The 61,126-nt window shown below is 42.7% G+C and overlaps 4 protein-coding genes across 7 annotated transcripts in view; 2 read left to right on the top strand and 2 right to left on the bottom strand.

Annotated features, from left to right (window-relative positions):
- Positions 1-4,675: 4,675 nt before the first annotated feature.
- On the bottom strand, positions 4,676-19,621 carry slc25a34 (solute carrier family 25 member 34). 4 transcript variants are annotated; one of them, XM_031834639.1, is made up of 7 exons: positions 19,490-19,621; positions 15,955-16,142; positions 14,143-15,284; positions 10,317-10,382; positions 6,659-6,811; positions 5,852-5,986; positions 4,676-5,616 (listed from the first exon to the last, which is right to left on the bottom strand). In XM_031834639.1, the coding sequence occupies exons 3-7, from the start codon at positions 14,665-14,667 to the stop codon at positions 5,434-5,436; spliced, it is 1,062 nt and encodes a 353-aa protein (XP_031690499.1). In that variant the 5' UTR covers positions 14,668-15,284; positions 15,955-16,142; positions 19,490-19,621; the 3' UTR covers positions 4,676-5,433. The 4 variants fall into 4 exon arrangements, with proteins under 4 accessions (XP_031690499.1, XP_031690490.1, XP_020341303.1 ...); XM_031834630.1 differs by having other exon boundaries at positions 16,004-16,142; XM_020485714.2 differs by lacking the exon at positions 15,955-16,142 and having other exon boundaries at positions 19,490-19,616.
- Positions 19,622-22,202: 2,581 nt separating this feature from the next.
- Positions 22,203-32,756, bottom strand: fbxo42 (F-box protein 42). The gene is made up of 10 exons (XM_031834177.1): positions 32,590-32,756; positions 31,566-31,845; positions 31,156-31,272; positions 30,864-30,998; positions 27,832-27,985; positions 27,451-27,561; positions 27,046-27,142; positions 26,811-26,867; positions 26,548-26,664; positions 22,203-23,580 (listed from the first exon to the last, which is right to left on the bottom strand). The coding sequence occupies exons 2-10, from the start codon at positions 31,834-31,836 to the stop codon at positions 22,528-22,530; spliced, it is 2,112 nt and encodes a 703-aa protein (XP_031690037.1). The 5' UTR covers positions 31,837-31,845; positions 32,590-32,756; the 3' UTR covers positions 22,203-22,527.
- Positions 32,757-34,225: 1,469 nt separating this feature from the next.
- Positions 34,226-39,231, top strand: LOC109892901 (SUZ domain-containing protein 1). Its single transcript, XM_020485771.2, has 4 exons — positions 34,226-34,373; positions 35,139-35,188; positions 35,278-35,547; positions 35,640-39,231. The coding sequence occupies exons 1-4, from the start codon at positions 34,323-34,325 to the stop codon at positions 35,749-35,751; spliced, it is 483 nt and encodes a 160-aa protein (XP_020341360.1). The 5' UTR covers positions 34,226-34,322; the 3' UTR covers positions 35,752-39,231.
- Positions 39,232-55,844: 16,613 nt separating this feature from the next.
- Positions 55,845-61,126, top strand: part of sypl2a (synaptophysin-like 2a) — a 14,058-nt gene continuing 8,776 nt past the window's right edge. The window contains exons 1-2 of the mRNA XM_020485785.2: positions 55,845-56,105; positions 56,294-56,368. Of these exons, the coding sequence (XP_020341374.1) occupies positions 56,091-56,105; positions 56,294-56,368 (90 nt within the window). The 5' untranslated portion in view covers positions 55,845-56,090. The remainder of the gene's footprint in view (positions 56,106-56,293; positions 56,369-61,126) is intronic.

Genomic DNA, 61,126 nt, shown 5'->3' with positions numbered 1-61,126 from the left:
ACAGGGACTATGGTGGTCTGCTTGAAACATGTTGGTATTACAGACTCAATCAGGGACATGTTGAAAATGTCAGTGAAGACACCTGCCAGATGGTCAGCACATGCCCGAAGCACACGTCCTGGTAATCCGCCTGGCCCAGCAGCCGTGTGTATGTTGACCTGTTTAAAGGTCTTACTCATATCGGCTACGGAGAGCATGATCACACAGTCGTCCGGAACAGCTGATGCTCTCATGCATGCCTCAGTGTTGCTTGCCTCGAAGTGAGCATAGAAGTGATTTAGCTCGTATGGTAGGCTCGTGTCACTGGGCAGCTCGTGGCTGTGCTTCCCTTTGTAGTCTGTAAGAGTTTGCAAGCCCTGCCACATAAGACAAGCATTGGAGCCGGTGTAGTATGATTCAATCTTAGCCCTGTATTGCCGCTTTGCCTGTTTGATGGTTCGTCGCAGGGCATAGCAGGATTTCTTGTAAGCTCCGGGTTAGAGTCCCACACCTTGAAAGCTGCAGCTCTACCCTTTAGCTCGGTGCGAATGTTGCCTGTAATCCATGGCTTCTGGTTGGGGTATGTACGTACAGTCTCTGTTGGGACGACATCCTCGATGCACTTATTGATAAAGCCAGTGACTGATGTGGTGTACTCCTCAATGCCACAAGGTAAAAATATGTTGTTCTACCCCTGAACAAGGCACTTAACCCACTGTTCCCCGGTAGGCCATCATTGTAAATAAGAATTTGTTCTTAACTGACTTGCCTGACTCAACATTTAATATTTGCTCTAATGTAGACATATAGTAAGCTTTTTTGTCAAAAATTTGGACAAGTAAAAATAATAGTATCTCACCTGGATGCTTGATTGAGTAACTGAACTCTCATAAGATTATGGAGCGCTGAGATTACACATGTACCAACTAGACCTGAGGAACACACATGCTCACAAGTTACTGTCCTCTTCACCATAATCAATAAAGTTCCTCACCATTATTGTATCAATACCACCATAATTTAATGACTTTGATATCAAGCAATTAAAGCAATATTTTTCTTGTGGCTTACTTTGGCTAGGTGGCTAACGCTAATGTGATAGGTTCTTGGACCATGATAGCCCCGTCGATGTGAATGGGGGAGTGCTCTGCCCTCCTTTTCCTGTAATCCACGATCAGCTCCTTTGTCTTACTGACGTTGAGGAAGAGGTTGTTGTCCTGGCACCACACTGCCAGGTCTCTGACCTTCTCCCTATATATACCTTCTCCCTCTCATCGTCGTCAATAATCAGGCATACTACCATCGTGTTGTCGGCACACTTAATAATGGTGTTGGAGTCGTGTGTGGCCATGCAATTGTGGGTGAACAGGGAGTACAGGAGGGGACTAAGCATGCACCCCTGAGGGGCCCCCGTGTGGAGGGTCAGCGTAATGGATGTCTTGTTGCCTTCCCTCAACACCTGGGGCGGCCCGACAGGATGTCCAGGATCCAGTTGCAGAGGGAGGTGTTTAATCCCAGAGTCCTTTTTTTGTGCAAACGTTCTTACTTTTTAACTCTGCATTGTTGGGAAAGGGCTCATAAGTAAGCATTTCATGGTAAAGAATGGCATTCTATTTGTCTGTCTACCACAAACTGACATGCAGTTTGTGCAGTATCCTGTTTGAGGGAGACATTTTCCTGTTTTTTTCTGACTCACACTATCACCACAAGTATTTGTTTATTATCTCATGCTAGAAATTTCTATCCCAAAATGTAGAGTGATATTGTCATTGATTAGATAGGCAGTGAGAAGACCAAGTAGGGTGAATTAATATCCTTTCCTATTCAACACGACACCCTTCTGATAATTGTCATGTTGCCTTCATTTTCACCGTATTGATCACTTGTGTGTCCTCTCCATGTTGGCATTTCAATGGTCGTATGATAGTGGTCTGACAATGTGTGTCCCCGTCTGTCTGAGTTGGCCTATGCGTTAAATGATCAAAAAGGGTTGCAAATAAATAACTGTTATAGATAGGCTTAACTATTCAACAATGATCAAAATCACTGTACCTAAATATAGAGATGATTGCTTGAAATTGCATCAAGGGAATCTGACGGATTACATTGGAGTGTAATGCTTTTCAGAAATGAATGATCAGAAATTAGGCTGGGCTGCTCACCTGTGCCTTCAATGGGGTCTGTAACAATGTTAAAAAGTAAAACGATCCAGAATAGCAATTCAAAAGGCTTAATACAACAATTATACATATATACTTCAGTTAGTTCAAGTTATTTTTCATTTCTCTCATCGAATCTTAAGTCACACATAAGTCAAGGCATTTTTATTTTCACACATTGCATGGAAAGGACAAACATATCAGTAAAACTGTAGGCTCAATGTTATCCAGGTCACTAACCCAGACTAAAAAACACATATTACATGGACTTGGTGATCTGACCAAACTTAATCTTGTTTCATCAAGAATGGGCCTTATTGTGCACAGTTTGACTTTTGACCTTAAGGCTTAGTCATGGAGTGAGCCTCATCTTACATATCAACCTTCAACAACATTGTCCAACAATGTCTATAAAATAAAACTGCGATAGATCAAGTTTTTCAAGTCAAGTAAAATACACTGAATGTACAAAACATTAGGAACATTTCATGCTTTTTCCATGACATAGACTGACCAGGTGAATCCAGGTGAAAGCTATGATCACTTTTTGATGTTACTTGTTAAATCAATTTCAATCAGTCTAGACGAAGGGGAGGAGACAGGTTAATAAAGAAGGATTTTTAAGCCTTGAGACAAGTGAGACATGGATTGTGCATGTACAGTGGCTTGCGAAAGTATTCACCCCCCTTGGCATTTTCCCTATTTTGTTGCCTTACAACCTGGAATTAAAATAGATTTTTGTGGGGTTTGTATCATTTGATTTACACAACATGCCTACCACTTTGAAGATGCAAAATATATTTTTATTGTGAACAATCAAGAAATAAGACAAAAAAATGGAAAACTTGAGCGTGCATAACTATTCACCCCCTCAAAGTCAATACTTTGAAGAGCCACCTTTTGCAGCAATTACAGCTGCAAGTCTCTTGGGGTATGTCTCTATAAGCTTTGCACATCTAGCCACTGGGATTTTTGTCCATTCTTCAAGACAAAACTGCTCCAGCTCCTTCAAGTTGGTGTCACAAGTTGTGATTGTCTCCACCCCCTCCAGGTGTCGCATATTTTCCCTGGTTCATTTATCCGTGTGTTTCCTGTTTCTCTGTGCCAGTTTGGCTTGTATGTTCAAGTCAAACAGCATGTTTTTCCCTTGCGCCTGCTTTTCTATTATCTTTTACTCGTCCTCCCGGTTTTGACCTTTGCCTGTTTTTCTGGACTCCATTCCTGCCTGCCTGACCAGTCTGCCTGCCCTGACCTCGAGCCTGCCTGCCATTCTGTACCTCTGGAACTCTGAACTGGTTTTGACCTTTTGCCTATCCATGACCATTCTCTTGCCTAGCCCTTTTGGATTGTTAATAAACAGCTTGGAATCTAACCATCTGCCTCCTGTGTCTGCATCTGTGTCTCGCCTTGTGCCCTTATAGTTGGATGGGTTCCGCTGGTATACAGCAATCGTTAAGTCATACCACAGATTCTGAATTGGATTGAGGCCTGGGCTTTGACTAGGCCATTACAAGACATTTAAATGTTTCCCCTTAAACCACTCGAGTGTTACTTTAACAGTATGCTTATGGCCATTGTCCTGCTGGAAGGTGAACCTCCATCCCAGTCTCAAATCTCTGGAAGACAAACAGGTTTCCCTCAAGAATTTCCCTGTATTTAGCGCCATCCATCATTCCTTCAATTCTGACCAGTTCTGACCATCATCCCAGTCCCTGCCAATGAAAAACATCCCCACAGCATGATGCTGCCACCACCATGCTTCACTGTGGGGATGGTGTTCTCGGTGTGATGAGATGTGTTGAGTTTGTGCCAGACATAGCATTTTCCTTGATGGCCAAAAAGCTACATTTGAGTCTCATCTGACCAGAGTACCTTCTTCCATACGTTTGTGGAGTCTCCCACATGCCTTTTGGCGAACACCAAACGTGTTTGCTTATTTTTTTTCTAGTCCAGCTCTGTGGAGTGCACGGCTTAAAGTGGTCCTATGGACAGATAATCCAATCTCCGCTGTGGAGCTTTGTAGATCCTTCAGGTTTATCTTTGGTCTCTTTGTTGCCTCTCTGATTATTGCCCTCCTTGCCTGGTCCATGAGTTCTGGTGGGCGGTCCACTCTTGGCAGGTTTGTTGTGGTGCCATATTCTTTCCATATTTTAATAATGGATTTAATGGTGCTCTGTGGGATGTTCAAAGTTTCAGATATTTTTTTATAACCCAACCCTGATCTGTACTTCTCCACAACTTTGTCCCTGGTCTCCTTGGTCTTCATAGTGCCACTTGCTTGGTGGTTCCCCTTGCTTAGTGGTGTTGCAGACTCTGGGGCCTGTCAGAACAGGTGTATATATACTGAGCGCATGTAACAGATCATGTGACACTTAGATTGCACACAGGTGGGCATTATTTAACCAATTATGTGACTTCTGAAGATAATTGGTTGCACCAGATCTTATTTTGGGGCTTCATATCGAAGGGGGTGAATACATATGCACCACTTTACATTTTTAATTTAAATGTATTTATTGAAACAAGTTATTTTTTCACTTCACCAATTTGAACTATTTTGTGTATGTCCATTACATGAAATCCAAATAAAAATCTATTTAAATTACAGGTTGTAATGCAACAAAATAGGAAAAACTCCAAGGGGTTGAATTATTTTACAAAGCACTGTATGCCATTTAGAGGGTAATTGGACAAGATAAAACATTTAAATGCCTTTGACTGGGGATTGGTAGTAGGTGCCAGGCGCACCGGTTTGAGAGTGTGTCAAGAACTCCATCGCTGCTGGGTTTTTCACGCTCAACAGTTTCCAATGTGTATCAAGAATGGTCCACCACCTAAAGGGCATCCAGCCTGTGGGTGCCCAACTGTGGGAAGCATTGGTGTCAACATGGACCAGCATCCCGGTGGAACATTTTCAACACCTTGTGGAGTCCATGCCCAGATGAATTGAGGCTGTTTTGAGGGCAAAAGGGTGTGCAACTCAATAATGTTTTGTACACTCAGTGTATATCAAGCCATTATGTATCCTTCCAGTTAACCAGTGAGGGAGTGCAAGTCTATGAGAGCGTCTCCTCCTCCTCGTCTCTCCTTCTCTCAACCAACTTTCCACACTGGCATCACAAAGAGTGTCTACTGCTCGTCTTTACCAACGGACCAGTCATTCATTCAACTCTGTCCACCATATGAGGCCTTCTTTCTTAGCTCGGGCTCTGATGAAGACAGCAGGCCAAAACATGTTTTATTTGTTAAATCAACTTCCATTGTCCTCCAAGATTGGCTGAATATCCTCTTCTCTTCAGCTCTCGTTCTGAACGTCCTGAAAGGCCCGTTGTCTCATCAGGTCCCAGAAGAGCATGCTAAGAACGGTGTGAGGGCACAGGCGGAAGAACACAGGGCCCATACCTTTATACAGCCCCAGAAAACCCTCTGTCCGGCACACCTTCACCAGACAGTCTGAGAAGCCCAGGTACAGACGACCCTAACAGACAGGCAAGAGAGGCAGAAAATGAAACTGTGAGTTCAACGTCTAAAGACAGTTACAGTATAGATCTTTATAAATCTGTGTGTTCAACAGCTAAGAAGTATACAGAAGTATACAGTATATGGAGAAGGCAAGGTTCTACTTAGAAACCAAGACCAGGGAATATCAGGGTGAAATAGGCAATTCCAATGATGGTGGACAAAGAAAAATGAGATATTCAAAAGAGGCTCACCCTATGACGCTCATCCACTGGCTGGTTATAGAGGCGTGTGCTGATGACATCAAACGGCGTCATGGTGATCGTCACGGCGACTCCACTGATACAGGCAGCTGTCAAGGCAACCAGCCAGCTGTTTGGACTGTACCACTACAAGGACACAGAGAGAGAAATCAACCAACTGTAGAGGTGAAAGATTATTCATATCTTGATCAAATCAAACTTTATTTGTCACATGTGCCAAATACAACAGGTGTAGACCTTACTGTGAAATGCTTACTTACAAGCCCTTAACCAACAATGCAGTTCAAGAAAGAGTTAAGAAACTATTTACCAAATAAATGAAAGTAAAAAGTAACACAATAAAATAACAATAACGAGGCTATATACCGGGGGTACCGGTACAATGTGCGGGGGTACAGGTTAGTCTAGGTAATTTGTACATGTAGGTAGGGGTAAAGTGACTATGCACAGATAAACAATAAGTAGCAGCAGTGTAAAAACAAATGGAGAGTGGGGTCAATATAAATGGTCCAGGTGACCATTTGATTAATTGTTCAGCAGTCTTCTGGCTTGGGGGTAGAAGCTGTTAAGGGGCCTTTTGGTCATAGACTTGGCACTCCGGTACCGCTTGATGGATACTTGTATGAAATGTACCTTCGAAAATTGTTTTAAACACACTCAAAAACTTTCAATAGTTCTATATACACACCATCCTTATATGCTGATACCGTATGTACAGGTCATTCTGCATGTGTGACACCTGGCTTAACGCAATACACACGACAGCCTGCGAGTGTGATAGATGGTTTCTATAGTTACCTGTAGGCGTGCCACCCATTCCTTAGCCGAGCTGAAGGTGGCCAGTTGGGCGGCTGATCCCACCATCACTCGAGGCACAGCCCCGTTCACACCCCTCCACAGCCCCACCACGCCCTCCCGCCGGTAGATATTGGCGAAGGCACTCGACACACCCTGACGGAGGGAAATTCAGACAAAAAACAAAACATTTTACGATGGAGAAAAGTTGGAAGTGTCGAGCCAGTCCACCTGGATAAATGTAGCTTTCCTCTTCACTCCATGCAGTTTTGGTTTAGGGTCAACCACTCTACAGAAACAGCATGTTGCCATATCCTATAGATCAAGGCAAAGCTGGACAAAGGGGGTGTTGTAGGTGCAGTTTTCCTCAACCCCAGAAAAGCCTTTGACACTGTTTACCACAATGTCTTCCTTTCCAAGCTATCCAACTTCAACATTTTGTCAAGTGCTTTCTTATGGATTGTGTCTTATCTGGCAGACCAGATGCAATGTGTTTGGATTAACGGTGAACTATCCTCACCAAGGGATTGCACTGTGGGAGTGCCACAGGGGTCAATCCTGGGCCCTTTGTTACTCAGCCTCTATATTAATGACCTTCCGTCTGTATGCCAGGGTGTGGATATGTACGTGGATGATACAGTTCTTTATACGCATTTCTATGCTGATGAAGTGGCAAGCAGTATCATTGTAAAAAGTAGCTGAATGGCTCAACCTCTCCTGTCTCCCCCTTCATGTTTTTTTTAAAACGGTAGCCATGTACTTCTTCACAAAACTAAACAAACAGGCTTACTCGGACATACTTATTCAAGGACAAAAAATGTAAACAGTCACCTAGTTTAAATATCTGGGCATTATACTTTGAACTTGAAAAAACATTAAGATGTCCAGCAAAATCAGATAGTCTTTCAAATTTCCGATACATCATGAACCAAATTCTATTTACATGCAATGATCTTCTCCCACCTGTCCTATTGTATCATCAGCTGGTCTCAAGCCAATGAAACATGACTGAAACCCCTTCGATCTCTAAATAAACAAGCACTGAAGATCCTGGACAGGAAATCGCGTCATTACCATCACTGCAATATTCTCCCCAAGTACAATCGGTTCCATTTCTCAGTTGTTTGTCTAGTTTGTAAGATTATCAACAATGTTGAACCCCCACCTCTGAAAGATTTTGGCATATTAAGCTCTGAACAAAACAGCAGAATCACCCAGACATCCACAAGAGGAGTCTGTGTCATTCCTAAAAGAAAACACATTTGGGCAGTCAGCGTTCTCCACCTCAGGCATCAGGAAACGGAATTCCATCCCCTCTACTTTAAGAAACACGAGTGACTAAATCCTTCTCCGTGCAGGTCAAATCATGGATCAAGACGTATCAATCCTGCACACATTGACTAATTCTTAATGCACTCAAGTCTGCTGAATTTGTTGTATAATTTGTTGTATTTTATGTCTCCTGTATTTCTTTTAATCTGTTATCCTACTATACTACTGTATGACTGATGTGCATTTAGCTATGTTTGTGTATTCAGTTATGTTTGGTTAGGGACTGCAGATGGAAATGATCTGTGCTTAGCTAACTCTGGTGCGAACATCATATTTCACTGTCTGAAATCTTGAATTTACACATGGTCCCTTTAAAATAAACTACTACTACTACCATATATAGTGCTTCTCGCTGTTGAATGTGAAAATGTTTTCTTATCGAAATCTCTCCCTGAAGTATGGACATTTTTCGACTATTAAGTTATCAACTCTGCGCTGACATCACTTGTGGATACTTTGCCCACAAATGGCAGTGTGTCAGGGTATTGGACAGCATCAGCCTATGGAACACAAAGGGATATTGTGACAGCTTTACAATAGCAAACCTACATACAGTTGAAGTCGGAAGTTTACATATACTTAGGTTGGCGTCATTAAAACTCGTTTTTCAACCACTCCACAAATGTCTTGTTAACAAACTATAGTTTTGGCAAGTCAGTTAGGACATCTACTTTGTGCATGACACAAGTAATTTTTCCAACAATTGTTTACAGACAGATTATTTAATTTATAATTCCCTGTATCACAATTCCAGTGGGTTAGAAGTTTACATACACTAAGTTGACTGTGCCTTTTAAACTGCTTGGAAAATTCCAGAAAATTATGTCATGGCTTTAGAAGCTTATGATAGGCTAATTGACATAATTTGAGTCAATTGGAGGTGTACCTGTGGATGTATTTCAAGGCCTACCTTCAAACTTAGTGCCTCTTTGCTTGACATCATGAGAAAATCAAAAGAAATCAGCCAAAACCTCAGAAAACACACTGTACACCTCCACAAGTCTGGTTCATCCTTGGGAGCAATTTCCAAGCGCCTGAAGGTACCACGTTCATCTGTACAAATAATAGTACACAAGTATAAACACCATGGGACCACGCAGCCGTCATAACGCTCAGGAAGGAGACGTGTTCTGTCTCCTAGAGATGAACATACTTTGGTGCAAAAAGTGCAAATCAATCCCAGAACAACAGCAAAGGACCTTGTGAAGATGCTGGAGGAAACAGGTACAAAAGTATCTATATCCACAGTAAAAACAAGTCCTATATTGACATAACCTGAAAGGCCGCTCAACAAGGAAGAAGCCACTGCTCCAAAACTGCCATAAAAAGCCAGACTGCAGTTTGCAACTGCACATGGGGACAAAGATCATACTTTTTGGAGAAATGTTCTCTGGTCTGATGAAACAAAAAATAGAACTGTTTGACAATAATGACCATCATTATGTTTGGAGAAAAAAGGGGGAGGCTTGCAAGCCAAAGAACACCTTCCCAACCATGAAGCACAGGTTGGCAGCATCATGTCGTGGGGTTGCTTTGCTGCAGGAGGGGCTGGTGCACTTCACAAAATAGATGGCATCATGAGGTAGGAAAATTATGTGGATATATTGAAGCAACATCTCAAGACGTCAGTCAGGAAGTTAAAGCTTGGTCGCAAATGGGTCTTCCAAATGGACAATGACTCCAAGCATACTTCCAAAGTTGTGGAAAAATGGTTTAAGGACAACGAAGTTAAGGTATTGGACAAATCAGTACGTTTAGAATGCATTTGTGTTCTAGAAATCATCGGGGAGGTGCTCAGATCCAGACACATAGCGGCGAAGAAACTAACGTCCATGGGCGTGGCGTAGCGTTTGGCCGGAAGCAAGGTGTTTGGGTAGCCAGGCAAAAGAACAGTGCCATGAAAAAAGTGAACAGTGCCATGACAAATTGAAAAAATTTATCTCTTAGATCAAAAGGGCCACACTACATCCCTTAACAGGGTTTTAAAAATAAATCCCTGTGCCTGTCTTTATCTTGATGATTACAGTATCAGTCACAAAGGTTGTGTGTTTTTGTTTCGTTGACACCACTCCACGCCTCTGTTTGCATGTTACTGATTGGCTGGTGTTTGTGAAACGTGTCACTAGGGTTCACACGGATATGGTTAGTTATGCTGGGGGTGGGCTGAGGAAGTAGGGGGGAGAGAGAGAGGGATGTGAGCCAAAATGATAGAGGACTGGGATTGGAAACAAAGTGACATACTTACACAACATGAAGGACTGGTGTAGAGCCCGAACAACTAGAGGACACTGGGTCCAACTGTTTCACACACAGCGCACACACTCCTCACCTGATGGTTGTGCTGGTGACCCACTGCGATGGCCTCGACTGTCTGGGCCTGCAGATGTGTCTTCACCTGTGGAGGAAACATAAGACACTTGCTTCAATGTATTTTATACCAGAGGTGGTTGATGGGAGGAGCTATAGGAGGACATACTCATTGGAAGAGAGCTGGAATGGAATACATGGAACGGTATCAAACACATAAAACATATGGAAACCACATGTTTGACTCCGTTCCATTCATTCCATTCCAGCCATAACAGTGAGCCCGTCCTCCAATAGCTCCTCCCACCAGCCTCCGCTGTTGTATACCCATTTTACATACACAGCATTGCAAAGAGAAACTTTGCATTACGCCTCCCCATAATAACAGAGGCACAACCCCATCACTAAATAGAGACACACTCTTCAGTGGGTACACCTGGTATGAGTTATGTAACATGTGCATGTTTTTTGAGCACTCACAGGCACACACATCCCTTCAGGATGCCCATGACCTCCATTTCACATCTCTCCTTCTCTCTGAACGACCATTATTCAGCTTACTGAGATGACACTGCACACTGACTGGGTCTAGAAACCTGAGTTGGGCTCTCACAGTACACATGCACAGACACCCGAGTCGGACCCCTCTCTGCTTCTTCTCACACACCGGGTGCAACCAAAAATAGCCTCCCATCTCTTTCTCTTTTAATCTCTCTCGCTCTCTCTTTACTTCATATTCTGCCAAAAAACATAGGAGGGAGTGCTGGGGAGTATTTTGGGTAGTGGTTGGAAGTAGGTACGTGCCGGGTATATTTAGTGACCCAGATTCTCACAAACATATCACCATGCAGATTATATAGTGTTTCCACGATGCTGCAGAGGTCAGATGGCTACACTGAGGTACATTGAGCAACAGATGCAGCCTAGACAACAACAGCAGCCGGAGTATATGAGAGCCACCTTGGGGTACACAAGTTATACAACTGCTTTAACTCATGGGGAAATACACAGCCACTGTAGAAGTCACTGCCCTTCGCACAGTAGAAACACAACAGATTTGTATTTTTGGTACCAACACAAACACGTCAAGTTCTCATAACAGGGAAAATGGCTGGGGCAATATTACTACCCGCACACACAATAAATGAATGACACAAATAAACACTGTCACACTTAGGGACAGATCTACATTTACTGGGGGGAGGGGTGGTCCAACATTGTCAAAGTTGTTTTTTTTTTCTTTAGGGAGGGTTGTGTGTTTTTTTTATTGGGCACGGGGGAGGGAAGTGAGTTTTTCTATGGTTTACATTTGCTCTTCTGTTCATATTGTCCCTAATGGCTTGATTGCTTTTGATGTTAACTGTAATAAAGTTAAGAAACGTCTGTGAAGGTTTGGTATGGTGTGGCTATTATTAAGCATTAGCTACTGCGGGCTTATTATATGAAGGCAGTGCACCCCGGCGCTCCAACTGACTGACTGACTGACAGTTGAACTTGAGGTGAGGAAGAATGTTTCAGGCCTGCCAGAGTTACGCCTATAATATAACAATATAACACTTATCTTTATACAAAATATTCAGATTGAAAATGTACCAATTACCCTCCTTCTGTACATCTATATCTGTATAGCAGATATAGATGTAGCCACCTGACATAAAGAAATGCATGTGGGGTTAGGACTAAGCTTATCTTCCTTTATATATATATATACAGTACCCGTCAAATGTTTGGACACACCTACTCATTCCAGGCTTCCTCTTTATTTGTACTATTTTCTACATTGTAGAATAATAGTGAGGACATCAAAACTATGAAATACTCTAACACATATGGAATCATGTAGCAACCATAAAAGTGTTAAACAAATCTAAATATATTTTATATTTGAGATTCTTCAAAGTAGCCACCCTTTGCCTTGATGAATGCTTTGCACACACTTGGCATTCTCTCAACCAGCTTCATGGGGTAGTCACCTGGAATGCATATCAATTAACAGGTGTGCCTTGTTAAAAGTTCTTTTGTGGAATTTCTTTCCTTAATGCGTTTGAGCCAATCAGTTGTGTTGTGACAAGGTTCTTCCTTTAAAAGTTGCAGCGTACTGCCGCAGAATTCTATGGCATTATTATTAAAGTGTCAGCCATTGTTGCCAGAATGACGCAATTTACCACAATCTGCCACCATCTACCACAAACGGTTGTGGCATAAGCTCATATCTTTTAAAGGAAGAACCACAGTAGCGGTGGTATACAGTAGATAGCCCTATTTGGTAAAAGACCAAGTCCATATTATGGCAATTATGGCAATAACAGCTCAAATAATCAGAGACACAACAGTCCATCATTACTTTAGGTCAGTCAATCTGAAAAATGTCAAGAACTTTGAAAGTTGCTTCAAGTGCAGTTGCAAAAACCATCAAGCACTATGATGAAACAGGCTCTCATTAGGACCGCCACAGGAAAGGAAGACCCAGAGTTACCTCTGCTGCAGAGGATAATTCATTATAGTTACCAGCCTCAGAAATTGCAGCCCAAATAAATGCTTCAGCGAGTTCAAGTAACAGACACATATCAACATCAACTGTTCAGAAGAGACTGCGTGAATCAGGCCTTCGTGGTCGAATTTCTGCAAAAAAAACACTACTAAAGGACACCAATAATAAGAAGAGACTTGTTTGGACCAAGAAACACGAGCAATGGACATTAGACCGGTGGAAATCTGTCATTTGGTCTGATGAGTCCAAATTTGAGATTTTTGGTTCCAATCGCTGTGTCTTTGTGAGACGCAAAGTAGGTGAACGGATGATCTCCGCATGTGTGGTTCCCACCATGAAGCATGGAGGAGGATGTATAATGGTGTGGGGGTGCTTTGCTGTTGACACTGTCATTGATTTATTTAGAATTCAAGGCGCACTTAACCAGCATGGCAACCACAGCATTCTGCAGCGATACGCCATCCCATCTGTTTTGGGCTTAGTGGGATTATCATTTGTTTTTCAAGAGGACAATTACCCAACACACCTCCAGGCTGTGTAAGGGCTATTCGACCAAGAAGTAGAGTGATGGAGTGCTGCATCAGATGACCTGGCCTCCACAATCACCCGACCTCAACCCAGTTGAGATGGTTTTGGATGAGTTGGACTGCAGAGTGAAGGAAAAGCAGCCAACAAGTGCTCAGCATATGTGGGAACTCTTTCAAGACTATTGGAAAAGCGTTCCAGGTGAAACTGGTTGAGAGAATGCCAAGAGTGTGCAAAGCTGTCAACAAGGCAAAGGGTGGCTACTTTGAAGAATCTAAAATATATATTTTTTTGTTTAACACTTTTCGATTACTACATGATTCCATTTGTGCTATTTCATAGTTTTGATGTCTTCACTATTATTCTACAATGTAGAAAATAGTATAAAAAGTACAGTACAGTGGACACCTAAGCCTATAGGCCTATGCATGCAATGCCCTGATACATTTAGTACTAAAATATCTGAGAGCTGAACCATGAGGTGGACAATTATTATTTCACGAAAGTCGCCTTAAAACCAACCTTTATTTAACTAGGCAAGTCAGTTAAGAACAAATTCTTATTTACAATGGCGATCTAGAGTTCCCACATCTGCCCCTGAACAAGGCAGTTAACCCCTCTTAATTCTATAAGAGGGGTTAATATTTTTCATGTTGGGGAGGGGGTGCATACTGTGAAAATTGGGGCACATACTCCAGGGTGAACACTGTTAATATTGTAAGGTCTGTGCATGGCGATATGACACCCTAAGTACCCTCCATATCTCCTTACCTCATCCAAAGCTATGCACTATGAGAGCGAGAACAATACAACAAAGATGTATGCCACTCACCAGATAGGCAGGAGAGGCAATGAAGGCCCCCAGAGCCCCGGCCACGGCCCCTGACATCAGACTCCCTCCAGGGGCTGCAGTGAACCCCACGGTGTCACAGTAGGAGTAGAAGCCCAGCCTCACGCCGTTCATCAGACCCTGGTACATCAGCCCAGCCGAGAGCCCCTTCTGCAGCCCGCGGAGCCCATCCGTCCTCCCCACCACCCACAGGGCCTGCAGCACCCCGCGGTAGTGCTGTCGGTAGGACCCCCGCGCCCGCAGCTCTCCCTGCAGCTGCAACCGTGTCTTTACCACCTCCAGGGGGTTAGTGAACACACAGGCCCCGCAGCACGACAACGCTCCTAAGGCAAAGTCCAGTGGGGGCCACAGGGCCGGAGGCAGTTGAGGCGAGGGGACTGAGGTGGCCCGGGAAAAAGGGGGGACTGGGGATGTCATGGCAGCTGATTGGAGCAGAATGGAGTTGGAGCTGGGAGAGCTGAATGGAGAGTTTGTGGTGGGATAGTTCATTAGCTGGGTACCGGTCATTTCTGAAGGGTGCAGTGTCCAATGGTGCTTGGTGATGAGTCTACCCAGGCTAAGGAAGGGCTCCCAGGTGGGTGAGAGGGTATGGAGTGTGACGGAGTGTGGGTATGGTGCATGTGATCACGAAAGCGTGGTAGGAAACGGTGAGGTCAGAACTGTGTGGCAGGTAGCCTTGCGGTTAAGAGTGTTGGGTTTGTCGAATAGTTGAAAAATCGGTCAATGTGCCCCTGGGCAAGGCTCTTAACCCTAAGAGTGTCTGCTAAATGACTGAAATATAAACCTGTACAGCTGACTGTACAGAGTGGTACGATAAGAATTCAGCGATCACTTCCTGCTATGCTGTTATGCTGCTATGATGTCACGTGACCTGTGCTCCTGCCACAGTGCTCCTCTGACATTGGTGCTCAGTGTTTCTGGGATGTTGTCCTGAGATGTCTTATGCCAGTCTCTTCATAAGTAGCTACAGGTTGAGGTCCTCAATGTCCTTGAAAGCAAATCATGAGTTGGGTTAAAGAGTTGTATTTTGTTCACTGAGCTAACGTGTCGAAATGTGAAATTATCACTGAGGAAGTCCAGCCAAGAGATCTAGCCCAACCCGAGAGCCAAGTACCTGCAGGATTCTGTAAAAGAATAAGGAAATCTTAGATTCTAGATTTCTGTTGCAATTCCTCTGAAAAAGAAAACATGTTATGAGGAGGGACTACATGTCCTGCTTTGGTTGCTTCTTTTGGTTACATTTCTTTAGAGAATATGTAACAGGAGATTAAGGAGGACAGCTGACACTACATTTCTTCCCAACAGAACTCAGTCACATAAGGGCAATTCCACAGTAGCAGAATTGCGCTGACTCAGATTTTTCACTTAAAGATGTATGCCAAACAAAAAACATTGATTTCAAAGTTTAACAAACCATCCAACTATATGCACAATGACAAATTTTAACAATTTGCACAGCAAAATTTACAAAACACATTTACTGGAAGAACTTTGGTAAAATCGCCGTACAGTAGAGCTCAGTAGAGTACAGTAAAGTATAGTTCAGTACAGTACAATACATTAGAGTACTCAATTCTAGTGTGCTCTACTGTGTACTGCACTGCACTGAACTCTACTGTACAGTACAATAGAGGACTGTACTGAACTATACTCAAATGTGTTTTAACTTTAATATACTGTGCTGTGCTCTCCAAAATTGTGAAACATAGACATCTATGATTGGTTCAGATTTGGTCTGGTCCAAATCTGAATCAATCATGGACGTCTATGTTTAAGCCAAATCAGAGACCGTACCAAAAATCTATGTTTGTAGATGTTGAAATCAAGGCCAGGGCGGACTGACCAAATTTCAACAACTTGTCAACATCCATGGACGTCCTGTGTCGGTCGGTGCTCAGTGGGTAAGGATGTTAGTTAGAGTAAAAGGAAAAAGAGGGGGCTCATGGGTAGGTGTCAGTAGGATCCTGGAGAGTTGATATTAACTGGAGAGAGAAGAGCAGGAGAGAGAGGCAGATGAAAGAAAGAGGGAGAGAGATAAGCAGAGTTTGTCCAGACTATTTTCACACTAGCATTGACCACCAGACTACAGGAAGAGAAAGAAAACAGTTATGACAGTAGCAGGTGACCCAACTGTGGTTTGTGACTACTATGATTTCCTATGGTTAACCCTCTGGGTCATCAATTGCAGTAATTCTGTGTCATTAATTGCAGTAATTCTATGGCAGATTATTTGGTAACAAAATTTTGAGTTTTAATCAATTAATATTTGAACTTTCATTATCCTCCCTCCTTACGAGGGAGAGAAATGTGAAAATATTTGAAGGATATGTGTTTTTTTGGTAACGGAATATGAGGGCACAGGGCAATGTTTCCAAAACTCACACAAGGCAAATAATTTATCAAAATATAAGTGTTGATATTAGTTGGCAGGGATCTTTACTTCAAGATTATTGTGTGTTGATGTATTTCTAATACCTTTTAAAGACTTTCTGGTAGATGTTTTTTAAGACTCCTTTTCCATCTGTTTGACCTTAAATCAAACCCTTTGCTTATTCCTAATATTTAGGATATAACATGCATTTGGAAAGTATTCAGACCCCTTCCCCTTTTCCACATTTTGTTACATTACAGCCTTATTCTAAAATGGATGAAATAAAAATGCTCCTCATCAATCTACACACAATACCCAAGCAAAAACAGTTTTTAGATAATTTTTTTCCAAATGTGTTAAAAATAAATACATAAATACCTTTTTTACATAAAGTAAGTATTCAGACCCTTTGTTATGAGGCTCAAAATTGAGCTCAGGTACATCCTGTTTCCATTGATCATCCTTAAGATGTTTCTACAACTTGATTGGAGTCCACCTGTGGTAAATTCAATTGATTGGACATGATTTGGAAAGGCACACACCTGTCTATACAAGGTCCCACAGTTGACAGTGCATGTCAGAGCAAAAACCAAGCCATGAGGTTGAAGGGATTGTCAGTAGAGCTCCGAGACAGAATTGTGTCGACTCATAGATCCGGGGAAGGGTACTAAAACATTTCTGCAGCATTGAAGGTCCTCAAGAACACAGTCGCCTCCATCATACCTAAATGGAATAAGTTTGGAATCACAGAGACTCTTCCTAGAGCTGGCCACCCGACCAAACTGAGCAATCGGGTGAGAAGGGCCTTGGTCATGGAGGTGACCAAGAACACAATAGTCACTCTGACAGAGCTCCAGATTTCCTCTATGGAGATGGGAAGACCTTCCAGAAAGACAACCACCTCTGCAGCACTCCACCAATCGGGCCTTTATGGTAGAGTAGCCTTGTCTTATGGTAGTAAGTTGGTGATTTGAAGATATACCTCTAGTGGGGTGGGGGCTGTGCTTTGGCAAAGTGGGTGGGGTTATATCCTGCCTGGTTGGCCCTGTCCGGTGGTATTGTCGGACGGGGCCACAGTGTCTTCCGACCCCTCCTGTCTCAGCCTCCAGTATTTGTGCTGCAGTAGTTTGTGTCAGGGGGCTAGGGTCAGTCTGTTATGTCTGGAGTATTTCTCCTGTCTTATCCAGTGTCCTGTGTGAATTTAAATCTGCTCCCTCTAATTTTCTCTTTTTCTCTCTCTTTCTTTCTTTTTCTTTCTTTCGCTCTCTCTTGGAGAACCTGAGCCCTAGGACCATGCCTCAGGACTACCTGCCCTGATGACTCCTTGCTGTCCCCGGTCCACTTGGTCGTGCTGCTGCTCCAGTTTCAACTGTTCTGCCTGCGGCTATGGAACCCTGACCTGTTCACCGGACATGCTACCTTGTCCCGGACCTGCTGTTTTCAACTCTCTCTCTACCGCACCTGCTGTCTCTAACTCTGAATGCTCGGCTATGAAAAATCAACTGACATTTACTCCTGAGGTGCTGACCTGTTGCACCCTCTACAACCACTGTGATTATTTAGATTATTTGACCCTGCTGGTCATCTATGAACTTTTGAACATCTTGGCCATATACTGTTATAATCTCCACCCGGCACAGCCAGAAGAGGACTGACCACACCTCAGAGCCTGGTTCCTCTATAGATTTTTTCCTAGGTTCCTGCCTTTCTAGGGAGTTTTTCCTAGCAACCGTGCTTCTACATCTGCATTGCTTGCTGTTTGGGGTTTTAGGCTGGGTTTCTGACATCAGCTGATGTAAAAAAGGGCTTTATAAATACATTTGATTGATTGATTGATTGAGTAGGCAGACGGAAGCCACTCCTCAGTAAAAGGCACATGACAGCCCGTTTGGAGTTTGCCAAAAGGCACCCAAAGGATCTCTCAGAGATTCTCTGGTTTGATGAAACCAAGATTGACCTCTTTGGCCTGAATGCCAAGCGTCACGTCTGGAGGAAACCTGGCACAAGCCCTTCGGTGAAGCATGGTGGTGGTAGCATCATGCTGTGGGGATGTTTTCAGCAACAGGGACTGGGAGACTACTCAGGATTGAGGGAAAAACGCCAAAACAACACTGGAGTGGCTTCGGGACAAGTTCCTGAATGTCGTTGAGTGGCCCAGCCAGAGCCCAGACTTGAACCCGATCGAACATCTCTGGAGAGACCTTAAAATAGCTGTGCATTGACGCTCCCCATCCAACCTGACAGAGTTTGAGAGGATCTGCAGAGAAGAATGGGTGAAACTCACCAAATACAGGTGTGCCAAGCTTGTAGCGTCATACCCAAGAAGACTCAAGGCTGTAATCACTGCCAAAAGTGCTTAAACAGAGTACTGAGTAAAGGGTCTGAATACTTATGTAAATGTGATATTCCAGTTGTAGATTTTTTTAAATTCATTTGCAAAAATGTATAAAAAATGTTTTCGCTTTGTCATTATGGGGAATTGTGTGTAAATTGATAAGGGGCAAAAAAACAAAGTAACAAAATGTGGAAAAAGTCAAGGGGCCTGAATACTTTCCGAATGCACTTTACATACTCCTTCATTTAAAAAAAAAAAATATATATATAGAGAGACTTAGCTTTCAATTGACACCCAATTTGACATGCTTTTATGAATGTCACATGTTGGTGCTCATGGGTCCTTTTACATGGAAATAGCCATGACACTCATAAGACAACCACCCATGCAGTTTGATCACTTTACAACTTATACATAGACAAATACACATCAACTACTAATAAGAGCACACAGATACACATAGTTACTCTACAATGACAGGTATAAGCAGGGATCACAAGTTACAAATCAAGAACTTTGCACCGCTGTAATCAAACTGAAGTCTGAATCCCAGAGTGACTCAGCATAATCTGCAAACTCCCACAATAGTCTGAATGTCTGATAACAAATTACACTAAACTTACTCTTGTTGTGTGTTGTGGTCTTTTCCTCTCTGCTTCCCCTCCCTGCACAGCCAGACAGCATTAGTAAACATTTGTCCCCAGCAGTCCCATCCATTGTGGAAGTCTCCTCCTACTGCCTTAGGCCAGAGCCAATCAAGACCGGGGCCTGTCCGCCACCTCAACACATCCCCTACTCTGTTCCAACGGAAAGTTCTGCCCCCTGCCTTGGTCCTATGGATTGTCTCTGGGTAAAAGGTTATAGTTTTGAGAACAGAGGTGGAGTGTGTAAGGGTGTAACATAGGGGAAAAGCACTGCTTTCAAATAGAAGGACTAATCATGTGCTAAGGAAAAAGAGGTTAGTCTGGGATCCACAATGAAGAAAGTGACAAACTTTCTGTCTGTCTCTATTTAAAAAAGGCTGGTATTATCATCATAGTCACAGTGGTAGGTTATTATGGTAGGTAAAAATCGGATAAGACAATTACTTCTTCATGAACAAATCCCAACACTGGCCTTGAAAATTGGGGACAGCTTCAGTGGGTGTGGAAAATCTTTTACATTTGTTTTTCTTCGATGGATGGTTAAGTGGCGATTGTGATGGAGGAACTGTCTTTTTTAGAACATAGCGTTTTGTTTCAAAATTACAGACTTGTAATTTTTTCAGTTTTTCTTGTTTCCAATCCCCCATTCATTTGATTCTTGCTATAACCACAGGTGCCACGCGAGGCCCACATTGTCCAATTTGAGAAAGTTGCCACTACCGCACTGACTCACTACTAAATCTCTTGAATTTCTTTTCACTATTTTTGCCATCTCCAAATTTGAGGTACATAATGAAATGTTCAGTTGCTAATCTTAGTCATGATTTAACCTTGGAGTCCTTTATACCATTGGCACGTATGAAATAGGATTTTATCAAAAAGTGTGTTAAGATCTGTGACAGAATGTAATCTTTATCTCTATATTACAAATGATTTGTAAATCAGAAAAAGATCATCCTGCCACAGCTTCCCTTCATCAGAAGACAACTTAAATTTTCTATTTTTTTTACGTAAAATAAAATGTACGTAAAAAAATTGAACATTGTTTTGAAAGTTTAAGCTCATTTAATGCATTTCTACACAATAAAAAAAATAAATGCCATTTGGATTACATAAAAAATAGCTATTATCACCTTGGCTGCTGCAGGTTCATTCACCTCAGATCTACAAACAAAAACGAAAATATGAAAAATGATTCACACTGACATTTAGCATCAGCGTTGAAATGAAAACATATTATATTTTTAGAACTGTATTGGTAGCATTTTAATGTAGGCCAATAGATAAGACAGGCCATGTGGAGATGTTCATATTGAGTTTTAAGTTCCTAACTTGTTTGATATGATTAGTACACATTTTGTCAGAGGACCTCAAATGGGCCCCTGCCCCAAGTTTGGGAACAACTGTCCGAACTTCTCGGTCTCCTCTGCGTGCTTTGCAGCCTGCCTCGGCGTCACTACTGTCTCTCTCAGTAAAGCAAAGTTAGAGCGTATTTTTGCACCTGCTGAGGTCGGCTCCGTTTAACCTTAGCTTCTTACTTCATCCTTCTAACTGGCTAATACTAGCCAGAGTCCTTCAAAGTTACTGCAATAGAAGTCTCTGCCGGCAGATAGCAACTTGACGGATAGTGCCTTTAGAAAGTGTTCGCACCCTTAGACTTTTTCCACATTCTGTTCTTACTCCGGTCGCCATATTGAGCTGCAGCACCCCCGTTTCAAGATTCCACACGTTCGTAGAGGCAGATCAAGAATACAAGCTTTGATCTACGCTGGGAGCAATATTTCGATGTTGACCCGTAATTTATTTTCATTTTGTGCAAAATATATTTTCCACATTTTGATGTTACTATAATTTATTTTGTCATTTTTTAAACCTAGGTGTCCTATGTAGTCATGGCCATACTTGGCATCCCCTTTGGGAACGTACTGTAGTGAAGGGTTTAGGAATTCAACTTTAGGTTCCCCCAAACATTTTACGGCCCACAATATTTGCAGTAGGTGAACTCCATCGGTGTCCTTATCTAGCAGCTCACAATCACATGTTTAGCGTGTCAATAACCTACCATCAGAACATTCCATCCGTTGTCTTGGGCCCGCATATCAGGAAATTTACTCCGGAGTCTCGACGTTCCCGTCAGTTGTGTGATGTTTACTACTGCATCAAGGTTATGCCAAGCAGGTCTTTACTGGATGTGTTTACGTTCTTTTGTAAGATGCAGCATAGCCTGGTGATGACCCAATAATAAAATACTTCCAGGACACAATGAATCAACAACTTAAAAGTGAATGTTTTAACACCTAATGAAACATGAGTTTTGACAATTAGGCTTTTATTGTTTTACTATGCTTACAGAACACTGCAACCCCCCCCCCCCCCCCAAAAAAAATCTACATACAATAGCATTTACACCCACACGCACCCAACATCAACATACACGCTTTCACACGCACTTACACTCTTCAATGTAAACAATGCAGGCTGAGAGAGTGATTAAAAAAGCAAAGTAGTCAGCCATCCACTGTTCCTCCCTCTTCAGCACAGGGCTCGGTCAACCATTTTCTTTTCTCTCCCTCTCAGTGCACAGCGGGGAGACCAAAGAGGAACAGAAACTGTAAATCTTTAGGGATCAATGGAAAAACTGCTGTCCTGTCGGGCCATTTGACCAACCATCTCACACACACTGCAGGTGTTGGGAGGTCAGGATACCCATTCATCCAATCCTCACTGTCATAGCAACAACACCCTCAACGTCCTTAAAATGTACTGTCTGAAATGTTATATTCTTTGAAGTTATGCGATAGGAAGAGGGGGTAGAGAGAGAAGTAGAGGGAGAGAAGTTAGTGTGAGAGAAGAAAGAAACGCCAAGAATTAGTGTGACATGTTATTTTCCCATGATCCTCTGCGGTAGAGGAATAAGACCTTGTTTCACTTCCCTTGTATGGGTCAGGATGGAAAATTGATCGTCCGTTACTTAGCAACACTTTCTGGCATCATTCACGACCCTGTCCGTCGTTACATTACCTCTTAGCGCGTACAAAGTACAAGGCGTTGGTTTTAGGGTAGTACTTCACGTTCTGCTTCTTGTCCATCAAGCCCCCGAAAATTATGAGCTCACCCCTCCCTTGGACCACTGTGTGGAGGCTCGTCTCGGGGGGACCCGTGACGGCGGCGGGGGTTCCGTTACCGTAAACCCTCCAGGAGACAAGACCGTCCCCTTTGGCTCGGGACACATCCAGTACATACATCTGCATGGGCTTGCAGTTGAGCGACTGGTACAGGGGCTTGCCCACGTTCAGGCTCTGGGGTGGGTGATGGCCAAGCCGCCGTGCGATGGGCGGGATGGTGTGTCCGTCAGCGGCAACCTGTGGTGGGCTGGAGGATGAGGGGGAGGTTCCAGCTGAAGCCCCGCCTCCCCCGCTTCCACTTACTCCTGTAGCAGCCCCTTGAGACAATGGATTTGAGGACGATGGCATGGATGAAGAGGACGGGTTTTTGACAGCCTCCAGGCCCCGTCTCAGGGCAGCAGGGGACACCGCCCCCGGTGGAGTGAGTGGGGAGCCAGGAGCAGGGGGAGGTGTGTGCACTCCATTAGTGCTGAGTACCTCAGCAGAAAGGGGGTGGGTGGCAGAAAGGGTAGATTCCCAGCCGTAGTCCGACGAGACAGGGGGGTGAGAGGGCGGGGAGGCAGCCTGGGCAGGGCTGGTCCTGGGAGAGGGGGACGAGCCATCGAGTAGTGGATGGAGGGATGGAAGAGGCGGGCTTTCAGGACCCTGGGAGGGGGATGGCTGCTGAGAGGAGGAGCCGGGGCTACCCTCTCTGGCACCCCCTCTGGCCGAGGGACGGGGTCTCAGTGTGCCCCAGCGGCCATTCACACAGGGGGCTTCCTCAGCGGCCCCCAGTACGACCCCGGCGGCTCCGCTCCTCACAGGGGAATAGGAGCGCAGGGAAGGGGGCTCCGTGCCCAAGGGAGCGGGAGAGGCACTGATGGGTGAGGGCCGAGAGTTCAGGCTGGGGCTGAGGGGCGCACGGCCAGACGGAGCCTGGGAGAACACCACCACACACTGCCCAACCTGGAGAGAGATAGAAAACAATGAAAGGAGGTTGAGTTGAAAGAATAAATCCCATACACAACATCCCAACAGTGTTCACTGCTGTGAGACCAAGGCAGGATCCAACATTTACTATGGCCCGGGGCCAGTATGTGTCAGGCCAGTGGATCTCATCAGTCATTGGCTGGACCGGGTCAGTAATTTCCCAGCGCATTTTGGTGTTCCATTTCGACATTTACCTGCTACGTCGCAGTCTTCCATTGAAGACCACATGTGAAAAAGTACATCTATTTGTATGAGCAATATGATAGCCCGTTCATTCAACAACACTCCTCGAGAGCCACAACTTCTTGTGCAGTAAAAGAGTTGATGCAGTCCAGAGTGAAATGAAGCACTCGTCAATCCACTCGCTGAGCTTATTTATTTTAGGGAAAGTGATTTACAAACCAGCAACAGGCTGGCTAGTGGCTACTGTTGACAGTCTGCAAGAAGAATGCTACAAAAATACAAGTATCATTCCTCTTGGCTAGCCTAGAGCAATGTCTCTATTGAAAAGCAGTTGTCTAATGGGTAACCTTCCATTTGCAGATGCAAAACTCTTCTTAATACTTTAGGAAGAAAATGCACTATGCAGAAGTCGCCATTTCCTGGTTGTTAAAATTAGAATAGTTTGCTTAATTTCAGTTAATGTGACAAAACAAGCAAGTACAGTGGAAAGCAGTGGTCACCAACCAGTTGATCGTGACCGACTGGTCGATCTCCTAGGCATTCCTAGTTGATCGCCAAATATTTCGGTAAAAAAACAATGATAAAGCCTTGGGTTCCTCATTTATTTTTTGGGGCTCGCGCTGTTGGCGGTAGGTGCACCTGATTTAACTGCCCTGCGTGCCGGGTAGTCGACGTGTTCCCATTTAGAACCATAGCATATTTCTAATAAGTACAACCTCTGCCTTCCAGACGGGCCCCGGGGAAGCAAATCAAGTGCACTATAGGCCTACGACTGGCCAATCGGATGGCTCAGATTACTGTGCTGTAGTAACGTAGCAGGCGTAAAAGAAAGTTGATGTTGTGAGATTTCAGATCTTTTAAAACCATGACTAGAGTGTCAACAAATACAGCAAAGAGCTGCTGTTTTTATGAGTGAGTTCATGTTTAAGTTTTTACTCAGCACTCAACACTTTCTATTCAACACTTTTATAAGCCATAAAATGCATGTTCTCCCGACTTCCACCCGTGCTACAACCAGCACTGCAGCTGCAATGAATTAGTAGGAAAGTGTATTGATAGGCTTGCATTGTTATTATTAGCGGCTTGGATCTTTTTTTATTTTTTTATATCGAGGAATATTTCAATTTCTCTGGTCATAGGTGTAACAACATGAATTTGTGCACGAGGCAGAAAATGCAGTGCGTGTTTCCCCATCAGCCGGCGTCCCTTTTTGGTCAGTGTCAGTGGAGGAAAGGGAGAGCTGGGGGACGTTGAGAGGCGGACCCAGTCTGCTGCCCTCTCCCTCCGCTGAGACTGACCATCAGATGCAGGCTGAAAAAAACTAAGCAAATTATTTAAATGTATGCTCACTCAGCTGTACCTCACAAGTAATACAACAACTGATCTATTACCGGTGTGATCATATAGCTCAAATGTTGAAATATAAAAATTAAATGGTCTGAGAAGAACAACAATGCATTGGAGGGGTGATAATGTTTTGGGCTTATAACCTACGCACAAATCTCATTACTACAGTACTGTTTTTAATAGGTGACTGTTGCATAAGCTTATGTTTTTTAAGTCATGTCCCAAAATATTTTTACGGTTGATCTCGGCTTACATTTTGACTCAAAAATTAAAGGTTGGTGACCACTGGTGTAGAAAATCATTGTACCATCAAAACCGCTGTAAAATATATTTACCATAACCAAAAATATTGTATTTTCAGCTGTTAGAAACTGGTGTACAAAACCAAAAGACGCAAAATGAAACTTAGACTTGCTTTCAACGACAGACCTATAACCACACATTTCTATGTGAATTTGGTTGGTAGCCCATAAAGTTACAAATTGCAGATTTAAAAGGAAAATACCACTCAAAAACTATCTTTTGGTATTTGTTTAATTTGTCCACTGTTGATATAATCCCAAAATGTTTTGCATGTCAGCAATCAAGTTTTGAAGAACTCTATTTTCAATGTTTTATATCTTGAAAACTTGATTGCTAGCATGCAAAACATTTTGGGATTTCAAAGAAGAGAATAATGTCCTACATTGCTAAATTATATTCCACAGCCTTTTAATATATACCATAACGTAGCATTTTATTAGCTGAAAATATAGAAAGAAAGCATGTCAACCCAGGCCCTGCAGTACCATAATATATTTATAAACTACCCCATATCTGGGACAGTATAAATTCTATTCGGGCCAGTACATTTCTGACCAACATTTTCTTTTTTAAAGAACATCAACAAACAAAACAGAAAACACCATACAATGTTATACATGCAGCTCCAGCCCATAAAAACTAAATTCCCAAATAAAAATACAGGTAATGTTAAGATTTGGTCAAGCCTTCCACCCATCCCGTAACCAACTTCTCAAATAGCAGAGGCAGTCAAAAAGAAACACCAAAGGGTGAAGGAAAGAGAGAAGTAAGGTCACCCTACCAGTTGGTCCCTTACGGCTTAAGATTCCCTGCCAAAGCCTGCACTGTGGATGGCCTCGCCCTATTACATTTTAGTGTTGTGGATTCCAAATTAACAATATTCTGGAAAACATTCATCCAGTAAAATTCAAGAGCCAGCCCTGATTCCAACATAACTGCAAAAAACTAAGCATTTGCCTTAAGTGTCAAAGATGAGTCGTCATTCAACAGGTGCAGGCAAGGATCTGGGATAACATTTACCCTCATCAATCTTGACAGCGGCAAGCATATAGCACTCCATAAATGTGTGTATAAAAAAGGGGTAGGGAATGTATTGAGAGCCACACATACCCTGCAGGCGGGGTGGCACCACAGCTCTGGGGCTCCATGGTCATCGTTCTCAACCCTCAACTGCTGCCACGTCCAGGGTGGGGCACCCATGTGGAGGAGCCAGGCATCCTTCAGCAGCTAGCAGGGACATGAGAGAGGGGGGGAGCAGAGTCACAACCAGCAAAACATCCGCAGAAACCGTTCAACTAGCATAACACCGGCAGGCAGAGTTGCCTGTCCACGGAAAACAGTGCAGACTCCCATTCGAGAACACAGGCACTCACCGCATTAGGGCCTCCACAGCCTCCCAGAATAAGTAGAGTCTCGTTGCCAACCACAATCTGTGAGAGAGGAGAATATACATTTAAAACAGAGAACCACTGACACAAGCCACAAAAAATGTGACGGGCATTCTCTATTTAACAAAAAAACAGATACAGACATTTACAAAAGAATCCGAAATACTGCATGATGGAGGTACAGAAGGGAGAAGGTGGGCGGTGAAAGTGTCATCCTGACCTGAGACTGGCCTCCTCGTGGGTGGGGGGACGGGCCAGAGATGGTTGGCTTGGACCAGGACCACTGCTCCAGATCCAGAACCCACACCTCGTTACTCCTGATCAGGGACCAGTGGAGAGCAGGGAGACACGGTGAGACAAAACACACACAGTGACAGATTCACACACACACACACAACTTTCAACACTGCAAAACAACTAAACCAGATGGTTTTTGAAATGAAATGATTTCCTTTCAAGACATTCACACTACAACCTTCCTACATTGTTTCCTAACACCACAACGGTTTTAATTCCAAGTGTTTGAACTGATGTCAGGTTGTGCAATTGTAGCGTCCGGTTTGGCACAGTATGGTAAGAATTAGCAGAAAACTCAAGGTGAAAGCTCCTCAAAGTAGTGACATACATTTGGCGTGCCCCTAGTGACCCTCCAAACACCACCATGGTGCTCCCTATGACAGAGGAAGAGTGACCGGCCATGGGCGGGGGACCGTGGGTCGTCACGATGCAGTTCCACCTGAGAGGGTATAGAAGAGTATGGGGTTAGTTAGATAGGAGGGGGAAAGTGGTAAAACACCAAGCACTGATGGCTAGGTAAGGCTACAGATATAGATATGGGGATAATGGGCCTTAAGAGCTTCTACACAGACAGACTTCTCATGCGTAATAACACACTGACTATCCACCTGTATTGAGAGAGTGAATTGTAGACAACGTGATAAAGCCACTCATTGGCTTCAAAGGGGCTAATTAATCTACCGAGTCTAGGTTCGCCTCTACCTCTCACCAGTTTTTGGAAGGGGAGTATGTGTGGATCTCGTCAAAGAATCTCTCTGGCTGATGCAGTGGGTAGGGGCTGGGGCGAGTCCATCCACCAAATAGCACCAGCAGGTCTTTGTACATCACCAGGGTAGCCCCCGCTTTAGGAGACGGATAGGAGCCTGTGTGGGCAAAAGGAGAAATGAAAGAGCCATACATTTTCTATGTCATACATACATGGGTTAGAAGTCGAGTTAAAAAAAATCCACAAAAAAAAACAACATTTTAGATTAGTTTGTTTCGATCATGTGTAAAGCACACTGACATCAAAAAACATTTTTTTCCCCCTCCTTCACTTCCCTTGTAATAAATAGATACAACAGGCAGCATCCACCCCAGGGGCTTAGGAGTGCTTACCTGAGGTCAAATCAAACCACATTTTATTTGACACATGCTTCGTAAACAACAGGTTTAGACTAACAGTGAAATGCTTACTTACGGGTCCTTACCCCAACAATTAAGAGAGGAAAATACTGACAAATAATAACACGAGGAATAAATACACAATGAGTCACGATAACTTGGCTATATACAGTTTGTCCGTACCGAGTCGATGTGCAGGGGAACGAGGTAATTGAGGTTGATGTACAGTGGGGCAAAAAGGTATTTAGTCAGCCACCAATTGTGCAAGTTCTCCCACTTAAAAAGATGAGAGAGGCCTGTAATTTTCATCATAGGTACACTTCAACTATGACAGACAAAATGAGGGAAAAAAATCCAGAAAAATCACATTGTAGGATTTTTTATGAATTTATTTGCAAATTATGGTGGAAAATAAGTATTTGGTCACCTATAAACAAGCAAGATTTCTGGCTCCCACAGACCTGTAACTTATTCTTTAAGAGGCTCCTCTGTCCTCCACTCGTTACCTGTATTAATGGCACCTGTTTGAACTTGTTATCAGTATAAAAGACACCTGTCCACAACCTCAAACAGTCACACTCCAAACTCCACTATGGCCAAGACCAAAGAGCTGTCAAAGGACACCAGAAACAAAATTGTAGACCTGCACCAGGCTGGGAAGACTGAATCTGCAATAGGTAAGCAGCTTGGTTTGAAGAAATCAACTGTGGGAGCAATTCTTAGGAAATGGAAGACATACAAGACCACTGATAATCTCCCTCGATCTGGGGCTCCACGCAAGATCTCACCCCGTGGGGTCAAAATGATCACAAGAACAGTGAGCAAAAATCCCAGAACCACACGGGGGGACCTAGTGAATGACCTGCAACAAAGTAACAAACCCTACCATCAGCAAGGGCATTGAAGATGAAACGTGGCTGGGTCTTTCAGCATGACAATGATCCCAAACACACTGCCCGGGTAACGAAGGAGTGGCTTCGTATGAAGCATTTCAAGGTCCTGGAGTGGCCTAGCCAGTCTCCAGATCTCAACCCCATAGAAAATCTTTGGAGGGGGTTGAAAGTCTGTGTTGCCCAGCAACAGCCCCAAAACATCACTGCTCTAGAGGAGATCTGCATGGAGGAATGGGCCAAAATACCAGCAACAGTGTGTGGAAAACCTTGTGAAGACTTACAAAAAACGTTTGACCTCTGTCATTGCCAACAAAGGATATATAACAAAGTATTGAGATAAGTATTTGGTCAATAACAAAAGTTTATTGTCCACCATAATTTGCAAATAAATTCATAAAAATCCTACAGTGTGATTTTCTGGATTTTTTCCCTCATTTTGTCTGTCATAGTTGAAGTGTACCTATGATGAAAAGTACAGGCCTCTCTCATCTTTTTAAGTGGGAGAACTTGCACAATTGGTGGCTGACTAAATACTTTTTTGCCCCACTGTATATATAGTGTATTTGGAAAGTATTCAGACCCCTTGACTTTTTCCACATTTTGTTACGTTACAGCCTTATTCTAAAATGGATTAAATCAATCTAAACACAATACCCCATAATGACAAAGCAAAAACCTTTCACCCCTCCCCCCTCAAATATCACATTTACTTAAGTATTCAGACCCATTACTCAGTACTTTGTTGAAGCACCTTTGGCAGCGATTACAGCCTTGAGTCTTAGGTTTGATGCTACAAGCTTGGCACATGTATTTGGGGAACTTCTCCCATTTTTCTCTGCAGATCCTCTCAAGCTCTGTCAGGTTGGATGGGGAGCGTTGCTGCACAGCTATTTTCAGGTCTCTCCAGAGATGTTAGATCGGGTTCAAGTCTGGGCTCTGGCTGGGCCACTTAAAGACATTCCAAGACTTGTCCCGAAGCCACTCCTGCGTTGCCTTGGCTGTGTGCTGAGGGTTGTTGTCCTATTGGAAGGTGAACCTTCGTCCCTGTCTGAGGTCCTGAGCAGGTTTTCATCAAGAATATCTGTACTTTTCTCCATTCATCTTTCCCTCAATTCTGACTAGTCTCCCAGTCCCTGTTGCTGAAAAACATCCCCACAGCATGATGCTGCCACCACCATGCTTCACCGTAGGGATGGTGCCAGGTTTCCCCCAGACGTGACGCTTGGCATTCAGGCCAAAGAGTTCAATCGTGCTTTCATCAGACCAGAGAATCTTGTTTCTCATTGTCAGAGTCCTTTAGGTGCCTTTTGGCAAACTCCAAGCGGGCTGTCATGTGCCTTTTACTGAGGAGTGGCTTCCATCTGGCTATGCTACCATAAAGGCCTGATTGGTGGAGTGCTGCAGAAACGGTTGTCCTTTTGGAAGGTTCTCCACTTGAAACTTAACTTGGGGTGGCAGGGTAGCCTAGTGGTTAGAGTGTTGGACTAGTAACCGGAAGGTTGCAAGTTCAAACCCCCCAGCTGTACAAATCTGTCGTTCTGCCCCTGAACAGGCAGTTAACCCACTGTTCCTAGGCCGTCATTGAAAATAAGAATTTGTTCTTCACTGACTTGCCTAGTTAAATAAAAGGTAAGAAAAAAAAACATGTAGGTATTACAGACTGGGTCAGGGAGAGGCATAAAGCATAAATACCAACAGATACAGCAACAGACATAGTGAGCTGAAAAGGACGTTGAGTGTGTACCTGAAGCTAAAGGGCGGATCCACTCCTTACTGTTGAGGTCAAGTCTCCACAGGTCATTGAAGGCAGCATTGCAGCTACTCTGAGTGCAGCCCCCAAACACATACATGGACTGGTTGGAGTCATAGTAGCATGCACCTGCAACACACACATACATGGTTTGAGTAAGAACTAGTTACACCTTCAACACCATGTCCCTGATACTTCTTTTTGAAAAAGCACAGCCTAGAGTTGATTATCCAGCTTATACCATGGCCATTCAACTAAATTCCACAAAGCCGTGGTGTATACTGACTGTGTGAGAAGCGTTGAGTGATGGGTGTTCCAGGATATGGGTATGTACGACTCTCCCATTGGATGTAGCCATCCTGGACGGCCCGCAGAAAACCATGGTAACACTGATATGCAACACCTGGGGGGGGGGGGGGGGGGGATTGGAGATGAAGTGAGTGACTCCTACGGTTTTCTGTGAACTCATAACCACAATAAAAGCAACATAATAGGTAACACGTTAGTATCTTGTAACTTGTTGTTTCGGGTTGACTCCCAACTGAAAATGGGTCAAAGGTTACTGAAAATGGGATAAAGGTTACTTGCCCTTTTGTAAGGAAATAACCACTAGGGTGTCTCAAAATGTAGCATCGTGGCATGCTATTGCCTACTTTGGTTAAGTGTGGTTGTGGCGTCGTCAGAAGAGAGATATACCTTTGATGAGGCGGTACCACTGTTTACACACCAGTGCAGCGGTCTTGTGCTCCTGGTAAGGTGAAAGGAAGGACAGGATGTATTCTAGGACTTCCTCTGGTAGCTCCACCATTGTCCTCTCGCCCTCAACTAAGCCCTCTAGGTCCCTCTCTCTTCTGTTGGTCCCCATCTTCTCTTCTTCCTCCTGTGCCAATCCAACAGGCCCTGCTCCATCTTCCTCTGTATCCATGGCAACAAAGTATCCATCCTCACTGTCTGAGGAGCGGGACATTCTTTCTTTCTGTAGACAAAGATGGGAGAAGTCACTAAAATGGTGAGCCTAAAGACTCAAACAAGAATTGTAACTTCCATCAATTCCAACACGTCACGTGTTTTCAGGGTAGCATTCATCAATGACAACAAGGTGGAAATACACATGGCTAATTTAGCTAGCCACTATACAAGGCAAAACAGAGTAAGTTAACTATCTAACTAACTATATAATGTTTTGAGCAGCGAACGTAACGGTAACTGGTCTAGATGGTTAACGGTAGCTAACAAACGTTCTTGGATAATTGATAGCTCATTTCTAGCTAGGAGTTTAGCTGGTCGTATAAAATTAAACACATTTCATTGCCAGGTAGTGCTATGCTAAATTCATGTAACTTGTTTGCCTGATAACTAGTTCACCAAAGTGGTAAGGTAGGTGGCACAATACAGTTAGCTGCATTATGTTAGCGTTCACCGATGTGCGCATCCATCCTGGCCCGCCCTTGATAATTAGAATTCCAGTCTATGGTAGGGCATCACATCTGTTAAAACTATGTGGCAAATCATGGACATTTTGCTACCTATCCGTGGAAACTATGATGGTTACACATTTCCTGGATCTCGAGATAGTTGGCTAGCTAGTGGGTTACGTTACTAGCTAGCTATATAGCTAGCTAATGTTTGCAGTCAGAAACTAGTGTTTTCTGCCCTATTTCGGTCAGGTTTTCAGGGGCAATATTTCCCTTCCAACCAAAACTCCAACAGCTATATTCACCGTAATTCTGCACGAATTATTTTGCTGGTTTTCTATCTTTAGACGTCGCTCTTCTCATTCCCTTTATCAGCTTCTGCAGTAAATCGCCATACTCCAAGCATTCGCCATCTTCCTCAGTGGCAGCGTCCTTCGCAACGCGGGAGCGCGCACGTAAATCGTGAACGGAGGAAGTAGAAACAAAAGCGGTGGTGAAGAGAATTGTTAAAAAATAGGTATAGGCCCATTGTACTAAAATACCATGACAACCAAACAAAACATATGACTTCAAATGCCTTTATTGTATTGATACCAATGTATTGATATACACCAAGCTATTATACAACAATCTGATTGAGGACTACAGGAAACGGGGGGCAGCCGGTATCCCATCGACAGGGCTGCAGTGGATAGGGTCGAGATCTTCAAGTTCCTCTGTGTCCACATCACTAAGGACTTAACAACACACCAGCACAGTTTGTGAAAAGGGCTCAACAGCGCCTTTTCTCCCTCAGGAGGCTGAAGAGATTTGACATAGCCCCTCAGATCCTCAAGAACTTCTACAGATGCACCATTGAGAGTGGTGTCTGAGGAAGGCCCGGAAAATTGCCAAAGACCATGCCACCCCAGACATGGACTGTTCTCGCCACTACCGTCTGGCAAGCGGTACCAGAACATCAGGTCTCAGACCAACAGGCTCCGAGACAGTTTCTATCTCCAAGCAGTAAGACTGCTGAACAGCTATTTCCATGGCTGCCCACCCTCACCAACGGACTATCTACACTAACTCTATGCACACTCACAGGTCTCTTTCCACATACTCACACACACTTACATTGACACTCTCCTACACATACACACATATTGACACCCCCCCCCCCCCCCCCCCCCCACACACACACACACACTATCACACATGCACACACAAATTCACCATATACACTGCTGCTACTATTTATTACTCTCCTGCTGCCTAGTCACTTTTATCCTGCTGCCCAGTCACTTTTATCCTGCTGCCCAGTCACTGTTACCCCTGCCTATATTTACATAGCTATCTCAACTACCACCATATCCCTGGCACATTGCTATGGTACTTAAGTACTGACCTTGTATATAGTGTAAAATCTTGTTTTACTTATTGTGTTTTTATTTTATCTGACCTTGTATTGATTACGTGCTCGTTTGAAGATTATATTATGGATGTTTCTATTTCTTTACCTTTAATATGGAACACTGCATTGTTGAGGAAGAATAGCTTGTAAGTAAGCATTTCGCTGTACTGTTTACACCTGTTCCATCCGGTTCAAGTGAAAAATCAACTTTTATTTGATTTGATGTAGCTGAACACAGAAGAGAACGGACACGGGCTATGTCTATTTCTGCACCTGGATGAAGTTTAGACCAAGTTGGCATACCTAAACTAAAGGTCACTTACAATAACAAAGTTGGGACAAACTAAGTCATATGGAGAGATACGACCTGTAAACGTATAGCTACAATAACCTGTACAACATATAGGTAATCCAATACTCAAATCATTCAATATTGAATTAGACCACACTTCCAGGTCAGGAATCAATGCGCGTTCCCGATGAACATGTGCAAGGTCGATACAGTAGAGGTCGCTGTTGATTCTGTCTTTTTTTGTTTTTGACTGCTTGGTTTTCGATTTCGCATCGGCGCAGACATCCAGCTAGCTACAGCGTGTGTTTGTATCGTGAACACTGAGCTCGTGTGTGGGTCTTGGACGCTGTAATATGGAAGATGAAGAGGTTTGCGAAAGCTGGGAGGAAGCTGCAGACAGCGGGGTGAGGAAGAAATGCGATGGAAATTTTGTTTTTAGGACATGAACTGTGTTAAATAGTCAGTGTGTGTGGTTGGCCTGTCAAACATTCAATGCCTTATGAGGGAACTGAAGCGAACAGCCTGTCGCCATGTCGGAGCCTCCGCTAGCTTAGGTTAGATACAGGCCCAAGTTGAGCCATTCCAGGGTATCGTAAGTTGCAAAGGCCTGGCCAGGACTACAGATAACGATATGGTTTATTTTTTGTATCAGGCGGAAGCGTAAAAAGAGAGTCAACAACGATCTGGTAACGTCGTTAACTAGCGGCAAGTTATTGTTATGTAACTAACGTTAGTTGGCTAGCCGGGTTGTGGAAAGTGTCGCTAGTTAGCTAGCAGTTGTCATTCGGCTAGCAGCTAACGTTAGCTAGGCAACGAAATAATTATTAACGAAAAATTTCGACAAACTGGATTGGCTATGTTTAAGCCAGTTAGGTAGTTAACTTAATAACTACACCATTTTGCAACTGTTGTGAAAATGCTTAACACTCAACTCAAATTTCAGCACTGGAATTAAATGTAGATAACTACCAAACGTTAGTAGATCGGCTAGCTAGTGTGCTAAGTCGAATCATGTTATGCCGAGTCTCCTTTCTTTTAACACATTTTCTCACCAGTGACTTATAACGAAAATGTATTAATTCTGATTATCTATAGATGTAACGTATTCCTACGTTGAATCATTGAATTAAGAATTAAAAGGTTTTTATGTTTATTCGCCTGTTTCCAAGGAAATTGAGAGAAGACTCGAAGCAAAATTGAAGATAAGCCAGAAAACAAAGTGAGCGAAATAAAATCCAACTGAAAATATCCAAGTAAAGATATAGCTATACATTTATTGTTTAATACAAACTCTGCCCCCTCCCTCAGGAAATCCTCCATCGGCCCAGGTAGCTCCCCTATACGAACTGCCATGGTTATCCAGGATGAATCTCAACCTGCAGCCCCCCCACCTCAAATCCGAATTCTGAAGCGCCCCTCAAGTAACGGTTCCCTAGGGTCAACTAGTTCATCTAACCGCCCCACCCAGCAGCCGAAGTCACTGGCCCAGCGGGAGGCAGAGTATGCTGAGGCCCGCAGGAGGATTTTGGGTAGTGCTAGTTCTGAAGAAACACCTCAGGACAAACCCAGCCAAGACAGGTTAGACACCTACACTCAATGGTATGGGTTATGTAAACAATCTTATTGTGTTGTTTCTCATCCATTTACATTTCGTTGTCTTTCCCCATTAGACCAGTGCGAGTGAGTGCCCAGCCACAGCCAGAACCGGTTCGTCCAAACAATCACCTGATCCGCCAACCCACTGGCCCAGACGGCACCACAGGCTTCCGTCACTGCAGATAGAGTGCAGAAGGGAGAGGGGGATCCATCGTCTCCATGGGGGCATGGTGTGCAGGGGATAAAGGGGGAGGTAGCATAGTGCATGAAGAGCAGAGTGGTGGGATGAAATTGAAAAATTTAGATTAGGACAAACAGAATATATTGGCCCACAGAATGAGATGAAGTATCCCTCCCACCCCTTTCTGCTGACTGTTGGTACGCTCATTGCCTTTCGCCCTCTGCCCTGTCTCCAGCCTGCGCAGAGGGTTGCAGGGAGATGGCAGAGAGGAGCTGAGTGTCAAGTCAGATCTCCTCTCTGTCCCACACTGTGAGAAGGGCAGTCCCTCAGGATTCCACACACTGTGATATCTCCCATGATGCACCCTGAGCTGCCCCATGCCCCTCTCCACTGTCCCTCTCCTGCTAAGGACCAGGGTCCTCCTAGGTCCCGGGCATACCTGCCCTCCAGGGAAATTACAGACTGGTTCTGTGGGACTGAAAGGTGGCCAGGGGGAAGTGAGGAAGGAACCTTGCTCCGGGTGTGAGTGTAGGGCCATGGATAGAGCAGGGGAGTGACAAGGTGCCACTTCGTGTTAGCATGTTCAAGCAATAATTCCGAAATCAACATGTAAGCCCCGCCTTCTTTAGTTAGACTGCCTGTGCTGTATCTGTTAATATTCATCTGTTTTGTTTTTAAGTTATTTCAACAACAAACAAAAAACATTTTACTGTAATTTTATTTTTCTTTGTTTTTTTGTTTAACATCTGGGCAGTAACTGAATGGTGAATTTGGGAAGGTTGTTAGATTAATGGTGTCTCTTCTGTTATTGCATCTAGTTTTTTTTTAAATTCATGTCTGTTTTCAAAGTGGGAATGATATAGAAGAAAAACAAATGACAGAAAATGTTAGTGAAGCTGAATGTTTTATAGCATCTTATACAGGTAGTCATTGAAAGTAGTAGCCATTTTTGAAACGATACTGTAAGTATATGCTGAGATTAGGAGAAAATAGTTTATGGATGGCCAAAAAGTAATCCTGTAAAAATGTCCACACTGCGTGGCCTTGTTGCTTCATTTGCGAAGAGAGGGGCCACCGATGACAAGGAGCATGAAGAAGGCCATCGCTTTCTTTTGATTCAGGGTTGTTTGAAGAGGAAGCCATTGGCTGGGAGTGTTTTAAGCAGCACCTCTGTTCTGTCCTGTCTTTCATTGTGTCTCTCCAGGGTTGCCTTACTTGGAGAGAGGAGCACTTGTTATTTTACGGTAAAGACATGCTGGATCAAGGAGAATGACAGAATAACAAACTGAGTTAGATGGAGATTGACATAAAGTTTTGATTTTTGCTTGGTTAGAAGGCAATGTTATTGTTAAAGAGTGCCAAAGTTGAAAGGAAGCCCTTTTATCCCCAGCGGAGGAACATGTCATAGCTCTGTCTATCCAATCTATGTAGTTTTGTAAATGAAATAACAAGAAACTACATATTGGCTGTTTTAAACTATAGTAAATGTGTTGACTCAAACGCCTTAAATTATCTTTGGTTTCATATTGGACCCCACAGTAACTGAGGCACCTCAGGTTAATGCTCTTGGATGCTGAGATTTAAACACCCACCACCCTCCTTTAAAAAAAAATGTGTTTAAAAATCTCCCTGTAACCTCCCTTTCTCTCATTTCTGTCAATTGGCCCGCCTTAGAACCTCAGGAAAGGTGGTTTTGTTGGCCCCTCAGGCAGGTTTTAATGCTGGAGTGGCCAAGCAAAGTCTTTGGTCTGCTCACATGTAATCCCAGTGGTGCAGTGACTGGCTGGAATTGTTTCACAGCCTAATATGTAAAGAAAGTCACACCCAGTAACCTTATTTGGGTGTGATTTGGTTCTTATTTGGACTATACCTAGAGTATGTTACGTCTGGGCCATTGAAGAGTACTCAACCTCATCCTTTATCCTTTCTGGGATCACTGAGCAGAGATGGCTGGACAGGTGAAAGCAATACGGTGGAGAAACCCAGGTGGATTGTAGAAACCCCTGGGTGCGGTTTCCACACCTGTCTTGTCTACATGGATCAGAGATCAGCTTGGGGAAGGGAGGGAGGAGGAGACTAGAGTCTAACCCTGGATTAGTATGATCCTCCTGAACAGGGTTAGGCTCAATTCAGTTTAATTCAGGAAGCGAATTGAAATGTAATGCCTGAATAGAAAATAGCTTTTTTATTTCTGAGGATTTATTCCGTTTGTGAAGTGAATTTGAATTCAAAACCGAATTGACCCCAACGATGTGCTTGATGAGCCTGCGCAATTCCAGTAACTCAGCCTTCGGATATGGGGCGACAATGAAGAGATGACGCTTTTCTCTTCTGTCATGCGAACACAACAAACAAATCAACCTGTAAAGTTTTTTAAAAATTCCCTTTAATAAAATAATATTGAAAAGTAAAGTTAAACGCAATTGCAAATATTTTTGTTTGGTGTAGAGTTTTATTTTTCTATTTTGTGAAATGGAAAATGTGCATGTACTTTTAGTCAAATATTAGGTGTTTTACAGATACCAAGCATAGCTGAAACCATAACCTTAAATGGCCCTCTGACTACAGGAAGAATTTCAAATGCATTAATATGACAGAATTTTTTGAGCAATCATGTGAATATGATATTCTGCACAACCAACATAAGTTGCATTTCAGAAATGCTTAATGCAACCATTGTCAATTTTGGTCAATGCCCAATGAGCTCTTTGTGTGCTTTTGAAGTTATACCTAATGTACAATTATTTAAAATAGTTAACTTTCAGTTAGACTAATGCTTGGAATTATTATTCTAACCTAAACCATAGCAGTAAGAACTACATATATGGCTAACTTTCTCTCATATTCTATTGAGCTGTTGTAGCTTTAAAATGAGTATGGTGCCAGACATTTCAGATTTCCCCTTGATGTTGTGGAGATATTTAATAGTCTGTCCTGTTAAAAAAAACGATGTGTTAAACCCCGCAGTAAGCACCATTGACATGCATCTTGTGTTCTTACTAACCTGATCTAAAAATGTGTGTGAAGTGTCGTCCTAATGTATATCTCCTTGGAACTGTCATATCGTTGAACACTTACTTGTGTCCTTTGTTTGTCTAGCCCAACACACTACAACAGTGGTATTCAAAATTTTTCGGGGACCCCATTTTTTCCCGCTGATTTTTCTCATGACCCCACACCAAATCAAATGACACAATGTTCAAATCGGTACATTTCTATTTTTACATCAACAAATAGCCCTCAAGTCGTACCATTTTCAAAATAAAAATAAAACCAAAAATACATTAACTCAAAAGTGTTTTTCAATTATCTTTCTTAAAACCGTTTGTATATTGTCCAATACAAGAATCTGTACTCTTATTAATACATTTTACGACCCAACTAGGAGTCACGACCGGGACTTTGGATACCACTGCTCTACAATGTGTGTCCAGGATGTGTTCTGTCTATTTTGTATGAATAAACTGCAGTAATTAGAGAACATATTCTAAAAGCCATTGGCCTGTTTAGACATGGACAAACATTTTTATTTTGGCAAAAAAGTAACATTTTGAGATGCAAATGTCAATAACGTTTAAGTTATAGGTCATATCCATGTGTGCTATGTGCAGAAAGGTTAGTGTTTTACTTTGGAAAAATGTCCTCCTACAAGTAAGCGCAATGGGGTAAAGTACTTGTAAAAATACTTTAAAGTACAATTTAAGTAGTTTTTTGGGGGTATCTGTACTTTACTATTTATATTTTTGATAACTTACTCCACTACATTTCTTAAGAAAATAATGTATTTTTTACTCAGTACATTTTCCCTGACACTCAAAAGTACTTGAAAGTGTCCAATTCACACTCTTATCAAGAGAACATCCCTGGTCATCCTAACTGCCTCTCAAATGCTTAGTTTGTAAATTATTATTTAGTGTGCCCATGGCTATCCATAAATAAAAAGAAGAAAATTGTGCCGTCTGGTTTGCTTAAAGAATTTTAAATTATTTTTTTTACTTTTGACACTTAAGGATATTTAAAACCTTTTCCACATTTTATGTTTCAGCCTTATTCTAAAATTGATCAAGTCGTTTCCCCCCTCATCAATCAGGACACTGTGTGGGTTCTTACCTGATCACTCAATGGAACTTTCAGCTTACTGACTTCCCTGCTTTGGTCCTTTCTTTGCTCGTGTTCTCTTTGATAAGCGTGGCCGCAATATTGGAGATAGTTTGGTGAGATCTGACATGCCACCTGAGCCCACTCAGACACTCTTGACACCTATCCCAAATGGGAACTACAAATGTAGCTCATGCGCACACAGTGCAATAGCACTATAAAAACGTATTTCTTCAGACACCCACATGCAGATCAAAAGATCCCTGTTAGGGGTATCATCTCATGCAAGACCAAGGGAGTAATCTATTTCATCACCTGTTCATGTGGAAAAGCCTACGTAGGACAAACGAAAAGACAATTAAAACAACACATAGCTGAACACCGCAGCTCAATCAGGTGTAAAAACATTGACTATCCAGTAGCAGCTCATTCTGTTGAAGGTAACCATCCCATCTCCTCCCTCAAATACACAGGCATTGAGCATGTTGCTCTACCAAGGAGAGGAGGTAACATCGAGATCCTACTACTACAAAGGGAGGCTTTGTAGGCTATCTAAAAACATTGACCCCTAGTGGTCTGAATATTGACTTTGATCTCAGGCCCTTCTTATGAACAAATGTTCCTTTATGAACAAGTCTTATAAATTGGGGGGGGGGGGGGGGGGGGGCGTCGCTGCACAGCTATTTTCAGATCTCTCCAGAGATGTTGGATCGGGTTCAAGTTCGGGCTCTGGCTGGGCCACTCAAGGACTTTCAGAGACTTGTCCCGAAGCCACTCCTGCGTTGTCTTGGCTGTGCGCTTAGGGTCGTTGTCCTGTTGGAAAAGTAAACATTCTGAGGTCTTGAGCGCTCTGGAGCAGGTTTTCATCAAGGATCTCTCTACTTTGCTCTGTTCATCTTTGCCTCAATCCTGACTAGTCTCCCAGTCCCAGTGCTGCTGAAAAACATCCCCACAGCATGATGCTGCCACCACCATGCTTCACCGTAGGGATGGTGCCAGGTTTCCTCCAGACGTGACGCTTGGCATTCAGGCCAAAGAGTTCCATCTTGATTTCATCAGACTAGAGAATCTTGTTTCTCTGGCATTCTGGCAAATTCCAAGCGGGCTGTCATGTGCCTTTTATTAGTCACATGGGCCAAATACAACAGAACTTACAGTGAAATGCTTACTTACAAACCAACAGTGCAGTTTTAAAAAATACAAATAAGAATAAGAAATAAAAGGAGCAGGTAATTAAAGAGCAGCAGTAAAATATCAATAGCGAGACTATATACAGGGGGTTCCGGTACAGAGTCAATGTGCGGGGGCACCAGTTGGTCGAGGTAATTGAGGTAATATGTACATGTTGGTAGAGTTATTAAAGTGACTATGCATAGATAATAACAGGAGTAGCAGCAGCGTATAAAGAGGGGGTGGGGGGCAAAGCAAAATGTTGGGTAGCCATGTGATTAAATGTTCAGGAGTCTTATGGCTTGGGGGTAGAAGCTGTTTAGAAGCCTCTTCGACCTAGACTTGGCGCTCTGGTATCGCTTGCCATGCGGTACCCTTCCCCAGATCTGTGCCTCAACACAATCCTGTCTTTGAGCTCTACGCACAATTTCTTCAACCTCATGGCTTGGTTTTTGCTCTGACATATGCTGTCAACTGTGGGACCTTACATAGACAGGTGTGTGCCTTTCCAAATCATGTCCAATCAATTGAATTTACCTCAGTTGGACAATCAAGTTGTAGAAGCATCTCAAGGCTCCCGAGTAGCGCACCGGTCTAAGGCACTGCATCTCAGTACTAGAGTCACTACAGACCCTGGTTTGATCCTAGGCTGTATCACAACAGGCTGTGATCGGGAGTACTATGGGGCGGTGCATAATCGGCCCAGCGTCATTTAGGTTATTAGGGGAGGATTTGGCCGCGGTAAGCTGTCATTATAAAATAAGAATTTGTTCTTAACTGACATACCTAGTTAAATAAAGGTTAAATGGAAACAAGATTCACCTGAGCTCAATTTTGAGACTCATAGCAAAGGGTCTGAATACTGTAAATGTAAATAAGATATTTTTGTTACATATTTTTTTGGTGTAGATTGATGAGGAAAAAACATATTTCATCTATTTTAGAATAAAGCTGTAACGTAACAAAATGTGGAAAAAGTCAAGGGGTCTGAATACTTTCCGAATGCATTTGAAAAGTCCTCATATAAAGTCCTCATATAAAGTCATCATATAAAGTCAACATATTATGTTGGATTCATGTGTCCATTTCAACCATAAATCAAAGTTAAAGTACAGGACTAAATCAAACTTTATTTAAAGTGCATTTTTGGTTGAGATGGAGACGTGAATATCAATTGTTAATTTGTAGACAAATTGGAATTAAAGTCAGTAGCTCAGATGGAGCTATCCAATCAGTAGATACATTTCCTTTTAATGTTGATATTTGGTTGCATTGTCAACCGAACACAATTCAATATTACTTTTGTAATACAGTAAATAGTTAAAGGCGTTACACATAGAATTTCTTCCCCTTTCCCCATAATCTGCGCAGAAGTGATGTTGATCACTTGCACCATGTACTTTACTGTAATCTCAACTGCAATCCAAGTCATTTGGTTCAGCTATTAGATGAAGCACAATGATAACACATTAATCTGTTGTATAAATAAACAACATTTCTGACATTGTATTCCCATTTGAACTTTGTTATGCTTTTAAATGGTTGAAAGCTCAGTGATAGACATTTGGGTGACACTTAACTCAAAAATCTGTCATTGTTTTTCCATTGGAATTTGGTTGTGCTTTTAGATGGTTGAAAGCATAGTGATAACACATTGGAAATTCAACTAACTTTTGGCTGTCTTTTTGAGTGGGTGAATATAGGTTGTAATCTCATTGATCAACGTCTCAACTAAATATGACCCAATTATCCATGTTGAAATTATGTGGTGTGTGTGCACAGTATGTCTGCTCAGGGGGAAACTGCTTCAGGGATGTGGAGAGTTAATTTATGTGGGTCTGGGGTGATGTAGAGAATAATATCAGGGAAATAGGCTGACATACGATGTACTCAAATGATAAAATATTTAGATACTGGGTTGATCTTGTGGTCCGAGGCTAAGACTTAAGCTCAATAACAATCATCCATTAGGGAGAGAGCTATACCCAATAAAGTCTCTCTCTCTCACAAACACACACACACCACGCACACAAACGCATGAGAGATTGCAACAAACCTGTTTTATGTAATTTTATCACGGGTTTGAAATACAAGTCCAGTCGCCTTTGTTGACATTTACTCTCTGTTCAGAAAATGTCTTCCTCTACCTCCGTTATATTTTTTTCCACTGCCCCAAATACGGTATAGCGTATCTCAACGCCACTGTTAATTTCTCAGTAATAAACACATTCAATAACTATATTTGACATTTTCATTGAGTAAATGTCGAGCAGTTCAGTTCATATGCTAGCTAACCCGTACAGATGAAAGGGGAATACAAATCTTAGGTTAAACTGGTAATTATATAACTCTGTTGTAGCTAGCTAACTCTCTCATTGGCAGCAGAGACATTTCCTTACTTTCACCACAGAGGAAAAGGCAAAGCCTCTAAGCAGACTAGAAAAGGGCTTTTTTTTGCCCAGGGACCCCCACCCAGGCAAGCCGGCGACCCAGAGACCCCCATCATACGTTAGCAGAAAAAAATCACGTATTGTCTTGTCAGGTGAATGATATTGGCAAGTAGAAGAAATTAGCATTTAAAAAATAATCGATTTGGTAGACAGTTTCATAATTTTGACCTTCCAACAGTTCATTGGAAGAGGAAGTGTAAAACTCTAATATAGTCTATTAGCTAGAAAGGTATTTTGGCAGAGTATAGAAAATGTTGCTGTTGAATAGCACATTTTCTGCAATTCTACACATTTTTCCATTGAGCTGAGAATAAGCTGTTTTTAATCTCATTACCAATAATTGTGTTCCTCTGCTCAAACGTTATAACAAAATATATGTAAATGTGCCCTGAATGCCTGGTTTTGGGAATTTGTAGAGCTTTTGTTAGTTCTCAAAGATGGGTACAAATATACAGTACCAGTCAAAAGTTTGGGCACACCTACTCATTCAAGGATTTTTCATTTGAACTATTTTATACATTGTAGAATAATAGTGAAGTCATCAAAACTATGAAATAACTGTAACGGTTGTCTTGGGTGGAAGAAGGAGAGGACCAAAGCCCAGGGTGGTTAGTGTTTATTTTTTTAATAAGAAACTGAACACTTCAAAAATACAAAACAACAAAGTGACAACCGAAACAGTTATATCTGGTGCAGACACACAAAGACTGAAAATAACCACCCACAAAACACAAAGGAAAACAGGCTACCTAAATATGGTTCTCAATCAGGGACAACGATAGACAGCTGCCTCTGATTGAGAACCATATCAGGCCAAACACAGAAAATATAGAAAAACTAACATAGACTGCCCACCCCAACTCACGCCCTGACCATACTAAATAAAGACAAAACAAAGGAATTGAGGCCAGAACATGACAGTACCCCCCCCCCCCCCCCCAAGGTGCGGACTCCGGCCGCAAAACCTGAACCTATAGGGGAGGGTCTGGGTGGGCGTCTGTCCGTGGAGGCGGCTCTGGCACGGGACGTGGACGCCACTTCACCACAGTTTTTGTCCGCCTCCTCAACCGCCCCCGTGGCCTCTTATGAGGTGACCCTCGCCGCCGACCTCGGACTGGTGACCCTCGCCACGGGTCCCGAATGGACGGGAGATTCCGGCAGCGCTGGACAGGCGGGAGACTCCGGCGGCTCCGGAGTGAAGGGCGGCTCCTGGCTGACCGGCGGCTCACGACAGACCGGCTGACCGGCGGCTCACGACAGACCAGCGGCTCTGGCGGATCACGACAGACGGGAGGCCCTGGCGGCTCACGACAGACGGGAGGCTCTGGCGGCTCACGACAGACGGGAGGCTCTGGCGGCTCACGACAGACGGGAGGCTCTGGCGGCTCACGACAGACGGGAGGCTCTGGCGGCTCACGACAGACGGGAGGCTCTGACAGCGCTGGGCAGGAGGAAGTCTCTGGCAGCGCCGGACAGGCGGGAGCACCTGTAGGGAGAAGACGGAGAGACAGCCTGGTGCCTGGTGCGTGGAGGTGGCACCGGATAGACTGGACCATACAGGCGCACTGGAGCTCTTGAGCACCGAGCCTGCCCAACCTTACCTGGTTGAATGCTCCCCGTAGCCAGGCCAGTGCGGCGAGGTGGAATAGCCCGCACTGGGCTGTGCTGGCGAACCGGGGACACCATGCGTAAGGCTGGTGCCATGTACGCCGGCACGAGGAGATGCACTGGAGACCAGATGCGTAGAGCCGGCTTCATGGCACCTGGCTCGATGCCCACTCTAGCCCGGCCGATACGAGGAGCTGGAATGTACCGCACCAGGCTATGCACACGCACCGGGGACACCGTGCGCCCCACACTCCCCGTGTGGCCCCCCCAATACATTTTTGGGGCTGCCTCTCGGGCTTCCTTGCCAGCCGTGTTCCCTCAAAGCGCTGGCTCCCTTTAGCTGCTGCCTCCGCTCTCCTGGCTGCCTCCACCTGTTCCCATGGGAGGCGATCCCTTCCAGCCAGGATCTCCTCCCCTGTGTAGCAACCCTTGCCGTCCAGAATGTCCTCCCAGGTCCATTCCCTCTTATAGCGCTGCTCCTGCTGCTGCTGCCTGTTACCACGATGCTTGGTCCTTTTTTGGTGGGTAGTTCTGTAACGGTTGTCTTGGGTGGAAGAAGGAGAGGACCAAAGCCCAGGGTGGTTAGTGTTTATTTTTTTAATAAGAAACTGAACACTTCAAAAATACAAAACAACAAAGTGACAACCGAAACAGTTCTATCTGGTGCAGACACACAAAGACTGAAAATAACCACCCACAAAACACAAAGGAAAACAGGCTACCTAAATATGGTTCTCAATCAGGGGCAACGATAGACAGCTGCCTCTGATTGAGAACCATATCAGGCCAAACACAGAAATAGAAAATATAGAAAAACTAACATAGACTGCCCACCCCAACTCACGCCCTGACCATACTAAATAAAGACAAAACAAAGGAATAAAGGTCAGAACGTGACAATAACACATACGGAATCATGTTGTAACCAACAAAGTGTTAAACAAATCAAAATATATTTTATATTTGAGATTCTTCAAAGTAGCCACCATTTGCCTTGATGACAGCTTTGAACACTTTTGGCATTCTCTCAACCAGCTTCACGAGGAATCCAACAGTCTTGAAGGAGTTCCCACATATACTGAGCACTTGTTGGCTGCTTTTCTTTCCCTCTGTGGTCTAACTCATCCCACACTTTCTCAATGGGGTTGAGATTGGGTCATTATTGAGGCCAGATCATCTGATGCAGCACTCTCCTTCTTGGTCAAATAGCTCTTACCCAGCCTGTGTAAATGCTTTTATTTTGCTCATCGACAAAGGACACAATGCTGTTTATTCTGCAAATACATACACAACACCGTGTACACTTCAGAACAACTGCAAACCCACCATGCAATCTGAGTGACATGAAACAGAAAGGAGGTGACGTCAGTAGGTGACTAGCCTCATTAGCAGAGAAAGTACAATGCGAACGTTAGCTATCCTTTAGCTGGCATAACGCAACGTATAAATTTAGTAAATGTCCATAAAATTATACATTTTTTTATTTTATTTTTATTTCACCTTTATTTAACCAGGTAGGAAAGTTGAGAACAAGTTCTCATTTACAATTGCTACCTGGCCAAGATAAAGCAAAGCAGTTCGACACATACAACAACACAGAGTTACACATGGAGTAAAACAGTCAATAAATAATACAATAGAAAAATAAGTCTATAAGGCAGGTGGCGAAGTAAATACAATATAGCAAGTAAAACACTGGAATGGTAGATTTGCAGTGGAAGAATGTGCATAGATGGGCTATGGTGCAGTAATATGTGAGCTGCTCTGACAGCTGGTGCTTAAAGCTAGTGAGGGAGATAAGTCTCATCGATACAAAGGTTGAACGAAGGTTGAAAGTCATGCGTCCTCCGATACACAGCCCAACCAAGTCGCACTGCTTCTTAACACAGCCGACATCCTACCAGGAAGCCAGCAGCACCAATAAGTCAGAGGAAACACCGTGCTCCTGGCTACCTTGGTTAGCGCGCACTGCACAGGAGTCGCTGGTGCGCGATGAGACAAGGACATCCCTACCGACCAAGCCCTCCCTAACCCGGACGACGCTAGGCCAATTGTGCGTCCCCCCACGGACCTCCTGGGCACGAACCCAGGGACTCTGATGGCACAGCTGGCGCTGCAGTACAGCGCCCTTAACCACTGCACCACCAGTTTCAGAGATTTTTGTAGTTCGTTCCAGTCATTGGCAGCAGAGAACTAGAAGGAGAGGCGGCCAAAGGAGGAATTGATTGAGGAATTGAATTGAAATTATAAATACATGGAACAACTCTGTAACACTATCACATAATGTGTCAAAATCGATAATGATTATAAAACAATATGGTTTTCAGCCTAACATACATTAGATATAACTTTAAAAGTGAAAACTCTGGGTGCAGCATGGATCACGATACATACAACCATCAAAGGTTAACAACTCTATAGCTGGATGTGGCGTGATCATGCACACATATATGGATACACACGGGATGCAGTTACTCAAATAATACAGCAGATGGCGTCACAACTATACATACATAACATGACTGCTTAATTATGACAAAACTCATACAACTAAGAATGTCTATTTCAGCCATGTTACATGTGGAGGTGTGTTTTGGGTCATTGTCCTGTTGAAAAACAAATGATAATCCCACTAAGCACAAACCAGATGGGATAGGGTTTCGCTGCAGAATGCTGTGGTAGTGCTGGTTAAGTGTGCCTTGAATTCTAAATAATTCACTGACAGTGTCACCAGCAAAGCACCTCCCCACCATCACACCTCCTCCTCCATGCTTCATGGTGGGAACCACACATGCAGAGATCTTCCATTCATCTACTCTGTTTCTCACAAAGACACGGCGGTTGGAACTATAAATCTAAACTTTGGACTCATCAGACCAAAGGACAGATTTCCACTGGTCTAATGTCCATTGCTCGTGTTTCTTGGCCCAAGGAAGTCTCTTTTTATTATTGGTGTCCTTTAGTAGTGGTTTCTTTGCAGCAATTCGACCATGAAGACCTGATTCACACAGTCTCCTTGAACAGTTGATCTTGAGATATGTCTCTTACTTGAACTCTGTGAAGCATTTATTTTGGGCTGCAATCTGAGGTGCAGTTAACTCTAATAAACATATTTTCTGCTGTAGAGGTAACTCTTGGTCTTCCTTTCCTGTGGTGGTCCTCATGAGAGCCAGTTTCATCATAGCGCTTGATGGTTTTTGCGACTGCATTTGAAGAAACTTTCAAAGTTCTTGAAATTTTCCGGATTGACTGTCCTTCATGTTTTAAAGTAATGATGGACTGTTGTTTCTCTGCTTATTTGAGCTGTTCTTGCCATAATATGGACTTGGTATTTTACCAAATAGGGCTATCGTCTGTATACCCCCCTACCTTGTCACAACACAACTGATTGGCTCAAATGCATTAAGAAGGAAAGAAATCCCACAAACTAACTTTTTACAATGCACACCTGTTAATTTAAATCCATTCCAGGTGACTACTTCATGAAGCTGATTGAGAGAATACCAAGAGAGTGCAAAGCTGTCATCAAGGCAAAGGATGGCTACTTTGAAGAATCTCAAATCTATGTTTTATTTCATAGTTTTTATGTCTTCACTATTATTCTACAATGTAGAATATATATATATTTTTTATAAAAACCCTGGAATGAGTAGGTGTGTCCAAACTTTTGACTGGCACTGTATATACAGTAGTTCTATATTTTTTCTCCATGCTTCCGGTTGAACTGAAACAGGTTTCCAGCCTGAAAATTTGTGTAACAGTATAACTTTAGACCGTCCCCTCGCCCATACCCTTGCAGAGCAAGGGGAACCACTACTTCAAGGTCTCAGAGCAAGTGACGTCACCGATTGAAACGCTATTTAGCGTGCACCACCGCTAACTAGCTAGCTATTTCACATCCGTTACATTAGCACTTAGACGTAGAGCCCTGCAAGGGAATTCATTTTTAAGGCTAAGCCCTATGCTCAGGCCCTACCCTACACAGGCCCAATTGCTTCTGCCAAATTTAAGGTCTGGCCTGAAACCAGAAATGATTATCTCTCTGTCTGTCACTTGCTCCTTGCGTGCAGCTCCTCTGCAAGCATCAATAGCAACGGCTCAGCTGGGCTGCTCTGCTCAATGAAGGGACATGAGCGAGCATATAGCTGTTAGCTACTTATCATCGCTCTAATTTAAGGTACAGTATTCTGTGAAATAATCCTTCCTGTTTTATATTTGATTATGTTGAAGCACAATGTTCAAACACAATGGTATGTACTGCGCAGCAGAGCACAAGCAAATGGCTCACCTTCAAAATGTAAATTTAGAGATACCCGAGCCCTGCCTGTACCCTAGTTATTGATGGAAGAACAGGCCCTACCCAGCTCTAACCTAATGTAAAATGTCGAGGTCGGGTAGCAGAGCTCTACTTAGATGGCCCGCCTATGAATTTTCTATACAGAAAAAACCCTGCAATTAGCTCCAATGACTAATTTCCTCAGATGAACAGGAACAGCTAGCGTACTAACTGTTCCTGTAGACTTCCAGTCATTGCACTAATGCTAGTTAGCATTGGCTCGTGAAACTACCGCAAACTTCCTTCGTAGTGAAAGCAGAGACGTAAAAATGGCAACCATGATGGTATTCTCTTATGTTATTTAGAGGTGTAACCAGACCTCACCTTCTTGATCTACCCTCATTTATTAATCCAGTTGACTCTCCAATTGGGAAAATATGTTTCTCCTCGCTCCCTCAAAACAACAGATCTATACGTGCTTTATTTCAAAGGGATATTGAATCCATTCCTTATGTCACAAGTTACTGGAATATACATCTGGTTATTACCACACAAATACTTGGTTGTTGACAAGGTCAAAGAGGTCTCTTTCAGAATGATCCATAAGTATTACCCCGTCATTGAAAATAAGAATTTGTTCTTAACTGACTTGCCTAGTTAAATAAAGGTAAAATAAATAAAAATCTGTGCCATCCTGCATAATATCTGCCGTGACAGGAATATCCCACTGCCTGAGGGGGTAGATGATGTTGATACTGATGATGACGAAGACAATGATGTCAAAGTGAAAGATGATGGCTGAAGAGACTGGGCCTGCCCCCAAGTGATCTTCACTACAGACTCTACTTTACTGATGTACATTTCAAGTAGGCTGTAGAACAGACCCTGAATGTGTGGCTATCACAAGTACTGTACATGAGTTAGCTACAAACTATATGGAAATATGTGTTTATCGATCAGTTACAGTTCAACTAATTTTTCTTAATTTAACAGCTTGAGATGGGGAAAACATGTTATTGTTGATTTTAAGAATAAATCATTAACCCTGTTACAGGCACTTTTTGTCACTTTTAGTCACTTTAGTAATAATTTTTCTTAATTTAACAGCTTGAGATGGGGAAAACATGTTTGTTACGAAGTTGAGCATGTGCTCTTTATAGCAATGCTACAATTAGCTGAAGTGTATAGTTATTATTTATTTTACAAAATTACACTAACCAGAAGGCACGCCATTCATGGAATGGCTCACATTTTTTGTTTGGGACAACAACAACACTCTGGGCTCCCAAGTGGAGCAGCGGTCTAAGGCACTGCATTTCGGTGCTTGAGGTGTCACTACAAACCCTGGTTCAATCCCGGGCTGTATCACAACTGGCCGTGATCGGGTGTCCCATAGGGCGGCGCAAAATTTTGGTTTGGGTTTGGCCGGGGTAGGCGGTCATTGTAAATAAGAATTTGTTCTTAACCGACTTGTCTAGTTAAATAAAGGTTATATGAATGGGTGTCATTTTCCCTGACACCAATTTTTGAACTCTAAAATGCTATTTGGAGAACAGCAAATTACCTCAGCCGTTATCACATTGGTTGCTGTAGTTTCATTCACCACAGTCGATCTACAAACACATTTTGTCTTGTAATTTCACACTGGGATGGTGCGTTGAAACAATTAGCTAGCATAATTATAGAATTTCTTGCACAGCTGCCTAGCTAGTTAGCAAACTTGAATGATGCTCAGAAATTAGCTACTCTCGAGGGATCACTATGGTAGCTAGCTATGGTTAGCGACGACATGATAATGATGGCAGTGTCATCATATGTCCATGCCACTATATTGTAACTTAGACAACAGTTGTTAGCCTCTATCTATCACGACTTTTGGGCACCTCTCCTTGCCCATCGACTCCAATTTCTGGGTGTCAAGGTTAATCGACTCTTAAGATTCATTATTTTTCCAACGGAGGAAACTATTTGCTATAGTCTACTTCAAGAGCGAGGGAGAGAGAATGATGGGAGGGGGGCACAGCCAGTCATAGGTAGGTGTGTCGGCCACCAGGTAGAAAGTCACAACCGTGCATCGCTAATCAAAAGATGTAGGCTATCCCAATGCAGTATTTAGCAAATTCTTGACTTTAAAAAAATGTAACCTTTATTTAACTAGGCAAGTCAGTTAAGAACAAATTCTTATTTACACTGACGGCCTGGCAAAAGGCCTCCTGCGGGGACGGGACCTGGGATAAAACTAAATAAAATACAATATAAATATAGGACAAAACACGCATCACAACAAGACACAACACTACATAAAAAGAGACGCAAGGCTGCAACACATAACAACATGGTAGCAGCACAAAACATGGTACAAACATGATTGGGCACAATCAACAGCACAAAGGTTAAGAAGGTAAAGATAACAATACACCACACAAAGCAGCTAAAAATGTCTAAGAGTGTCCATGATTGAGTCTTTGAATGAAGAGATTGAGATAAAACTGTCCAGTTTAATTGTTTGTTGCAGCTTGCTCCAGTTGCTGGCTGTAGCGAACTGAAAAGGGGAGCGACCCAGGGATGTGTGCGTTGGCAGAATGGGTGTTGTATGCAGTGTCTCGCGCAAGTGCACTAAAGTAGGGTTTTTTGGTGAATAGGCTGAGCTATTCTTCATGCAACAGACCTTAGACCAAACACACACTAGGGTTTTTACATTTTTTATAGCTAAGATAGAGGATCGGGGCAGACAGACAGAACCGTGCGCATAGGCTTTATATTGGTGTTTCTAGAAATGTCTTGTTTAGCAAAGCCTCATAAGTTAGTATGGCTACTCTATTCTTCATAGTGCCAGTAAATTTTAAGTTTAACATCGCCAAATGCATCAGTTTAATTAGCCCTCAGGGTGCAATAAAAGTATTGTCTATAGTTTATTTAATGAAACCCTGGCTGGCTGTTGATGTCAGGGCTATCCAACCTTGTTCCTGTTGACCTGCCTTCCTGTGGTTTTTCGCTCCAACCCCAGTTGTAACTAATCCGATTGTTTATCAACCAGCTAATTATTGAATTAAATGCGCTAGATCAGTGTTGGAGTGAACCTACAGCATGGTATCTCTACGACAAGAACTGGGTTGGAGAGCCCTGTCCTAGGCAATAGATCGCAAAGCAGCATCCCCGCTAAACTTTTTTGGAAATGTCAATTTCACTTTCTCATCCATAAACAGTCAAGTGCAAATACAGTTCAGCTGGTTGGGGGCATTGTTGTTTGGAAGGACGTCTACCATGGATCACTAAAATAATTATGATCACGCTCTGTGGCGACCCGTCATTCAGGGCAGGTGGGGCAGAGACCCACATTTTAAAAACCTCTAGTGACTCCCCATCCCGCATGAGGGAGCATAATCATTGACTGACACTAGTTAGCATAACGCAACAGACATAAATATTCCTAGAAAATATTCCTATTCATGAAAAGTGAATAGTGAAATATAGTGAAATAGTGAAGTGAAATATATTGAGACACAGCTTAGCCTTTTGTTAATCACCCTGTCATCTCAGATTTTCAAAATATGCTTTACAGCCAAAGCTAGACAAGCATTTGTGTAAGTTTATCGATAGCCTAGAATAGCATTTTGTCCAGCTAGCAGCAGGTAACTTGGTCACGGAAATCAGAAAAGCAATCAAATTAAATCGTTTACCTTTGATGAGCTTCGGAAGTTTTCACTCACGAGACTCCCAGTTAGATAGCCAATGTTCCTTTTTTCCCAAAAATATTATTTTTGTAGGCGAAATAGCTCCGTTTGTTCTTCACGTTTGGCTGAGAAATCGCCTGGAAATTGCAGTCAAAATATTGCAGAAAAATATTCCAAATTAGCACCATAATATCGACAGAAACATGGCAAACGTTGTTTATAATCAATCCTCAAGGTGTATTTCAAATATCTATTTGATAATATATCCACCGGAACAATTGGTTTTTCAGTAGGACCGATTGGAATAATGGCTACCTCTATATTTTACTCGAGAATCACTGGGAGCCATCAGGTGACTAGTTGCGCAATGTAGCCACTTAAGGGTATTCTTCAACATAAATGCGTAAAACTACGTCACAATGCTGTAGACACCTTGGGGAATACGGAGAAAAAGTAATCTGGTTGATAGCCCATTCACTGCTCAATAGGGATGCATTGGAACGCAGCGCTTTCAAAACATGAGGCACTTCCGGATTGGATTTTTCTCAGGCTTTCGCCTGCAATATCAGTTCTGTTATACTCACAGACAATATTTTTACAGTTTTGGAAACTTTAGAGTGTTTTCTATCCTAAGCTGTCAATTATATGCATATTCTATCATCTTGTCCTGACAAAATATCCCGTTTACTACGGGAACGTTATTTTTCCAAAAATGAAAATACTGCCCCCTAGTCACACAAGGTTTTAAGCTAAAAATGAAAACACATTTTTTTGGGGGGGGGGGGGGTTGCCTGTTTTTAGCTGTGTAGTGCTAGGGCAAAAGCCAAAACGTGCACCCAAAGGGATCCCCGACTCTAGGAAACAACTAAATGGTAACACAAGATAAACATACACACTTACTACATTAGAAACAGGTCCCTAGCGGACTGACACAATATGGCGGCTTGTTACAAAAGGGATGGTGAGGGACAGGGAGAGAAGGACAGACATAATACTTTGGTACATTTAGAAACTACTCGCCTGTTTATAATCATGAATGTATTTACGTGTAAATGCCTTGGTTTTTCGTGTAGTCCTGAACAGAACTACAGAGTTGATTTCCCTTCCATTCGCTCCTAAAGTTGCCTCTTTAGCCAGCCATGTCGATTGTTCCCATTGAGTGATGAGAGTAGCGTACTTCTGTGATTTTGAGAAGAGTAGTAGAATGGTCCCACTTAAGTTCACTTTTCTAGATATTTACTTAGGACAGCTATGATTTTCGGAGAGGTGAATATCGGCAGTGATTTTACGGGAGATGAGTATCGTCTCTAACTCGTGTTGAGATATAATTGTTCAAACCACTTTGAACGTGAGCTGCAGCTCAACGCCTCTCTGGTCTGATATGTTAATTCTTAACACACCATTTTATACAGTTCATTCAAAATGGACGGTTTGTGAGGCTGACAGGCTCTCTGACCTCACTCAAGGAGCAGTGACTACTCACTTGTACAAAGTTATAGAAACAATTACCTCTTAGTTTCTAAGATCACATCCCTCTCTTAACAAAAACACTTTAATCATTTGTCACATTTCATACACAACGTAGAGGATGGAGACTTCGTACATGAAGTGTATATACTTTTCAAGTTACAGTATTTCCTTTATAACATGTTTAATGGCATCACAAAATAACAACCAAAATGACATTATTAATCTTTAGATCACCACTGACCATTTCACATGTTCTATGTTAGACATATTGTTCCAGTATTCGCTTTAGAACTTGTTAGAGTTTCAGCGGAAAACGTATGTAAAACAAAGGCACATTCCATGCATCAACCGTGCATCACTAATCAAAAGATGTACTACACGAAGTCATCGCAGGGTAGACTAGTGGTTAGAGTGTTGAACTTGCAACCTTTCGGTTACTAGTCTAAATCCCCGAGCTGACAAGGTACAAATCTGCCATTCTGCCCCTGAACAGGCAGTTAACCCACTGTTCCTAGGCCGTCTTTGAAAATAAGAATTTGTTCTTAACTGACTTGCCTAGTTAAATAAAGGTCAAATAAAAAATCCATTGCCAAGCTGATCTGACCTATTTGGATCCTCACAGGATAGTCATGACTAAACTGTGTCAATTGTGGGAGTGCCATGTTTTTGGGGATCAGAAGTGTCCGGTGCAAGAGAGACCGGTTGAGGTTGCCAGAGTAGAACAGAAGGTGTCATATGGTGAGGCAGTGAAAAGAGTAGAGGATGATGGGTCAAGGTTGAGTAATATGGCCTTGGCGAATATGGGGTGATATGAATTTGTACTTCAGTAAGGTTGTCTTCTTTGCATTCATTGCCATGGTTATCAACTGTATCGCAGAAATGGTATCACAGAAATAAATGTTGTGGTGGCAGCTGCAGAGAAGTACTTAGGTGTATGAGATTTTACTGCAGAAGAGTTACAAGGTGGGTTGAACAAAAGAGTCCCATCCTGCCTGGCCGTCGGCCTGATGTAGAATCAGTTAGGGTCAAAGTAGTGGAATGTGGTAATGTTTTTTGTTGTTATGGGATAGTGGTCTATAGGTGTAGGTCACAGGAGGTTTGTCACACCTTAATTGGGGAGGATGGGCTCGTGGTAAAGGCTGGAGTTGAATAAGGGGTATGGTATCACACATACATCATACATCAAACACATGGTTTCCATGTAGTTGATGCCATTCCATTTGCTCCGTTCCGGTCATTATTATGAGCCGTCCTTCCTTCAGCAGCCTCCTGTGGTGTAGGGGTAGTTGATGGTGGAATTTGTTCATTTCCCTCTTACTTATAACAAAATGTATCATGATCGACGACACTCCTGCACAGTAGGTGGCGGCATGCACAAACAAAATGTACGATCGCCATTTTACCAAAGAAGAAGAAAAACAAGTTGCTTGTCACGTGTGCCTATACAGTTTAGAAAGTTTGACAGCAGTTTTACAACATCTGCCTGCCAAAATTCAGTCGAATGTAAACCAGAGGTTCGTCCAAGTACAAGATTGTTGCTTTGGGAGAATATACGTTTTTTTCCAGTAAAGGGAACTTAACGAACAAAACTTCTGAACATGGAATTTATTCAGGTGGGTCGGCTGACACGAGCTAGCCAACGTTAGCTATCTACTGTAACGGTGAAGGTGACAAACATTCGTAAATATGTTTTTGCCAGTTAGCTAGCTAGTTTTACAAACCCAAATAATTTGATTGAAATCATTCCTGACCACCGTCATGATTCAGATGTTTTGTCTTCGTCTTTTTTTTACAACTTCAGAAACTGCTTTCGGGATTCAGACTTGACCTGGGACCGTTGAAAGAACCTCTGGGATTTATTCGGGTTCTAGAATGGGTAAGATACCCTTAATTAGATATCTTAACCGAAATATGTGGTGCAATCTATTAATGTCTCGTCTTGAAGCTGCCAAACAAGCACTAAACTCATTATTGGTTAATGTTGCTGGCTTTTCAGTTAACGAGCTACCTACTTTTAACATTATTCAGTAGTTGAACAAGTGTATTGATGCAGATAGTAGGTAGATTGTCTTAAAATATAGCTCTCTGCTAGCTAACGTTGGCGAGCTACAATCTCAAACACCAAAGCTTCGTGCGTAGATCTCATCGGGCAACACCCTTTTCAGCGACTGTCTATTTTGGTTAGCTAGGACTCGTAGCAAGTCGCCCCTGCAAGATGATCTTGCACTTGAGTTTTGAGTTGTTATAGTAAACGTTATGTAAGGCATAATCAACCACTGTCTAACTATGCGTTCTATGGAAAATAATTAATGACGTGCAAAGTGTGTTACACGACCCCGCTTGCGGAGTGGAACTAACCTTACATGGAGTTGCATTATTTTCAAGTGAATGCATAGTACCAAGTTGATCCTTTTATACCATCTCTATAAATTAACACATTTGCTGTGTTAAAATGTGTTAAACATCCACAGAAGTTAGCTAGCAAGTGTACTATATAGGTAGCTAAACTTGTTTCCTTGGTATCCAAACATACTTGCTAGTTTAGCTAACCAAAGCATTAGTTAGCTTTCTATTATGAAAATCAATGTAATAAATTACTAATGTTTTAAATTCGACATTTGCATTCGAAAGCAACTCAAACAAAGTGTAAGAATTAACTGTTGCCATTGAATTCCTCAGTACCGATATACACACAAAGTGAATAGGTTACAACTGTTGGTTCTAGTACTGATTGGTTGAAACTGCATTTGACAGTTTCTTTTCCACAAGTTACCACCAGATAAATCTATGATTTTAAAATGCCATTTACTTTGTTCCACCTGTCTGCGCAATCCACTGTCTCATCAGCCCAGCCAGTCAATGGATAAACTTGATCTCCACTATAAAAAGTACCTAGACGTTATCTCACATTTCTTTTAGACTAACATTTTAGTTTTCAAAAGCAGAGATTTGTGTAAACCTTGGTGTTTGCCTCTGACATTTGCAACATTGTTTCAATCTTCAAATTCGATATCCAGCAGTCCGGTAGTAATAAACTTGTCGAGAGTCGGGACGAAGCAGACATGCAAGCAGCATTTCTCAGCCAATCGAAGTCACCAATCAGCTGGCATAATTTTCATGGATATATATACAAAGAAATGTCAATTGAAAAAAAGGTCAAACGAAACAAAGTGCAGCTGGTTTAGTATTTTCAGCTTCAGTTTGACGTGATTGTATTAGCTGTGTTGTTGGCTATCTCCTCTGAACAACAGTCTCCTGACTAGTGAACATGTTCTATGCCAGATGAAATCATGCCTCATTAGTTAATTGTTATTGATGTATCCAAATAAATGTCACCAGAAAACAGCTTATGCAAATGCAGCTACTGTTATTTTGGTTGCACTGTTTAACATGACTAAGTTAGCCGTATTTGGCTAGCTAGCAAGCAAGGGATAAGAACTTTGCCAGCCAGTATGCAATGGAACGTTTAGAATGAACAACTGGGTCATGTCCATAGATACAGAAAGTCTCTGACCGCCTCCCTAAAGGCTGTCTCATTGTTGTTGGTGATCAGGCCTACCACTGTTTCTTGTCATGAGCAAACTTAATGATGGTGTTTGAGTCATGCCTGGCCACGCAGTCATGGGTGACAAGGAGTACAGGAGGGGACTAAGCACGCACCCCTGAGGGGCCCCAGTGTTGAGGATCAGCGTGGCAGATGTGTTATTGCCTACCCTCAACACCTGGGGGTGGCCTGTCAGGAAGGCCAGAATAAGTATTCAAAAATGCTGTGGTATAATTTAACGTCTGAGTGTAGACTGATGCTTTACCTATGACCTAGCTAGATCTGGACTTAGAGTGGTATATTGGTATTTCTATGACCGGAACAAAGTTGTTGCAGATAGTGTCAGCATTATTGTGACCACAAACTGAGAGCTAGAAGGCTAATGGATCCCGTACGCAGTGCAAACCCAATTTGCAAGTTCCTCGTGCTCATTAGTAACCAGGGCAACTAGGCACCTGACCTAATTTGTTACCGCCATGAGTACAAGGACATGGAAATTCCACTTATGATATACAGGGCAGGTAGCTATTTATTTCCTAACATGGGCTTGCTTAATGAAATAACTGAATGATGGGTTTTTCACAGTGCTTCCTCCTTGAGCTACATTTCTGTAGAGCACTTTAGTGACTTGATGTGAAGTTCAATGACTCTTGAATGTCCATAGTTTGTCACTAGCTGATTTCACTGTTTGCTTTAGCTGCTTATACAGCAAAGAATCACCTCCAAGTCAGTATAATTCAACCCAAATCAAACAGTTCACAAGTAAAGTTCACTCAAATAATGTTTAAATTTGACCCCAAAAAATATACTGGAAATGCCCAGCCCAGCACATTGGAAGGCCGACTTACATATACTGCACTGTGTAAGAGATATTTAGCTAATTAGCTGATAGTGTGCAATTTCGAGCAGGGATGTTATGTGAAGTTACTTTTTTAGAGGTGTAGCCGGCTGTCCAAAGTGAATGTCAGCAGCTGCAACAGAAATAGCTTGGATTCATGAACTTTATAACTTGACTGAGTAGCTGGCTCAGGATACAAGGAGGAGGACCTCTGGTTCTGATCCATGGGCATTCTGTCTTCGGGTTTCTGTATAGGTCCTACTGTATACATATGCATATCTGTTTGAGTGTGTACTCTGTACAGTACTGGTATTGTTTTTGTATGCACTACATTCAGACTGCCGTTAGTGCGTGCATATTTTGCCTGTGCGTTAGGCTAACTGTTGACAGCTGTTAATGTACTGTCTGTGTATGCTTAAGGTGTGTGTGTGTTTTAGTAGATCGGCCAGTGGCAGAGCCCTGTAGGTAATTAAGACAGACGTTATCTTTTAGGTTGGAGTTTGTATCCAATCCAGGACGTCCTCTCCCTTAGTCATCACTATCTGGCCATGCAAGAGGACATAAATGTAGACTTTCTAGTCCAAAATGTACTTTTTTAAAACCTCTAAGCTTTATGTTAACCAGTAACTTTACCCTCACCCTAAATTAATTAGAAAGGGCTTATGTTCTTTGACCATAATTCCACTCTGGTCCATTCTAGCATTAGTGACTACCCCCCCTCTCCCTTTCCTCTGTCTTGTGCCAGCCAGCAACATGCCTCTCTGGCCAGAGAGGGGAGTGGCCAGTTACCAAGAAATGCACTGTAAATCCTGGCCAACGCTGCAACACAACATTCTCAGAGCGTCAGTGCAGAGAGGGAGTGGCGGCAGGGTTTACTTTATATACACCAGTGATCCTGGTGCAAAACCATGGCTTGCCTACTAATAAAAGATCCCAGGAGTGTTCCATATGCACAAAAAGCTTATTTCACTCCAATTTTGTTTTACAAATTAGTTTACATGTAAACTAATTTGGTATGTAAACTAATTTGGCGTTTCCCTTTTGCCACAATAATCCATTCACTTGACAGGTGTGGCATATCAAGAAGCAGATTAAACAGCATTATCATTACACAGGTGCACCTTGTGCTAGCGACAATAAAAGGCCACTCTAAAATGTACCGTTTTGTTACACAACACAATGCCACAGAAGTTTTGAGGGGGCGTGCAATTGGCATGGTGACTGCAGGAATGTCCACCAGAGCTGTTGCCAGATTATTTAATGTTAATTTCTAGTGATGTGACATTTTTGGCCGATACCAATATCCAATATTTTCCTTGCCCCCCAAAAATGATACCGATATTTAAAATTTGTGGCCTTTTAAGCATTCTAGTACAGTTAACTATTTAACACACATGGACGCAGCGGTCTAAGGCACTGCATCTCAATGCGAGAGGCGTCACTATACTCCCTGGTTTGAATCCAGGCTGTATCACATCTGGCCGTGATTGGGAGTCCCATAGGGCATCGAACAATTGGCCCAGCATCATCCGGCCGTCATTTTAAATCAACATTTGTTCTTAACTGACTTGCCTAACCTATATAAAGGTTACACACACACACTGACCAAAAAGTTATTTTGTTGGCATTTACATCTCCATTACCAGTAAAACATAATCAAAACCTATTTCTTTCACTTTATGTGCTGTTTCATTGTTCAGTCGTTTCATTCTCAACCAGGATTTCTATGGAAAGCCGGTTGGGTCTTTGCGTGTCAAAAAAGAGACGTCAAATAACACTATTTAACGTGTCAAATAATACTATTTGTCTTGTCAAATAAGCTTGTTGACCAATCAGGACTTGAATATGACTTCATGTCACATAAAAATGTAACACTTTCATACATTTTTTTACGTAGGTATTACACAGGTGTAATCAATCACTTGTATTTCATATGTCACAACGATTCATCGATGTGTATGCTATGATGCTGGTAAAGTTGACTCGCAGTCCTACAGTGCTGGTCATTAAAATAAAAAGCTATCTAGCTCATGAATGCAAACAATGTTCTTCCCCCAAAACATAGAAAAACATATGTTTCAGTAGCTATAGGTAGCTAGGTAACTATATAGCTAGGTGTCGTTTTAAAATTTCTCTAATTTATAAGACTGTTATTATTTGATTAATTGTCGGACCCATCTATGTGACGCAAGCCACAATAGTGTACTTTGCGATTAGCCTTCAAAATAAAAGTATGGCATAACTCGACTATT

This window comes from Oncorhynchus kisutch, linkage group LG1 (genome assembly GCF_002021735.2).
Source record: "Oncorhynchus kisutch isolate 150728-3 linkage group LG1, Okis_V2, whole genome shotgun sequence".
Classification (NCBI taxonomy): Eukaryota; Metazoa; Chordata; class Actinopteri; order Salmoniformes; family Salmonidae; genus Oncorhynchus; species Oncorhynchus kisutch.
This window is presented reverse-complemented; position numbering and strand designations above follow the sequence as displayed.

What these genes read in the sequence shown, in the direction of transcription:
- fbxo42 (XM_031834177.1), bottom strand. Translation starts at nt 31,836, where the DNA reads ATGTCCCGCTCCTCAGACAGTGAGGATGGATACTTTGTTGCCATGGAT. An exon ending in TACTCCCCTTCCAAAAACTG is followed by an intron (nt 27,562 to 27,831) that starts GTGAGAGGTAGA and finishes ATACCCTCTCAG; the next exon opens with GTGGAACTGCATCGTGACGA. An exon ending in GCTGTGGAGGCCCTAATGCG is followed by an intron (nt 26,665 to 26,810) that starts GTGAGTGCCTGT and finishes TGTCCCTGCTAG; the next exon opens with CTGCTGAAGGATGCCTGGCT.
- LOC109892901 (XM_020485771.2), top strand. Translation starts at nt 34,323, where the DNA reads ATGGAAGATGAAGAGGTTTGCGAAAGCTGGGAGGAAGCTGCAGACAGC. An exon ending in AAGATAAGCCAGAAAACAAA is followed by an intron (nt 35,189 to 35,277) that starts GTGAGCGAAATA and finishes CCCCTCCCTCAG; the next exon opens with GAAATCCTCCATCGGCCCAG. An exon ending in GACAAACCCAGCCAAGACAG is followed by an intron (nt 35,548 to 35,639) that starts GTTAGACACCTA and finishes TTTCCCCATTAG; the next exon opens with ACCAGTGCGAGTGAGTGCCC.
- slc25a34 (XM_031834639.1), bottom strand. Translation starts at nt 14,667, where the DNA reads ATGACCGGTACCCAGCTAATGAACTATCCCACCACAAACTCTCCATTC. An exon ending in GTCACCAGCACAACCATCAG is followed by an intron (nt 6,812 to 10,316) that starts GTGAGGAGTGTG and finishes TCCCTCCGTCAG; the next exon opens with GGTGTGTCGAGTGCCTTCGC. An exon ending in CAGTGGATGAGCGTCATAGG is followed by an intron (nt 5,617 to 5,851) that starts GTGAGCCTCTTT and finishes CCTGTCTGTTAG; the next exon opens with GGTCGTCTGTACCTGGGCTT.